This window comes from Pongo abelii, chromosome 17 (assembly GCF_028885655.2).
Source record: "Pongo abelii isolate AG06213 chromosome 17, NHGRI_mPonAbe1-v2.0_pri, whole genome shotgun sequence".
Classification (NCBI taxonomy): domain Eukaryota; kingdom Metazoa; phylum Chordata; class Mammalia; order Primates; family Hominidae; genus Pongo; species Pongo abelii.
The window spans coordinates 75,469,620-75,541,708 of NC_072002.2; the positions used below are offsets into that span (position 1 = coordinate 75,469,620).

The 72,089-nt window shown below is 37.2% G+C and overlaps 1 pseudogene; it reads left to right on the forward strand.

Annotated features, from left to right (window-relative positions):
* Positions 1-36,475: 36,475 nt before the first annotated feature.
* Positions 36,476-37,946, forward strand: LOC100462071 (C-terminal-binding protein 2-like; annotated as a pseudogene).
* Positions 37,947-72,089: the final 34,143 nt, after the last annotated feature.

Genomic DNA, 72,089 nt, shown 5'->3' on the forward strand with positions numbered 1-72,089 from the left:
CATTTGTCAATTTTGGCTTTTGTTGCCATTGCTTTTGGTGTTTTAGACATGAAGTCCTTGCCCATGCCTATGTCCTGAATGGTAATGCCTAGGTTTTCTTCTAGGGTTTTTATGGTTTTAGGTCTAATGTGTAAGTCTTTAATCCATCTTGAATTAATTTTTGTATAAGGTGTAAGGAAGGGATCCAGTTTCAGCTTTCTACATATGGCTAGCCAGTTTTCCCAGCACCATTTATTAAATAGGGAATCCTTTCCCCATTGCTTATTTTTCTCAGGTTTGTCAAAGATCAGATAGTTGTAGATATGTGGCATTATTTCTGAGGGCTCTGTTCTGTTCCATTGATCTATATCTCTGTTTTGGTACCAGTACCATGCTGTTTTGGTTACTGTAGCCTTGTAGTATACTTTGAAGTCAGGTAGCATGATGCCTCCAGCTTTGTTCTTTTGGCTTAGGATTGACTTGGCGATGCGGGCTTTTTTTTGGTTCCATATGAACTTTAAAGTAGTTTTTTCCAATTCTGTGAAGAAAGTCATTGGTAGCTTGATGGGGATGGCATTGAATCTATAAATTACCTTGGGCAGTATGACCATTTTCATGATATTGATTCTTCCTACCCATGAGCATGGAATGTTCTTCCATTTGTTTGTATCCTGTTTTATTTCATTGAGCAGTGGTTTGTAGTTCTCCTTGAAGAGGTCCTTCACATCCCTTGTAAGTTGGATTCCTAGGTATTTTATTCTCTTTGAAGCAATTGTGAATGGGAGTTCACTTGTGATTTGGCTCTCTGTCTGTTATTGGTGTATAAGAATGCTTGTGATTTTTGTACATTGATTTTGTATCCTGAGACTTTGCTGAAGTTGCTTATGAGCTTAAGGAGATTTTGGGCTGAGAAAATGGGGTTTTCTAGATATATAATAATGTCATCTGCAAAGAGGGACAATTTGACTTCCTCTTTTCCTAATTGAATACCCTTTATTTCCTTCTCCTGCCTAATTGCCCTGGCCAGAACTTCCAACACTATGTTGAATAGGAGTGGTGAGAGAGGGCATCCTTGTCTTGTGCCAGTTTTCAAAGGGAATGCTTCCAGTTTTTGCCCATTCAGTACAATATTGGCTGTGGGTTTGTCATAGATAGCTCTTATTATTTTGAGATACGTCCCATCAATACCTAATTTATTGAGAGTTTTTAGCATGAATGGCTGTTGAATTTTGTCAATTCTGCATCTATTGAGATAATCATGTGGTTTTTGTCTTTGGTTCTGTTTTATATGCTGGATTACATTTATTGATTTGCATATATTGAACCAGCCTTGCATCCCAGGGATGAAGCCCACTTGATCATGGTGGATAAGCTTTTTGATGTGCTGCTGGATTCAGTTTGCCAGTATTTTATTGAGGATTTTTGCATCAATGTTCATCAAGGATATTTGTCTAAAATTCTCTTTTTTGGTTGTGTCTCTTCCCGGCTTTGGTATCAGGATGATGCTGGCCTCATAAAATGAGTTAAGGAGGATTCCCTCTTTTTCTATTGATTGGAATAGTTTCAGAAGGAAAGGGACCAATTCCTTCTTGTACCTCTGGTAGAATTTGGCTGTGAATCCATCTGGTCCTGGACTCTTTTTGGTTGGTAAGCTATTGACTATTGCCACAATTTCAGAGCCTGTTATTGGTCTATTCAGAGATTCAACTTCTTCCTGGTTTAGCCTTGGGAGGGTGTATGTGTCGAGGAATTTATCCATTTCTTCTAGGTTTTCTAGTTTATTTGCATACAGGTGTTTGTAGTATTATCTGATGGTAGTTTGTATTTCTGTAGGATTGGTGGTGACATCCCCTTTATCATTTTTTATTGCATCTATTTGATTCTTCTCTCTTTTCTTCTTTATTAGTGTTGCTAGCAGTCTATCAGTTTTGTTGATCCTTTCAAAAAACCAGCTCCTGGATTCATTAATTTTTTGAAGGGTTTTTTGTGTCTCTATTTCCTTCAGTTCTGCTCTGATTTTAGTTATTTCTTTCCTTCTGCTAGCTTTTGAATGTGTTTGCTCTTGCTTTTCTAGTTATTTTAATTGTGATGTTAGGGTGTCAATTTTAGATCTTTGATGCTTTCTCTTGTGGGCATTTAGTGCTACAAATTTCCCTCTACACACTGCTTTGAATGCATCCCAGAGATTCTGGTATGTTGTGTCTTGGTTCTCGTTGGTTTCAAAGAACATCTTTATTTCTGCCTTCATTTCGTTATGTACCCAGTAGTCATTCAGGAGCAGGTTGTTCAGTTTCCATGGAGTTGAGCAGTTTTGAGTGAGTTTCTTAATCCTGAATTCTAGTTTGATTGCACTGTGGTCTGAGAGACAGTTTGTTATAATTTCTTTTCTTTTACATTTGCTGAGGAGAGCTTTACTTCCAACTATGTGGTCAATTTTGGAATAGGTGTGGTGTGGTGCTGAAATAAATGTACATTCTGTTGATTTGGGGTGGAGAGTTCTGTAGGTGTCTATTAGGTCCGCTTGGTGCAGAACTGAGTTCAATTCCTGGGTATCCTTGTTAACTTTCTGTCTCATTGATCTGTCTGATGTTGACAGTGGGGTGTTAAAGTCTCCCATTATTATTGTGTAGGAGTCTAAGTCTCTTTATAGGTCACTCAGGAGTTGCTTTATGAAACTGGGTGCTCTTGTATTGGGTGCATATATATTTAGGATAGTTAGCTCTTCTTGTTGAATTGATCCCTTCACCATTATATAATGGCCTTCTTTGTCTCTTTTGATCTTTGTTGATTTAAAGTCTGTTTTATCAGAGACTAGGACTGCAACCCCTGCCATTTTTTGTTTTCCATTTGCTTGGTAGATCTTCCTCCATCCTTTCATTTTGAGCCTATGTGTGTCTCTGCACATGAGATGGGTTTCCTGAATACAGCACACTGATGGGTCTTGAGTCTTTATCCAGTTTGCCAGTCTGTGTCTTTTAATTGGAGCATTTAGTCCATTTACATTTAAAGTTAATATTGTTATGTGTGAATTTGATCCTGTCATTTTGATGTTAGCTGGTTATTTTGCTCGTTAGTTGATGCAGTTTCTTCCTAGCATCAATGGTCTTTACAATTTGGCATGATTTTGCAGTGGCTGGTACCAGTTGTTCCTTTCCATGTTTAGTGCTTCCTTCAGGAGCTCTTTTAGGGCAGGCCTGGTGGTGACAAAATCTCTCAGCATTTGCTTGTCTGTAAAGTATTTTATTTCTCCATCACTTATGAAGCTTAGTTTGGCTGGATATGAAATTCTGGGTTGAAAATTCTTTTCTTTAAGAATGTTGAATATTGGCCCCCACTCTCTTCTGGCTTGTAGAGTTTCTGCCGAGAGATCTGCTGTTAGTCTCATGGGCTTCCCTTTGTGGGTAACCCGACCTTTCTCTCTGGCTGCCCTTAACATTTTTTCCTTCATTTCAACTTTGGTGAATCTGACAATTATGTGTCTTGGAGTTGCTCTTCTTGAGGAGTATCTTTGTGGCATTCTCTGTATTTCCTGAATCTGAATGTTGGCCTGCCTTGCTAGACTGGGAAAGTTCTCCTGGATAATATCCTGCAGAGTGTTTTCCAACTTGGTTCCATTCTCCCCGTCACTTTGAGGTACACCAATCAGACTTAGATTTGGTCTTTTCACATAGTCCTATATTTCCTGGAGGCTTCGTTCATTTCTTTTTATTCTTTTTTTCCCTATACTTCCCTTCTCGCTTCATTTCATTCATTTCATCTTCCATCACTGATACCCTTTCTTCCAGTTGATCACATTGGCTCCTGAGGCTTCTGCATTCTTCACGTAGTTCTCGAGCCTTGGTTTTCAGCTCCATCAGCTCCTTTAAGCACTTCTCTGTATTGGTTTTTCTAGGTATACAGTCATCTAAATTTTTTTCAAGGAAGTTTTTAACTTCGTTGCCTTTGGTTTGAATTTCCTCCTATAGCTCAGAGGAGTTTGATCGTCTGAAGCCGCCTTCTCTCAACTCTTCTCTCAACTCGTCAAAGTCATTCTCCATCCAGCTTTGTTCCGTTGCTGGTGAGGAACTGCATTCCTTTGGAGGAGGAGAGGTGCTCTGCTTTTTAGAGTTTCCAGTTTTTCTGCACTGTTTTTTCCCCATCTTTGAGGTTTTATCTACTTTTGGTCTTTGATGATGGTGACGTACAGATGGGTTTTGGTGTGGATGTCCTTTCTGTTTTTTAGTTTTCCTTCTAACAGACAGGACCCTCAGCTGCAGGTCTGTTGGAGTTTGCTAGAGGTCCACTCCAGACCCTGTTTGCCTGGGTAACAGCAGTGGTGGCTGCAGAACAGCGGATTTTCGTGAATCACGAATGCTGCTGTCTGATCATTCCTCTGGAAGTTTTGTCTCAGAGGAGTACCCAGCCGTGTGAGGTGTCAGTCTCCCCTACTGGGGGGTGCCTCCCAGTTAGGCTGCTCAGGGGTCAGGGACCCACTTCTCAGATCTCCAGCTGCATGCTGGGAGAACCACTGCTCTCTTCAAAGCTCAGATGGAAATGCAGAAATCACCCGTCTTCTGCGTCAAACACGCTGGGAGCTGTAGACTGGAGCTGTTCCTATTCGGCCATCTTGGCTGCTTCCCCAGTGCCACCTTTCTAACTGCAAATTACAAGTGGTTTCTCAAGTCAAAATTCTAACTGAGGTGACAAGAATATTTGGCAGTCCCACCATTACCATGTACTCTATGAAATTTGAGGAATAAAAACATGTTAGAAACATAAAAATGTGTTAGTATGTTTTTAGGCCTCTTTTTCACCTTTATTAATAGAAAGTGATAATGGGTCAAGCTACCTGAAGTCAATATTGAATCTCAAATGTGAATACTTACTTATTGCCTGAAAGATCAATCTACTTCAGGGTCAAAGTCTGAAGATACAGTTTCTCCAAATATTATACAACAAAAATTATGTGTTCTGCACCCTCCTCTTGCCAATTATTTATGTTTAACTGAAATAACCGACAAGATTTTATAAAGCTATTTCTTTCACCCCCTTCCTAGTCCTCTACAGAAAGATGGACATTAGGTTCTGTTTTATCTTGTTTTATTACATTTTGCATATATGTATGTGTGTGTTTCATCCCCTTCCTAGTCCTCTATAGAAAGATGGACATTAGGTTCTCTTTTATTTTATTACATTTTGTATATATGGATGTGTGTTATTACATTAACATAAAATGTATTTCTTACTGTGGGTTATTTTAAAAAGTTCAAATGTCACCCTTTATTGCATACACTAATAGATGAACTATATGATCCTTTAGATAATTGTATAAATATAACTTCTTTTAAAAAATATCTTGATAAGTGTTGAACATTTGTTCAAGGTTGAACCTCAAGACAAGTATTTAGGTATATACACTGTTATCAAAGGTTTGACATGAACTAAAAGCATCTTTGATATGTTATTAGCCCTACTATTTAGTTTGAAGTCATTTCTTTTGTTAGAAATTTGGTATTCCAAAAGCGAAGACAATGCTTTTCATAGAAATCATCCATCAAGAGCCTATTATGTAGCCAACGTTCTGATACAGATATCTGTATAATCAGTAACAGGATTACACTTAGCAATTATATAAACTTTGAAGTTTCATAGATAATTTTTATTATTCTAAGATATGCATTCTGTAAGTTCTTTTCCTTAAGATTTTTAAATGGACAATTTGGAATTTTGGGTAAACTTAAAAGACTTTAAAGCTCAAATTTTTGCACCCATGCAGCCTTGTGTAAATTTCAGACATTGATATTCCCAATGTTTCTCAACCCACTTCTGTACAGATTGTATTTTGTAAATATTTTTATAAAGTTTTTCAACTTTGTAAGAGGTCACCAGTTCTCCTATTTAATAGTTTAGCCGCTAATCAAAGCATGCAGCTTGACTTAGCTTAAATAACAGTGTATATACCTAAATACTTGTCTTGAGGTTCAACCTTGAACAAATGTTCAACACTTATCAAAATATTTTTTAAAAGAAGTTGTATTTATACAATTATCTAAAGGATCATATAGTTCATCTATTAGTGTATGCAATAAGAGGGTGACATTTGAACTTTTTAAAACAACCCACAGTAAGAAATACATTTTATGTTAATGTAATAACACACATCCTTATATACAAAATGTAATAAAACAAATTTTAGGGGGAAAAAACCCTTGTAATGTATGAAACTCTGATAAATTCTATTCTACTCTATTTTAGAGAGCTGTCACCTGGGTCACTGTTTGGCCTTTTATAAAATTGACTTAACTGATGTATTTTTAATATCCATACTTTTGAAAATTTTAACCTTAAAATAAACATGAAGCTTTTTAGATCAGAGAAAGATAAATTATTTACTTACAGAATATCTTATTTTCCATAGACACTCACACTCTATTTTCCCCTTGGGACACCACCATGAGGGCATCTTAGCCTACAGGTACAAAGGAGATTTATACTATGCTGCAGGAAACCCTAAAATTGTGAAACTGGAATCTTATGTAGGAGCTGGTACATGGAGGTGGGGCCTATGAAATCTTGTACTCTGGAATTCAAACAAATACTCATTCAGGGGAGGAGGGAAAGGTCTCTACCTCACTCTAAGACAGAATGAAAATATTTGACTCCTGGGGAGATAGCAAAGGTTAAATTACCCCTTCAGTGGGAACAGGCAGCATATGCCTCCACCGCAAAAGGGATCAGCAGTAACAGAATGTGAAAAACAAATGGGTATGGAAAAAAAGGAGACATCTTCTATTTTTAAGTTCCAAGGCTTGTTCATTATTCACTATTCCTTTAGCCCAGGTTGTCAGTACTTTTGCTCAGAGAGCCCTAATCATGCAGGAACATGAAGTATTTTTCTTATATTGACTGAATTACTTTTAGGCTTTCTTTCATGGGTTGTCCCATATCAAGTGGCGTAACAAAAGCCCTAAAGAAAGTGTGAAATTATGTATAGTCATGTGCTGAGGACTTTGTCCAGTGTACACTATCCTCTTTGTGAATCACAGGGGATTTTTCTCTGGTGTCAGTATCAAGAGTAGTTATGCTCCAGAACAACTAGTTTAAGTGGATATGAAATTCTTAGTACAAACCGCAAATAGAATAATACGATCAGTAAAATGAATCACAGCGGCAAATTCTCGGTCCTTTTTCAGTTGGTGTGTAATACCTTGGCACTCATTTTCTCTTCTAACTATATTACATTCATTGACTACTTTTTTGTAAATTTATAATCATCTTGCTCAGATATATGTATTTCTAAAAAACACTGTAATATATATAAGTATATATGTATGTATATATATATATACACACACACACACACATACTGGTATGTGTATATATATATATATATGTACTGGTAACTCACTTTGAATACTTTTGGTAATAAGGATTGAAAACATTAATACATTAACTCACCAAAATGGACCTACAACTTATTGAACATCTGTTGCACTAGGACCTTTACATGTGTTATCTCACTTTTGTTTTCCAATAGTTCTGTTGGATACGTATTGTAATTGCCCAGCAGGTTCTTCTTTCTTGCTTCTGAGACAGTGGTATTGCAATAGAGAAGGAGTTTAATAATTGCAGGGCCAGCAAAGTGGAAGGATGGAAGTTTATTTCTCAAATCAGTCTCCCTGAAAACTCTGAAGCTAGGGGTTTTCAAATATAATTTGGTAGGCAGGGGGCTAGGGAATGGGGAAAGTTGACTGGTCAAGTCAGGGATGGGGAAACAGCCAAACCATATCAAAAGATAAGCCCAGGGAAATATGCCACAATATTAGGTGTGGAGTGTGAGAAAAACAGGAGGGTCCTGGGTGAGAACAACTGCAATCTTTTGGGCCTCAGGAACTTGAAAATAGAATTTATATGTTTTGAGATTGAGAAGACTGGTAGAAACAAGTTGCATATAGAAATGTAGAAACAAGTTGCATATAGAAACATTAGGATTTCAGTTTTGAACATGTCATTTAAGATGTTATTAGTTATCAAAGTGGAGATTTGAATAGGCAGTTGAAGATATGAGTCTGAGTTTCACAGATATTAAAGCATATTAAATAAATCTGAGGAACATCTTGAAGGTAATTTAAAGTATCTTACTTAAGTTGAGCCTTTGATTTGATTTATTTTAAATTTACAGGGAACCCTTGGCTTTGAGGGACAAATCAACAAATACATGGAACTTGCAAAATACTTCTATAAGGTTTTAAAGAAAAAAGATAACTTTAGGCTTGTGTTTGATGCAGAGGTAAGGAGGACTCTTAGCTTTATATTTATTTAATTTTTGAGATAATTCAATGGATCTCTATTTTCTGAGTATTTTTATCTGAATCTATTACTTATGAGTTGGGAGAACTTTTTAGGTATACTTAATTATTGTAAACATTTTATTTTACGTAAGCTCATATACGTTAGGTTTTAAAACATTTTTAATTTAAATTCCTTGTCTTATAAGCAAAGAGTCCAAAAGACTAAAAGTTAATGAGTACCTTCAATTTTTAGATTTTTAAAACAATGAAACTATTTGCTTTTAACTGCATCTCTGACACTAAATAAGTTGTAATTTAATTGTTCTTAGTTTTTTTTTTTTTATCTTAGAGTAGGCAATTGCATTTCCAGACAGTAGATAATATAAGAGAAGGTAGGCTTTAAATTATAATAATCTTTGGTACATTGTTATCAAGTCACTAAGCTGATATTAATGAAAGATTTGAGAATTTTGCTAGCATTACATTGTATATCAATCTTTAAGGCTCAATAAACCTTCTATTGGCACTCATTAAATCATTCTAATAAGAGTAACTATTAAGAAATAAAGGGGCCTCGTTTATCTTCTAAATTGTCTCCCTCTCTCTATGTTATTATTTTAATATTTGCTTATTCCTCTGCTTTCAGTGAAAACTAAACTTTTGTTTGTTTGTTTTTAATACTACACACAATCTGACAGTTTAATTTCCTCTCTGAAATAAGCTTTGATAGCTGACTTAAGTGCCCTTCCATCCTCTGTCTATGGTGAATGACGCTCAGTCATCTAAGCCAGAAACCTTGAAGTCATCTTGAAAGCCTGACATTCATCAACATGCTGATCAATTCTCTCCCTTGAAGCTTTTGGAAATGGAAACACTCCTATCTACACTACAGCTATGCCTTCAGTGAAGTCCTTTTCATTCTCTCCTGAATTATGAGAACATTCTATTTACTAATATTCTCCTGTCTTCAATCATGCTTCCCTCGAATCAATTATCCTTCAACTTGAGTGATCTTTCTCAAATACAAAACTGATGCTACCATTATTTGTTTAAAATAGTTGAAGTAATGGTCATGGCATGGATGAATGGAAGTTTGAAGGAATTTGTAAACCAAAATATGGGGAAGATGATCACACAGATATGAAAATCCTCAAGAATTATGACTCAAGAGTTTATTGGAGAAACAAGCAGATCCCGTGCCAGACTAGGCCCTCTCTGAGGAAAGTAGCTACTTCTTTCATCTCTGAATCCAGGCCCTGACATGTACTAAGCACAGAAAAAAACCTTTAAGTGAGATAAATTAAAGTACTTCTGAAATTAAGTGGAGTTTTTATGGATACTTGTGAAATATTTTTCTTTGATTTAGCCTGAGTTCACCAATGTCTGCTTCTGGTATTTTCCAGCAAGGCTTAAACATATTCCAAAAGGTTTTGAAAGAGATCAAGAACTCCAAAAGGTAAGGGTTTTTTTTTCTTTTTAATTTTGGGTGTATGGTATTTTTAATTCTAATTTTAATATTGACTTTTAATGGGTCTATTTAGTTTGGTTAGTGGATTGGTGGTTACGTGATTCCAAGCTACTGGTTTAATAATTATAACTGGTTTAATAATTATATGGGGCTCACTGAAAACTCAACCCATTAGTCATTTTGAAATTAATCTATTCATTAGTTATATATTGAAAAAATATTTCAATGCCTAATATACAATCAATCAGCTGAAATTCATATGCTTTGGTTAATTTGTTCATTAGTTAATATTTCCCAGGTGTACCAGTAGGAGTTGAAAGTTATAAAATGAATAAGACAGAATCCTTGTCCTCAGTTGGCTTGAAAGCTTAGTGGGAGAGAATAACAAATATAAATAACTACAATTCCGAAGAAATACTTAAAGAAATGTTATCAATTTTAAAATATTTATCATAAATTATCTGAGCAAGAATCTGAGAGATTTTATTATAGTTCCATTAACAATACTGAAAAGAATTCAAATGAATGTCATACAATGAGAATATTTCATCTTTTTCTTCATAATTAAAGTGGACATTATCACCACTATATGCTATTTATCCATATATTTATTTTTATTTTTTATTTTTTGAGACAGAGTCTCTCTCTGTCGCCCAGGCTAGAGTGCAGTGGCGCGATCTCAGCTCACTGCAACCTCCACCTGCTGGGTTCACTCCATTCTCCTGCCTCAGCCTCCTGAGTAGCTGGGACTACAGGCGCCCGCCAACATGCCTGGCTAATTTTTTGTATCTTTTAGTGGAGACGGGGTTTCACCGTGTGAGCCAGGATGGTCTCGATCTCCTGACCTTGTGATCCACCTGCCTCGGCCTCCCAAAGTGCTGGGATTACAGGCGCGAGCCACTGCGCCTGGCCCTATCCGTATATTTAATATGAGCTTTTGCCTAATCTTAAGCCTGTATCATAATATTAATTTTATAATATTACCACCCCTTTCTGAATTATGCTGATAGTTCAACCACGTATTTTACATAATTTGAGTTGCCCTAAAGTAAGTTGAACAAAAATTGTCTGACATTAATGTTTAAGGCCTTCAACTTTTTCTATCATCATTTGTAAATTTCACTGGGCTTGTAACAGAAAATGGAGTTTTTTTGTTTTCCTTCTTGCTTTTCACAGTACTCTTATGTAAATATGTTATGGTTTGAGGCAAGGACTAAGTGAAGCTCTTATTTTTTTTTCTAAGCATATAAATGTCACCTTCCACGAGGGTAGCTACCACCAACTAAGTTAGTTTAGTCAGAAGCAAGAAGGCTTCTAGAGGTACACCCAAACCACTCAACCTCTTAGAGTTCTACACATGTTCCTGACTGGAGGGCAAGCCAAGACTATTAAACAATTTCTCAGAGTATTGCAGATAATAAAAAATACCCAATATAGTTTTGTTATATTGAGTAAGATATTAATTAGAGAAGGAAACGAAATAAAAATCCTGACTATTGAATGATTGATAGAATTGAATATGTGTGTGTGTATATATATGAGATTGTATTGTGTGTGTATATATATATAATTGTATGTGTGTATATATTTACATATGCATAAATATATAAGTATAAATGTATATTTGCTTCTGCACTGCCATCAGACAGTCTTATAGGAAAGTTAAATATGGATAGCATTTGTAGCATTTAAAGGTAAATTGTGTGCAGAAATAGACCATGAATAGGTGCAGATTGAGTAGTTACAGAGCGCCATCTTTGGCTTTTCTGAGTGTTGGTGTCACTTTGCCCTATAACAGTAGCCAAAGTTGTTTTAATGTGCTCTAACGCCACCTGCATGATGCCATTTTAGGAGCCGAACAAGATAATTAAACAGAGCTTGTCTCTGTGAAATTTACAAAGAAACTATATTTGCTGCAAAATAGTGACCTTGTAGAAAAACTCACTCAAGGTATACAATAATGATTCAAATAATGCAAATAATACTAAAACATAATACTATTTTTCCATTCTCTATTTCATTTTATCTCTTTCCCAGGTACTTCTATTTGAATTGCCATATAAATATAAGGAAATGGCACATGCCTTTCTTTAATGCAGTCTAGCAAATTTATATTACTTTATGGTTGGTAATTGTAAATCATGGGGTAATGAGAGCTGCAATATGAATGTAGAATTTGCTGCTTTTTTGTACTAAGCTACGTCTTAAAAATTATCCCTGATGGTCTTAAATTGCCTACAATTTACTTGAAGCTAACGATAGTTATGTAGCCATCTGGAATATGGAAGAATATTTACTTGTAAAACTTCTTTATAATAATATTTCCATTTACACACAGATTGCTCCAAAGATTAAAGCACAGATGTTGATGGAAGGCACAGTCATGAAGTCATGATAAGCTACCAGCCATGTGGAGACAAAGTAAATTTTTTGCGAATGGTTTTTACTAATCCTGCCACAAGACAAAAAGATGTTGACTATCTTATTGATGAAATTGAAAGGCTTGGGAAGGATTTATGATACTTCAATGTGAACTTGAATATTCCATGTAAACATCAACTTAAACAATTCTATTCCTAAATATAATAAAATTCTATTCCTAAATATAATAAGAAAGGAATACTGAAAATGTTATAAAAATGTTATGAATAAGAACTTTTATTCTATGCTATGTAAGATGAAAGGGAATCCAGCTTATACACACAAACACGTTTGTTTAAATATTTAGCACCTGTTAAATGTTAGGTACATTCCTGGTGTGCTTAGGATACATCAGTAAATAAGAGACAAAAAACTCTCCTCTTGTGAAGAGAAGAGAAATTCCATTGTGGGCATTTAATACCTTAACATGTATTTTATGTGCTTGAATTAACTGAATAAAGACTTCCTGTATTGAAATCAGTTTCAGTATCCTCTTGTAGTATTTCATCTCTGTCAAGAATAAAATATATAAGATGTTTCTCTTTTTTAAACAATTACGATCTATAAATCTGTATATTTTGGAGCAGGGAGAGGGAAGGGAATAACTAGGCTGACATATTTGCCTTTTGATCCTTGCATATTTATTTAGAAGTGACCATAGCTTGTATCAAGCTCCTAATTTAACTCATTATTTCTGCAACATCATTTTAATGTCCCTAAAGATCAACTGCAGTGACACCCTTTTGTAATTATCCAAAAATACATAAACCATAGCTAACATTACATAAACACTTCTCATGTATCACATGGTTTGCTACCTTGCTAACCTAACTTGCATGGTCTCATTTAATACTCTACTCTATTGACATTATGATTTAAATGATTTGATTTATTGTCTCCATTTCATGAATGTGAAGACTAAGGCTTAAAGTTTAAATAATGTGTCTAACATCATATTGTTGATAAGTAATACAATCAATCAAAATCTGAAGCTAGCTAGGTGTCTTCTCAAGTGTGGGTGGCAAAAAATCTGCCAAATGATTTGCTGCAATTCATGGACATCTTTGCTCAATAAATTCTAGCAGATCCTTTATAAAACTACAGGTCCTTTAATGGCTTTGAATATTTTTGCTATTTTCACTTTGATGAAAATGAATAATTGGGTTTTAAACCTCCTAAGTTTAAACTGCTGGTAAGCTTCATTATGAAACTCCTACTTAAATGTTTGTTGATAATCTGATTAACAGCCATTTTCCAGTTCATAATCACCTTGACATAATTCATTTTATTTTAGCTGATTGATTGATTATTTTTTCTAAAGAATATATAGTCATAATTCCATGCTCATGGGTAGGAAGAATCAATACCATGAAAATGGCCATACTTCCCAAGGTAATTTAGAGATTCAATGCCATCCCCATCAAGCTACCAATGACTTTCTTCAGAGAATTAGAAAAAACTACTTTAAAGTTCATATGGAACCAACAAAGAGCCCGCATTGCCAAGTCAATCCTAAGCCAAAAGAACAAAGCTGGAGGCATAAAAGAACAAAGCTGGAGGCATCATGCTACCTGACTTCAAACTGTACTACAAGGCTACAATAACCAAAACAGCATGCTACTGGTACCAAAACAGAGATGTAGACCAATGGAACAGAATAGAGCCCTCAGAAATAATGCCACATATCTACAACCATCTGATCTTTGACAAATCTGACAAAAACAAACAAGAAATGGGGAAACAATTCCCTATTTAATAAATGGTACTGGGAAAACTGGCTAGCCATATGTAGAAAGCTGAAACTGGATCCCTTCCTTACACCTTGTACAAAAATTAATTCAAGATGGATTAAAGACTTAAATGTTAGACCTAAAACCATAAAAACCCTAGAAGAAAACCTAGGCAATACCATTCAGGACATAGGCGTGGGCAAGGGCTTCATGTCTAAAACACCAAAAGCAATGGCAACAAAAGCCAAAATTGAGAAATGGGATCTAATTAAACTAAAGAGCTTCTGCACAGCAAAAAAAACACTACCATCAGAGTGAACAGGCAACCTACAGAATGGGAGAAAATTTTTGCAATCTACTCATCTGAGAAAGGGCTACTATCCAGAATCTACAATGAACTCAAATTTACAAGAAAAAAACAAACCACCCCATCAACAAGTGGGTGAAGGGTATGAACAGACACTTCTCAAAGGAAGACATTTACGCAGCCAAAAGACACATGAAAAAATGCTCATCATCACTGGCCATCAGAGAAATGAAAATCAAAACCACAATGAGATACCATCTCACACCAGTTAGAATGGGGATCATTAAAAAGTCAGGAAACAACAGGTGCTGGAGAGGATGTGGAGAAATAGGAACACTTTTACACTGTTGGTGGGACTGTAAACTAGTTCAACCATTGTGTAAGTCAGTGTGGCGATTCCTCAGGGATCTAAACTAGAAATACCATTTGACCCAGCCATCCCATTACTGGGTATATACCCAAAGGATTATAAAACATGCTGCTATAAAGACACAAGCACACGTATGTTTATTGCAGCGCTATTCACAATAGCAAAGACTTGGAACCAACCCAAATGTCCAACAATGATAGACTGGATTAAGAAAATGTGGCACATATACACCATGGAATACTATGCAGCCATAAAAAATGACGAGTTCATGTCCTTTGTAGGGACATGGATGAAGCTGGAAACCATCATTCTCAGCAAACTATGGCAAGGACAAAAAACCAAACACCGCATGTTCTCATTCATAGGTGGGAACTGAACAATGAGAACACATGGACACAGGAAGGGTAACATCACACTTTGGGGCATGTTGTGGGGTGGGGGGAGGGGGGAGGGATAGCATTAGGAGATATACCTAATGCTTAAATGAAGAGTTAATGGGTGCAGCACACCAACATTGCACATGTATACATGTGTAACAAACCGGCACGTTGTGCACATGTACCCTAAAGCTTATAATAAAAAAAAGAGTGAAGATGTACACAAAAATGAAAAAAAAAAAAAAGACAAAAAAAATATAACAAAGAGGTTAAGAACACAAATTCTGGAATCAGCCTTCCTGGAATCGAATCCTAGCTTTGCTCCTTACTAAGAATTTCTCTCTGTATTCTCTTTCCCCATCACTATAATGAACAATAATTGTACTTCTTCACAGGTTGTATGAGAATTCAGTGAATTGGTTGATATATTTTAAGTTCTTAAAACAGTGTCTGGCATGTAGTAAGCCCACAGTACATGTTGGCATTATTAATATCACAATTTGACAAACTGTGAACACACGCTTTAAAGATGGTTTTTGTTTAGTTTTTGGTGGTAGGGTTTTGAATTCACTGTTCTCTGTTTCAAAGCTCATGTGCTTTCTAGTTTGTCTTTCTGCTTTTCTGAGGGCAAACACTTGTGCTAGAGGCACAATGGAGAACAAAGAGACAGCAGCTGGGCCTGGAAGGATGGTTAGACATTTGTTTGGTGACAATGTCAAGAAACATAAGATCTGGAGCTCTTTAAACAAACAAAATGTAAAGATTATGAATTTGTCACTTGAATGAAACATATTTAAAATAATTCAACAAAACTCAAGAGACATTTTAAAATTATACTTTGGTTCTATAATTTTGTTTCTAAAGTGTAAAGAATGTCAGTCCTCTGATAAAATGATCAGAGTTTATCAGAAAATGTGATATCAATCTAGGAGGAAGAGACATATTTTTGTCAAGTAAAGAAATTTTATAAGAATTTTAGCCACGAATTATTTTTGATTCAGAGTCAAGTTGCCTGCCTGCATTAACATATCCTGTAAACTCAGTGTCTATCTTTCTAACAGCAAAAATAAAGGTCTTTTTTTGTGCATCCTACTCCCTGTATTTACCAATATAAAGATATATTTGGAGAAATCTGTGAGAGACTGGAAGATTTTGGAGACAGCAAGAAATACATTTGGATCAAAACAATGGATGTTACATTTGCTGAGCTGGGTCCTCTGTTCCCAGGCAGACTAAATCATCTTGGCTGCAGCAGAGAGCTCACAATACAAACAGTAATTGAACTCTTAGCTTTGAAATTTTTTCCTGGCAACGCTGAAATTCTGTTTGGGGCCATGTTACCACTGCTGTGCCTTGGTAGCATTTTATGACACGTTCAATCTTTCACAGACAGTACACTCAGCAGTTCCAAGTCTCAGTTATCTTATTCTCGTCCCTCAAATCATTTAGAGGTAAATAGAAATGGAAGTAGAGCTGTATCCAAATTATCCTTTGCTTTAGTCAAGAGCTGGGGGGGACATAGTGCAGACTTTATGTTAATTCTCTTTGTCCAGATCACACATCTCAGGGAAAAATGGACATAATTAAAAGTGCAATAACCTCATTCAACATCGTTAACTTTAGCACATGCACTCCACTTCAGTGATTTATGGATAACTTTGAAAATCAACATGATTCAGCCCCTTTCAAATCCTATAGATTGATTATTGCATAATTACAGCAAGTACATTCAATAACTGTGTTATAAATTAAATTTTCCTTTGAACAGATGATTTACTGTGATAGTTCAACAGTGCTGAATTTTTGTTACAATAACTCTGTATTGAACAGTTAAATGCTACCAAGAAATAAGATGAAAATATGTGAAAATTCCAATTATAGAAGGATATTTTATAGCTTTATTAAATGTGGCCTATACTTTTTCTTGATTTCTAAAATGATTTATAGTTCTGTGATTTTGTCCCTCATAAAAGAGGCACAATTTTGCATCATTTTGCTTTTGATTTTATGCTTACCTTTCACCCTGTAACTCCAAAGCCATGAAAGGTCTTTAGACTCCTCATTGAGCAAGGAAGGACTCAGGCTAGGACCTAGAATACAGCAGGGAACAAGTGAAGCTATATCACTTGTTGATAGATTCACACATTTACAAGTCCTCACAAAGATGCACACAAATAAATGTGATCATGTCTAAGTAAGAGTAGCTTTAAGGGACCTGGCTAAATGTTATTACTTACTTGTTACATTTAGAACTTACTATAAAAATCATAGAAATTTAAGCGGTTTCTCCTTCTTTGGAACAGTACATGTGTTATAGACTTAGGTAATCTAAAATTGGCACAGGAAAATTCTATGTCAAAGTATTGCAGGCATCATAACCAAAAGAACTAATGTTTATTTATTGTTTTCTTAATCCCCTCATAATTCTTTGTATAATATTGTCTTAGTTCAAACAGAAGCTTGGGATTCAGACCTAACAAAGGCAATATTTGTTCAAATAAAGACTAAAGACTTAAAAGTATTTAAAGGCAATACAAAATCAAAATACAAAAATCAATTGTATTTCTAAACACTCGTAGTTAGCAATCTGAAAGTGAAATTAAGAATTTTTTTTCTATTTACAATAGCACCAAAAACAATAAAATTAATTGCAATAAATTTAACAAAAAGAAGTTCAAAACAGGCACACAATAAACTGCAAGACATCACTGAAAGAAATTAGAGACCTAAGGAAACAAATAAATCCATGTTCATTATCAGAAGACAAATTTCTTGAAAATTCTGTACTCCCCAAATTAAGCTACAGACACAACAGAGTTCCTATCAAAATCCCAGCTACGTTTTTTAGGTAAAATTTGACAAGGATTTGAAAGTTATTTGACCAAACATTTCTCCAAAGAAGATACACAAGATGAGCACAGGAAAAGATGATCAATATCATTACTGTTAAGGAAATGTAAATCAAAACCACAATGAGATATCACTTCACACGCATTAGGATAACTAAAATAAAAAGACAAACAGTATCAAGTGTTTATGATAATGTAGAAGAAACTGGAACCCTCCTGTATTTGGGGCAGAGAAATAAAATGGTGCAATGACTTTGAAAATCAGTTGGCATTTCATCAAAATGTTAAACATAGAGTTGCCATATGACCCAGAAATTCCACTCTTAGGTATTCCACTTCCAAAATAAATAAAAACTTCTGTCCACATAAAAACATGGACATGAATGTTTGTATGAGCATTATTCATAATAGCCAAACAGCGGGAAAAAAACAAATTTCCATCAACTGACGAATGAATAAGCAAAATGTGGTATAGTAATGTGGATTATACTTGGCAATAGAAAGGAATAGAGTATTGATACATGTTACAACATGTATAAACCTTGAAAGCAGTATGCTAAGTGATAAAAGCCAAGCACAAAAGTTCACATCTTATATGATTTCCAAATGTCCAGAATAGGCAAATCCATAAATACAGGAAGAGGATTAGTGTATTCAGGTGCTTGGGGCTGGGGGAGAATTGGGAATAGCTGCTAATAAGTACAGAGGTTCCTTGGGTGATGAAGAAAGTAGTGTAAAATTAGATAGTGATGATGGTTGCACAGCTCTTTGAATAAACTAGAAGCCAATAATTGTGCACTTTAAAAAGGTGAGTGTTATAACAGTAAATTATACTGCAACACAACTGTTATTTAAGAAAAAAGAACTTTAAAAATGTTCTTATGAAAGAAAGATAGCCCAATTTTGTAGTTAGCTAAAATGGCAGTACAGAAAAAAGACGAAGTACTTAAAAGTATGTAAAAATGACAAAACAAATAAAAGAGCACTTTACCATGCCTATATATGAACACTAGCATACAGATTTCCTATTAACAAAAATGTTACCTTTTATAGGGTAATTAAGAAGTGGGTTTCCTGGGTCATTTAATAAATACATGTTTAACTTTATAAAAAATTGCCAAACCATTTTACAGTGGCTGTACAATTTTAAATTCCCACAGCAAAGCATGAATGTTCCCGTTGCTTTATATCTTTTCTGACACTTGGAATTTTTAGTCCTTTTTATTTCAGTTCTTCTAATACATGTAAGGTGGTATCCCATTGTGGCTTTAATCTGAATTTACCTAATGGCCTTTTTAAAAATTTTTCAAGAACTAGAGAAGACTGAACGTTTGTATTTATGGAATATTGGGAACAATAGAAGGTTCTTGAGCAGATAATAGGATATAGCATCTACATCAATGTCAAGACAAGTTTCAATTTGTGCTTTCTTTAGCTCCCATTACAACCTGTCTCTGTAATTAAAGTTTGCCGACACATCCCAGAATTTGGCATAATCCTTTCCAGTCTTGGCTCAAATAAAATAATCTGTGAAGATTTTAAGTGACTGAGCTGCTGGGATCAGTGCAGGATCTACGGACGTGGGTTCTCCAGGGCTTTGCCATGCTTGATGTTTTTGCAAAGACTCCCATCGCAGAGGCAGGATTGGGAAGACTAGCTAGAATTTAGCAGGTCTGGAGTCCAAGGGGGTCTCCGACATAGTCACTACCTAAGCCAATGCAAACTCCTCCTGCCTCCAACCACCGTGACAACTGAACACTGGGTAACTTACATAGAGTCTCCTTCTCTGTTAAGAGGGATGCCTATGTGTTCTTATAGCCCTTCATTCATTGCCCGAATTGTCACTCATCTGCATGCTACATAATTGTATAAATAACTCTAAATGAATATGAAAATAGAATGTGAACTTTATTTAATTTGCCAAATGCTTGATGAAATTAAGCAGAAATGCAACTTTGATGGTGTTTTCTTTACTCCTTTACAAAATGGAAGAAAGAAAATCTTATTTTCAGGTGGTCTGACACCAATAGAGAAATAAGAACCATCATAAAGACCTCATCATGGCCGTAATTTATAATTTCTGTAACCTCACATTATCAGAATTTCTACTTCCAAGCAGAACCACATCTTAACCAACACAGAGCTACTTTTTCCATGCAAACTACGACCATGAACATGGACATATTGTGCTTTGGGAGGCTGAGGCAGGAGGACTGTTGAGGCCAGGAGTTTGAGACCAACCTGAGCAACATAATGATATCCTGTCTCTACAAAAAGTGATAATAGTAAAAAAAAAAAAAAAAACCTCAGCCCTCAGCCACTGGAGACACTGAGGGAGAAGGATTACCTGAGCCCAGAAATCTGAGGTTACAATGAGCTTTGATTACACCACGGAACTCCTGCCTGGGTGACAGAGGAAACTTGTCTCAAAAAAAAATATGGACATATTCCATGTTAACCACTGCCGTCTCCTTTCCTATTATCAATTATCATAGATTATCCAGACATAATATTTTATTAAATATGAAATTTCATAGTCAGAAATTTGTGTTGCACGATGAAATTTGTTTAACATTCTTATATTTTAACTTTCTTTGGTATCTTATTTTTTACATTAGCAAATAATGTAAGCTTGAAAATTTAAAGTAATTTTGCCTCTTCCAAGTAAATACTAATTATCTTAGGATTCTACATCCATTTTTGTTCTTCTTTTCGTATTTATTCTGAGGGTAATCTCGTTAGAGGTAGAAATAATATTTAATCACGCTGCTGTGGGGGGCGGTAGAAAGCAAATAATTCAGGCTCTGCTGATTCTGCATAACCTGTACCCCTCTGTTTTGCATTGGCAGGTAATGTGAATGCCTTCACTTGGATGTGACTCCTATTACTGAATAACCCCTCATGCTGTGTCCTTGTGTCATTCAACACTTCCACAGACCTCTTTGGAAGTCTCAGCTGCTTTCCCCGCACCACACTAGGGGTGCTGGTTTTAAAACCAAGATTTAAAACATAACAAAATACACAAGAGCTTTGATTTTTGGGCCCTCCCCCAGGCCAGTTGGGACTTTTCTGTTCCCTTCATTCACCATTCTACCTTCAGTTTTATCCTAGTTTGTGGTGGAGGAATGGATAAAGTATTGGGTGATTCTTCTGTGTCTGAGCTTTACTCATTTTCAATCCCTTTTATAGTCCATCCTCTGGCCCAGAAGAGGTTTGTTTCTGCCCTTTTTTATCACATGACCTAACTTTATTTCAGACTTTTTGGTCCATATTTCAGACAATTTGGTCCATTAATACTCAGGGTATAGAATTGATACCCTGAGTACTCCAGACTTCTCTGAATTGTATAATTACTGCCAATTGAAAGTGCTTTGACTGAATTCATGGTATCCCATTGCAAGACTTCCCATAAAGCTACACTAATCAAGCAAAAGGATAATTTCAAAAGGATAGGCACTCAGATCACTGGAGAATATACAGTTTAGAAATAAACATATGCAAGTGTAGTAAATTAATTTTTTGACAAAGATTCAAAGATACACTAATTGAGAAATAAGAGGTGCCCAAAAAGGGATCTTGATCCATATCTCACAAGGAGTACAAAAACAAACTCAAATGAGTCATAAATCTAAGTGAAAAATAAAAAATTATAAAACTTTTAGAAGAAAATCTAGAAAAAAGACTCTAGGTCAGACAAAAAAAATTCTTAGTAGAATCTCCCCCAGATTTAGGCTTCATAACAATTAAAAACTTCAGCTCTGTGAAAACACTGTTAGAAAAAAAAAAAGAAAAAAGTAAGAAAACACTGTCAGAATGAGAAGACAAGCCACTTACTGGAGAAAATATTTTGCAAATACTGTTTTTGACAAAAACTTGTTTATAGATTCTGTAAGAACTTTCAAAACTCAACAATAAGAAAAGAAGCAACCTGATGTTTAAAAATAAGCAAAATATTTTGACCTGATTCATCCAAGATGACATATGGATAGGAATAAGATTATGAAAATATGCTTATTTTTAACAGATTCATCAAAGAAGACATATGGATAGCAATAAAAGTATGAAAATATGCTCAACATATTTATTAATTAGCTCAAAACATTAAAATCACAATGAGATATCACTGCATAGTTAGTAGAATAGAAAATAAATCGGCAATACTAAGAACTGACAAGAATGCAGAGCAAGTATAACTCTCACATGCTGCTGGTGGGAGTGCAAAATAGTGCAGCTCTATTGGAAAGCAGTTCGACCTTTTCTTATAGAGTTAAGCATACACTTACTATATGACCCAGAAATCTCATTTTTGATATTCAGCTAATTAGAATAAACAGTTATGTTTATGTAAATCCTGCACACAAATGTTAGTTTATCATAGCTTTATTTCTTATCACAGAAAACCTGGAAACAACCCAAATATTCTTCAACCAGTAAAAGGATAAACAAATTGTGGTACATATGCCACTGTATACTCTCAGCAGGACAGACTATTGATTCCTGGAACAACATGGATGACTCTCAAATGCATTTTGCTAAGTGAAAGAATTAGATGTAAACAATTACATACTGTCTGATTATATTATATGAAATTCTGGAAAAGGCAAAGTTATAGGGACAGGTATCAGATAAGTGGATTCCAGGGGCTAGGGGTTGGGTAAACAGTTGTATCTAAAGGGGTGGGCTGAAGGAATTTGGGGGTTGATGGAACTATTCTGTATCAGGACTGGGGCGACAGATACGTTACTCTGTGTCTTTGTCAAAGCCCATGAAACTGTACTCCACAGAGTCAATTTCATTGTTTTAATTTTTAAAATTAAATGAAAAGCACTTTGGAAAATTCAAAGTAGTGACTACTTTGTCCTAGGCTGCACTCTCCCTCTCTCTGAAGTAATATAATGACTTAATTCAATGGTTAGAGGGTTAACTATAGACACCAAAATTTACAAAATAACGTATACCGGTAAATATTTCAAATATATTATCTGGCTGCTATGTTACTGAAGTGTGGAGATTCGCCATGCTTATAGTGCATTTCTGTAATTTTATATTGCCTCAGCATCGATTTTAAATAAAGTTTCACTTTCTCATGCCAGAGGCAGGACTTCTCTACCCTTGACAATTTCTAGTTCTCCACCACCTCCCAGTTCCTCAATGTGACTGATACAGATATCTACCTTACACAACTGCCTCCTGGTGACCACCTCCCTATGGGACAGGAAGATACAACCTCATTGACCCCCATGCTCAGCAAGGGTTGCAAAGATATACCACAGTGACCACGTCTCAGTCACAGCATGACTCCAGAGAACTCATGCCTGCTTGTTATAAACCCACCAATTAGAAGTCCTTGAGGGAAACCTGCTTGGGTAATGCTCAGGACCCCAATAAAGGCTTTAGCCCACAGGACCCTTGCTCTTTCTCTTTCACTTTTCACCTGGTGGTTCAGCAGGCATGTCCCTGATGGCCCTCCCTGTGCCCCATTGGTCCTACAAATTATGCTGTCCTTTACTTTCTGGGAGCTGTAAATAATAAGCTGCTTCTGTTGTTTTAAGTGTTGTGTTGAGTTGCCTCTTCCGTGTCTCACCTGACTGACATAAAGAGAACCTAACTTCTTTCCTGGTTAGGGCTTTCCTGGAGAGTGGATATTTTGGTAGGAATAAACTGGACATAGATCAGACAAGACCCATGAAGATCCCTGCCAGTGTATATAAGTTTCCTTTGAGAGGAGCACCTGGTCACAGGTCAGAAACATAGGCATTGGGCTACCTGCTTGGATAATAAGTATCCAGTGAAAGGCATACTGGAAGCATCCATGACCAAATCCCTGGAGCCCCATCAAGGCAGGGATAGAGATCGTAGCCACTCTCCAGAGACAGAGACCCCAACATCAAATTAGAGGAAAATATAGTTGTGATAGTTATTACACCATACGTTTTCATTGTCGTGGCTTATAACATAAACAGACTTTATGTTTACCATGTACCATAGGCAGAAACTCCAAGATGACTAACATGTTGGAATCCAAAAATTCATGATGGATTTCTCCAGGAAGTTCTCCAAGAATGGGGTTTAGATGCTGTTTCCATTGTGTTCAAGGCATAGCTGTTTGTAATTACTTATATTGCTGAGCATGAACTTTACAATTATCTATTGATATACAGATATTCCATCACAGTAGAATCATTCATGATAAAATGTACGGAAAGCAATAAATGAAGCTGCTCATTAGACATAAATGAAGGAGAGACAGTAAGAGAAAAGTGATTTTACAGATATGATGTAAAGGGTCCGATATTTTACAAACAAGAGCCACATGGAAAATTTCACATCTGTTTTGGCAGAAGATCTTGAAGCATGAAAATAACTGAGTTACAAAAATCTGGGAGAAATTAGTGTTAATAGAGTCTCATTTCATGGACTTCTGACTAATTCTTCTCAGGCAAGGGAAAATAGACAAGCTCATTTCAATGCCTCTTTCCTTAATTTCAAATGACTGGTCAATCATTGGGCCTTCTATGGTTGTTGCCATGACAACAAAAAAGTGGAAAGAGAGAAATTAATAACCATGGCTTTTAAGAACACAATTTCATATTTTGTAATAAGATGTACCTAACAGAAAATGGCAGTGCAACATGTTGCTCCAAAAGACTCAATTTGAGTGCTCCTTTAAAGCAAGTTGTCTTTCTAACCATCCCATGAAGTGTTATGATATCAAACCCTAGTGAACAACTTGCCCTTGATCCAATGATCCTCCTAGGCTCTTGTTTCTTCGGGCTACAAAAATTCCTACCATGTTCTCACTGAGAAGCTACTGTCATGCTCAGTACACAATTATTACCAGTTTGATGGTTTTGTTTACCTAAAGCAGGAGAGAAAGCTCTTGCTCAGTTGACTTTTGCAGACAGTCATCTGAGCTATGACTCCTGTCTTTACATATATATTCCCACTACTGGTTTAGACTACTTATAAGAATTTCTTTCCAAATCATAATTCCTCTTTTAATATATTTCTTATATTCCACTCTACAATGGCAGAGACTACTTCTGGAATTTCACTTTGTAACTAGTGCCAATAACATGACCATCAAAAATATAATTCACATATGTTCACTGATAGTACTGAATACATTGCATTGAAATGATATGCTTGGCTATCTGCTTCTCTCACTAGACACTAATTGCTTCTGGGTTGGGGATGGTGTTTTACTCTATTTCTGGTAATAACAGGAGTATAGTGATGCCTAGTATATCCATGAATATCATGTGCTCAATTATATAAAGGTAATGCTTCAAGGTTTTGATAATAATATAGGATGTTAAAATTTAGAATTGTAGAGAATAGTTATTCTCTGCATTTCTTTATACAACAGGTGACATTTCTCATCTCCTGTTCATGGTAAAGAAGATAAATGGTAAAGAATGCATGATAGTCTAATACAAAGGACATACAGTACATAAACTACACTTATAGCATAATTACATGTAATCGGAGGCAAATTGTGGTTCTTTCATTAATTGGCTATGGCCCTAAAGAAGTCATGTAATATACGGAATTCCAAGGTTTTAAGTGGGTGTATAATTAGGAAGCAAAACCAGAATTTTAAAATATAATGACTCTGATTACCTTTAGCACATTATGGTGCCATGGTTTTAATGACATTCTCTTCAATCATTTAGCAGTTTTCTGCTGTAATCAATTAGACAAAGATTACTTGGCTGAGGTTCAGTGCTTTGGGTGTTCTGACCTTGTTTTTCTATTGGTAGATCTTTAACTTTGGGTCATGATACTTGTATATTGGTCGAGTCCAGTGTTTTTTTCCAGGGAAATTGTTAAAAGTACAAATGCATGGACTCCCCAAAGACAAATTAAGTCAGAATTTTTAAGAGTGTGATCATAATATTATTTTTTAAAGTATCACTATTGATTCAAAAACTTGAATCATTGGTTTATATGCCAATACAATTAAATAGAAAAGCCTGACCTCATTGAGTTCTATCCCTGGAATAGCCATCAAGGAATTGGCTACTTTCTAGAGAAAATAAATTTAGTTTTATATATACATATACATATACGTGTCTGTGTGTCTTCACTATTTTAGTAAATGTTGTTGTGAAAATTAAATATAATAATCAAATTACATAGGCTTAAACTTTAATGGATATTTCAATGAACCGCTCCTTCCATATTATAATTTTATAGATAAATGCAAATTAAAGTAGTTTAACATAATTATAAATGAATAATTAAAATGCGAATGCAATAATATAACATATAAGTAAACATTTTCAAAGAATGTACATATTTAGACCAAGAGAAGTCACCATACTATACATTTATTGGATACAACATTTTGTTCTACCACAATAACTGGTGAAAGATTAAATATTTACTTTGAGCTTGAGTAAAGTATCCAAATGACCAAAAGAGGTTGTTGTCTGAGCAATGGATATGTTAACACTATGATCTATGAAATTTGGATATAGGTTTTAGATAGAAAATATATGCTGCTGAAGAAAGCCATCTAATGTCTAGAGAAGCAATTACAGATGACCTCTGACTTATGAAGTTTCTGCTTATAATTTTTTGACTCTGTGATAATACAAAAATAATACAAATTCAGAAAAAAACCAACTTCAAAGTTTGAATTTTGTTCTTTTGCTGTGCTAGCGATATGCAATTCCATCCTTTTGTTCAATGCTGGGCAACAAAGCCACAGCTCCCAGTCAGCCCCGCAATCAGGAGGGTCAATAATCAATACTCTGCTGGGTACTGTGTTGCCAGATGATTTCACCCAATTATAGGCTAATATAAGCACTCCCAGCACTTTTAAGTAGACTATGCAGCGCTGTGATGTTCAGTAGTCTAGGTATATTCAATGTATTTTCCAATTATGTTATTTTCAATTTGCCATGGATTTGTTGGGATACAACCCCATTATAAGTAGAGGAATGTATTAGTTCATTCTCATGCTGCTAATAAAGACATAACCGAGACTGGGTAATTTATAAAGGAAAGAGGTTTAACTGACTCACAGTTAATTAGTGGGGGAGGCCTCAGGAAACTTACAATCATGGTAGAAGGGGAAGCAAACGCGTCCTTCTTCCCATGGTGGCAGCAAGGAGAAATGCTGAGCGAAAGGGAGAAAAGCCCCTTATAGAACCATCAGATCTCGTGAAAACTCATTCACAATCATGAGAACAGTAGCATAGGAGTAACTGCCCCAGTGATTCAATTATCTCCCGCTGCCAGATCCCTCCCAGGACACGTGGGGAGTATGGGAACTACAATTCAAGATGAGATTTGGGTGTGGACATAGCCAAACCATATCAAGGAACATCTGTATTCATTCCTGAATGAAAATTTCTGAATCGGTTTTAATCATATCTCCCCCTGAGCAAAAAAACATGTAATTTAGAACTACAGAATACAATCATTCCTCAGTATGTGAGGAGGAATGATTCCAGGACACCCATGAACAACAAAATCTGAGATTGCTCAGGTTCCTTATATAAGTGGTGTTGTATTTGCATATAACCTATATACATTCTTTTGTGTACTTTAAATAAGCTCAAGAGTACTTATGATACGTAAAGCAATGTAAATGTTATGTAAATAGTTGTTATACTCTGTTGTTTTTTAATTTTTTGTTGTTGTTGTTTTATTTTTCATTTTAAAAAAATGTTTTCTGTCCATGGTTGGTTGAATCTGAGGATGATTTGTAGATACAGAGGGCCGACTATATAAGCAAAAATTGTTTTAAGGATAATTAAAGAGCTAATGTAAATGACTTATATTTTAGTTAAAGAGTTTATTTTATTTCTCCATAGCTTATTTTATTTCTCCATAGTCTAAGTATGGCATCAACTAAATTGAGAAAACATAAAGCCAGCTACTTAAAAGAATCAACAAGAGATTGATCTATTTGAGTTCAGAGAAAGAATAAGAAACTTGTAACAGCCCCTTCTCTCTAGAACTCCATTCAATGGGCAAACTTGGGGTTGAGTTTTCTGTCCCTCTCCATGGACAAGGAAAACAACCAAAGAGTTAATAACTTTTCCTAGACCAGGACTCAGCTGTAATGGAATCAACTTTCTTGTCTGGGAAGAGGAAGAAGTGGTGTGAGGTTTTCTGAGATTACCTAACAGAACATTATTTGGTGATAGTTACACTAAAAGCCAAGACCTTACCACTATACAATATATCCATGTAACAAAACTGACCATTTATCCCGTAAGATTATACAAATACAATTTTTAAAAAGAAAAAAAGTTGTAACAATTTAATATCGTGCATTGATAAAAGAAATACTTGTATGAAATTTCTGACCTCAAAAAATATACAACTATTATGTTGCTGACATAAGTTTAATATTAAATTTATATTAATATTTAATTTTAAGAAATGGAAGTCCTCTTACCAAACTGAGTATTTCCCAAATACTCTTGAGAGGTGAAGCCCACCGGGCTTCTGGGTCAGGTGGGGACTTGGAGAACTTTTCTGTCTAGCTAAAGGATTGTAAATGCACCAATCAGTGCTCTGTGTCTGGCTAAAGGTTTGTAAACACACCAATCAGCACTCTGTGTCTAGCTAATTGGGTAGGGGACTTGGAGAACTTTTCCGTCTAGCTAAAGGATTGTAAATGCTCCAATCAGCGCTCCGTGTCTAGCTAAAGGCTTGTAAATGCACCAATCAGCACTCTGTGTCTAGCTAATCAGGTGGGGACCTGGAGAACTTTTCTGTCTAGCTAAAGGATTGTAAATGCACCAATCAGCACTCTGTTTCTAGCTAAAGGTTTGTAAATGCACCAATCAGCACTCTGTAAAAACAGACCAATCAGCATTCTGTAAAATGGACCAATCAGTACTCTGTAAAATGGACCAATCAGCGCTCTGTAAAATGGACCAATCCACAGGATGTGGGCAGGGCCAAATAAGGGAATAAAAGCTGGCCACCCGAGCCAGCAGTGGCAACCCACTCGAGTCCCCTTCCACGTTGTGGAAGCTTTGTTCTTTTGCTCTTCACAATAAATCTTGCTGCTGCTCACTCTTTGGGTCCACACTACTTTTATGAGCTGTAACACTCACCACGAAGGTCTGCAGCTTCACTCCTGAAGCCAGCGCGACCACGAACCCACCAGGAGGAATGAATGACTCTGGACGCACCACCTTTAAGAGCTGTAACACTCACTGCGAAGGTCTGCAGCTTCACTCCTAAAGCCAGTGAGGCCATGAACCCACTGGGAGGAACGAACAACTCCAGACACACCATCTTTAAGAACTGTAGCACTCAGCGCGAGGGTCCGCGGCTTCATTCTTGAAGTCATTAAGACCAAGAACCCACCAGAAGGAACCAATTCCGGACAGATTTTGGCGACCCAGATGGGACTATCCCTTATCGCCAAGCAGTGAGTACCATCGGATCCCTTTCGCTTGCTATTCTGTCCTATTTTTCCTTAGAATTCAGGAGATAAACACCAGGCACCTGTCGGCCAGTTAAAAGCGACTAGTGCAGCCACCAGACTAAAGACACAGGTGTCAGGCTTTCTGGGAGAGGGCTCTCTAACAAGCCCCGACTCTTCGGAGTTGGGAGCATTGGTTTGCCTGGAACTAGCTTCTGCTTTTCCTGTACTTCTGGGCTGAGCCAAGGGTCGACAGAGAGGAAAGCCATTCAGCTCCAGGGTCCTGACAGCAAGTTGGTTGACCCCCCAGCCATGAGCAGAACTCTCAAAGTCATGTCGCCCAAGTGAGACTCGCCTATCTATCCTATCTATCCTGACCCTTGCCTCCTGGGTCCTAATACCTGTCAAACAAACTTCCTCTTGCCTCTCTTCTCTGAGGCTAGTCCCGCTTCTAAAAACCACTCCCTGTCTCTGGCGCTTTTCTAGTTTCTCCTATAAGAATGATTTCTAGTATAAACTCCAGGACTCTCTTCCCTTCTTTTGGCATCTGGGGTCACCAATCAGAAAGACATAATTTTTGCCCAAAGCCCCATCATAGGGGGGACTATCTGGAATTTTAGGATCCTTTCTCAGACAAGCAGGCCTAACAAAAGCTATTCCTGAAGCTAGGATATGGGGAGTGTCAGAAATTGTATCCTTCCTATTCATATAAGTGAGGACAAAAGGCATCACTCTTCCAACTCTGGAGATCCCTTCCCTCCCTCAGGGTATGGCCCTCCACTTCATTTTTGGGGTATAACATCTTTATAGGACACAGATAAGGTCCCAATACTAATGGGAAAATACTTAGGACTCTAACAGGCTTTCGAGAATGCATTGGTAAGGGCCACTAAATCCGATTTTTCTCGATCCTCTTTGTGGTCTAGGAGGACAGGCAAGGGTGCAGGTTTTCGAGAATGTGTCGGTAAGGGCCACTAAATCTGACCTTCTTCAGTCCTCCTTGTGGTCTAGGGGGAAAACTAGTGTTTCTGCTGTTTCATCAGTGAGTGCAACTATTCTGATCAGCAGGGTCCAGGGACCATTGCAGGTTCTCGGGCAAGAGGTGTTTCTGCTGCCGCATCAGTGAGTGCAACTATTCCAATCAGCAGGGTCCAGGGACCATTGCGGGTTCTTGGGCAGGGGGAGAAACAAGCAAACCAAAACTGTGGGCGGTTTTGTCTTTCAGATAGGAAACACTCAGGCATCAACAGGCTCACCCTTGAAATGCACCCTAAGCCATTGTAACCAATTTGACCCACAAACCCTGAAAAAGAGGCAGCTCATTTTTTTTCTGCACTATGGCCTGGTCCCAATATTCTCTCTCTGATGGGGAAAAATGGCCACCTGAGGGAAGTATAAATTACAATACTATCCTGCAGCTTGACCTTTTCTGTAAGAGGGAAGGCACATGGAGTGAAATACCTTATGTCCAAGCTTTCTTTTCATTGAAGGAGAATACACAACTATGCAAAGCTTGCAATTTACATCCTACAGGAGGACCTTTCAGCTTACCCCCATATCCTAGCCTCCCTATAGCTCCCCTTCCTATTAATGATAAGCCTCCTCTAATCTCTGCTGCCTAGAAGGAAATAAGCCAAGAAATCTCCAAAGGACCACAAAAACCCCCAGGCTATCGGTTATGTCCCCTTCCAGCTGTAGGGGGAAGGGAATTTGGCCCAACCCAGGTGAATGTCCCTTTCTCTCTCTCTGATTTAAAGCAGATCAAGGCAGACCTGGGGAAGTTTTCAGATGATCCTGATAGGTACATAGATGTCCTACAGGGTCTAGGGCAAACCTCCGATCTCACTTGGAGAGATGTCACGCTATTGGTAGATCAAGCCCTGGCCTTTAATGAAAAGAACGTGGCTTTAGCTGCAGCCCAAGAGTTTGGAGATACCTGGTGTCTTAGTCAAGTAAATGATAAGATGACAGCCAAAGAAAGGGACAAATTGCTTACCAGTCACCAAGCCATCCCCAGTATGGATCCCCACTGGGACCTTGACTCAGATCATGGGGACTGGAGTCGTAAACATCTGCTGACCTGTGTTCTAGAAGGACTAAGGAGAATTAGGAAAATGCCCATGAATTATTCAATGATGTCCACCATAACTCAGGGAAAGGAAGAAAATCCTTCTGCCTTCCTTGAGCGGCTATGGGAGCACTTAAGAAAATATACCCCCTTGTCACCCAACTCACTTGAGGGTCAATTGATTCTAAAAGATAAGTTTATTACCCAATCAGCTGCATATATCAGTAAAAAGCTCCAAAAGTGAGCCCTGGGCCCTGAACAAAATCTAGAGGCATTATTAAACCTGGCAACTTTGCTGTTCTATAATAGGGACCAAGAGGAACAGGCCCAAAAGGAAAAGTGAGATCAGAGAAAGGCCACAGCCTTAGTCATGGCCCTCAGACAAACAAACCTTGGTGGTTCAGAGAGGACAGAAAATGGAACAGGCCAATCGCCCGGTAGGGCTTGTTATCATTGTGGTTTACAAAGACACTTTAAAAAAGATTGTCCAATGAGAAACAAGACACCCCCTCGTCCATGTCCACTATGCCGAGGCAATCACTGAAAGGCATACTGCCCCAGAGTGCAGTGGTTCTCTGGGCCAGAAGCCCCCAACCAGATGACCCAACAAAAGGAATGAGGGTGCCCAAGGCAAGTGCCAGTTCATGTCATCACCCTCACTGAGCCCCTGGTATGCTTAACCATTGAAGGCCAGGAAATTGACTTCCTCCTGGACACTGGCACAGCCTGCTCAGTGTTAATCTCCTGTCCTGGACAACTGTCCTCAAGGTCCATTACCATCTGAGGAATCCCAGGACAGCCTATAATCTGGTATTTCTCCTACTTCCTCAGTTGAAATTGGGAGACTTTGCTCTTTTCACATGCCTTTCTTGTTATGCCTGAAAGTCCCATACCCTTATTAGGGAGGGATATATTAGCCAAAGCTGGAGCTATTATCTACATGAATATGGGGAACAAGTTACCCATTTGTTGTCCCCTGTTTGAGGAGGGAATCAACCCTGAAGTCTGGGCATTGGAAGCAACAAACTCAAGCTCCAGCCTTAAGCCTTCACACAGGATGAAACTTTTCTTTATATGTCACAGAGAGAGCAGGAACAGCTCTTGGGGTCCTTACTCAGACTCATGGGATAACCCCACTACCAGTGGCATACCTAAGTAAGGAAATTGATGTAGTAGCGAAAGGCTGGCCTCACTGTTTAAGGGCAGTTGTGGCAGTGGCCGTCTTAGTGTCAGAGGCTATCAAAATAATACAAGGAAAGGATCTCACTGTCTGAACTACACATGATGTAAATGGCATACTAGGTGCCAAAGGAAGTTTATGGCTATCAGACAACTGCCTACTTAGATATCAGGTGCTACTCCTTGAGGGACTGGTACTTCAAATACATATATGCGTGGCCCTCAACCCTGCCACTTTTCTCCCAGAGGATGGGGAACCACTCAAGCATGACTGCCACCAAATTATAGTCCAGACTTATGCCACCCGAGATGATATCTTAGAAGTCCCCTTAGCTAATCCTGACCTTAACCTATATACCTATGGAAGTTCATTTGTGGAGAATGGGATATGAAGGGCAGGTTATGCCATAGTTAGTGATGTAACCATACTTGAAAACCTCTTCCCCCAGGGACCAGTGCCCAATTGGCAGAACTAATGGCACTTACCCGAGCCTTAGAACTGGGAAAGGGAAAAAGAATAAATGTGTAAACAGATAGCAAGTACGCTTATCTAATCCTACATGCCCATGCTGCAATATGGAAAGCAAGGGAGTTCCTAACCTTTGGGGGAACCTGCATTAAATACCACAAGGAAACCATGGAGTTATTGCACTCAGTGCAAAAACCCAAGGAGGTGGCAGTATTACACTGCTGAAGCCATCAAAAAGGGGAAGGAGAGGGGAGAACAGCAGCATAAGCGGCTGGCAGAGGCAGGGAAAGACCAGCAGAAAGGAGAGAGAGAGAGATAGAGAGACAAAGAGGAAGTCAGAGAGAGAGAGACAGAAAGTCAAAAAACAAGGAAAGAGAGGAAGAGACAAAGGAATCAAAGAGAAAGAGATAGAAGTAGCAAAGAAAAAACAGTGTACCCTATTCCTTTAAAAGCTAGGGTAAATTTAAAACCTATAATTGATAATTGAAGGTCTTCTCTGTAACCCTATAACACTCCAATACCACCTTGTTGTCAGTGTAAACAGGGCATAGCCCGAAAGCACTGAGGCCACTGACAACCCGTAGCCTTCCTATCAAAAATCCTTAACCCAGCAGGTTTCCTAACAGGGGATCTAAATCTTAATTAATTATCATACAAAGGTCTGACCAGATCTAGGAGGAACTCCCTTCAGGACAGGACGATAGATGGTTCCTCCCTGGTGATTAGGAAAAAAGACACAATGGGTATTCAGTAAATAATAAGGAAACTATTGTAGAAGTAGAGTTAGGAAAATTGCCTAATAATTGGTCTGCTCAAATGTGTGAGCTGTTTGCACTCAGCCAAACCTTAAAGTACTTACAGAATCAGGAAGGAGCCATCTATACCAATTCTAAGTTAACACTGACTGAACAAGGTCTTATTAATAGCAAAGAATAATTGAAATCCCAAACTTACAAGGTTTTCAACAAAAGTAAAGTTTGCTAAAAGTTAACTGTGTAAACATACATTATCCTAACTTCTAATCTTGTGGAAATCAGACCCTATCAGTACCCCTCAAAGCTCAAGTCCATCAGGGCAGAGCCATACAACTAATACCCCTACTTATAGGGTTAAGAATGGCTACGGCTACAGGAACTGGAATAGCCAGTTTATCTACTTCATTATCCTACTACCACACACTCTCAAAGGATTTCTCACATGGTTTGCAAGAAATAACGAAATCTATCCTTACTCTACAATCCCAAATAGACTCTTTGGCAGCCATGACTCTCCAAAACCACTGAGGCCTAGACCTCCTCACTGCTGAGAAAGGAGGACTCTGCACCTTCTTAGGGGAAAAGTGTTGTTTTTACACTAACCAGTCAGGGATAGTACAAGATGCCACCTGGTGTTTAGAGGAAAAGGCTTCTGAAATCAGATAACACCTTTCAAACTCTTATACCAACCACTGGAGTTGGGCAACACGGCTTCTCCTCTTTCTAGGTCCCATGGCAGCCAACTTGCTGTTACTCACCTTTGGGCCCTGTATTTTTAACCTTCTTGTCAAATTTGTTTCCTCCAGAATCGAGGCCATCAAGCTACAGATGGTCTTACAAATGGAAACCCAAATGAGTTCAACTAACAACTTCTACCGAGGACCCCTGGACCAACCCGCTGGCCCTTCCACTGGCCTAAAGTGTTCCTCTCTGGAGGACAATATAACTGCAGGGCCCCTTCTTTACCCCTATCCTGCAGGACGTAGCTAAAGCAGTCATCGACCAAATTCCCAACAGCAGTTGGGGTGTCCTGTTTAGAGAGGGGATTGAGAGGTGAAGCTGGCTGGGCTTCTGGGTCGGGTGGGGACTTGGAGAACCTTTATGTCTAGCTAAAGGATTGTAAATGCACCAATCAGTGCTCTGTGTCTAGCTAAAGATTTGTAAATGCACCAGTCGGCACTCTGTGTCTAGCTAATCGGGTAGGGGACTTGGAGAACTTTTCTGTCTAGCTAAAGGACTGTAAATAAACCAATCAGTGCTCTGTGTCTAGCTAAACGTTTGTAAGCGTACCAATCAGTGCTCTGTAAAAACAAACCAATCAGCACTCTGTAAAATGGACCAATCTGCAGGATGTGGGAGGGGCCAAATCAGGGAATAAAATCTGGCCACCCAGGCCAATAGTGGCAACCTGCTGGGGTCTCCTTCCATGCTGTGCAAGCTTTGTTCTTTCACTCTTCACAATATATCTTGCTGTTGCTCACTGTTTGGGTCCGCACTATCTTTATGAGCTGTAACACTCACTGCAAAGGTCTACAGCTTCACTCCTGAAGCAAGCAAGACCACAAACCCACCGGAAGGAACAAACAACTCCAGCTGTGCCACCTTTAAGAGCTGTAACACTCACTACGAAGGTCTGCAGCTTCACTCCTGAAGCCAGTGACACAACAAACCCACTGGGAGGAACGAACAACTCCGGACACACCATCTTTAAGAACTGTAACACTCAGCACGAGGGTCCACGGCTTCATTCTTGAAGTCAGTGAGACCAAGAACACACCGGAAGGAACCAATTCCAGACGCAGTCTGAATAACTAAAACAAACCTCTAGGAAAATGATCCATAAAACCATAGAAATACAAGTTAATCCTGGCAATGAAAAGGTGCCTCAAATACAGATTCTAAAGATATTTAAAGTTTTTTTTTTTTTTTTTTTTTTTTGAGTTTCGCTCTTTTTGCCCAGGCTGGAGTGCAATGCTGCGATCTGGGCTCACCGCAACCTCAGCCTCCCGGGTTCAAGTGATTCTCTAGCTTCAGCGTCCTGATCAGCTGGGATTACAGGCACCTGCCACCACGCCAGCTAATTTTGTATTTTTTAGTAGAGACGGGGTTTCTCCATGTTGGTCAGGCTGGTCTCCAACTCCAGACCGCAGGTGATACCCTCCTCAACGTCCCAAAGTGCTAGGATTACAGGCGTGAGTCACCGCTCCTGGCCGTTATTTTTTATAATAAAATTCAAAGAAAAAACAAATGCCAGTAATTTTTTAAAGTATCTTACCATAATTTTTCTCAAGAACATAAAATTAGAAGAAAGTAAAAAACGTGGTGCTGGACTGGCCAGGTCGGACCCAGGGTGGCAGGGGTCCAACTGGACCACCCCCTCATGCCAGCGGGATCTCTGGCGCCTCTCAGGTCAGTGGGGCCCCAGCAGGGGAGGAGCTGCGAGACCACACGGGACACTGGAGTGGACCCCCAGCCCGGGCCCAAGGCTGGGAGCAGGGGCAGGGATGTGGCAGCACCGGGCCAAAGCTCCCTCCACCCCCAGCCATCGTGGACTCCGGGCACTCCAGACCTGGGGTGGTAGTGAGGTTCACTGATTGAATGAGTGATGGTGGCCCAGTTGCAAGCAAACGGGTTTCATCACCTTAAATGGTTTCTGAACGAATGAAGCCGTATTTACTTTAAAAGATGGACAGCCCATTGTGTGAACTATAGAGTTTGTGGACAGATTTATATTGGGTTCAAAGTGGCGTCATTGGCGCAGACTCCTGCAAGTTCCCCAAGTTCTTAGAGGACTGCCTTGCCTTTTGATCTGAGAGTTGCAAAGTTCCATAAAGAATGGCCCGTGTGGATAAGCACAAAGTTAAGAGACAGTGAGTGCACCGAATTTGTGAAGGTATCGCCCCCAGGTCATGAATGGCCCCTTGCACTCCACCCCCGCCCTGGGTGGCGCTGCTGGACTGCGCGACTGCACCGTGGAGATGCCCATCCCAAAGGACCTGGCCACCATGGCCTTCTGTGATACGCACTCCACGCAGGAGATCCACGAGAAGATTTTACATGAAGCCCTGGGCGCCATGAGGTACCACACCATCACCCTCGCCAGGGAGGACCTGGAGAAGTTCAAGTCCCTGGGAGTGATTGTGCGGATAGGCAGTGGTTACGACAATGTGGACATCAAGGCTGCCAGCGAGCTTGAGATTGCTGTGTGCAACGTCCTATCCACAGCTGTGGAAGAGACAGCCAGCTCAACCATCTGCCACATCCTCAGTCTGTACCGGAGGAACACGTGGCTGTACCAGGCATGGCCAGAAGGCACGTGTGTTAGGGCATGGGGCATTGGGAGGGGTTCACATCGGTGGGGAGACGCTGGGGCCTCATCGGCTTTGGTAGCACAGGGCAAGCTGTTGCAGTTCGAGCCAAGGCCTTTGGATTCAGCGTCATATTTTACGATCCTTACTTGCAGGATGGGATAGAGCCGTCCCCGGGCATGCAGAGGGTCTACACCCTGCAGGATTTGCTGTGTCAAAGTGACTGCGTCTCTTTGCACTGCAAGCTCAACAAACATAATCACCACCTCATCAATGACTATGACTATAAACCAGATGAGTCTGGGAGCATTCCTTGTGAACGCAGCCCGTGGTGCCCTGGTGGACGAGAAAGCCTTAGCACAGGCCCTCAGTGATGGCAAGATAAGAGGGCAGCTCTCGACGTGCACCAGTCGGAGCCCTTTACCTTTGCTCAGGGTTCCTTGAAGGATGCCCAGAATCTCATCTGCACTCCTCACGCTGCCCCCATTCAGGCGTCGCTGGAGATGAGGGAGGCGGCTGCCACCCAGATCCGCCGAACTGTCATAGGTCGCATCCCAGAAAGCTTAAGAAACTGTGCGAACAAGGAATTCTTTGTCACATCAGTGCCTTGGTCAGTAATAGACCAGCAAGCAATTCATCCGGAGCTCAGTGGTGCCACATAGATACCCGCCAGGCACCGTGGACGTGGCTCCAGGAGGACTTCCGGCAGTCACGGAAGGGATCATCCCTGGAGGCATCCCAGTGACTCACAACCTCCCCACAGTGGCACATCCTTCCCAAGCTCCCTCTCCCAACCAGCCCACAAAACACAGGGACAATCGAGAGCACCCCAACGAGCAATAGCAGAGAATGCCGGAAGGTAATCATTCAGATACACTTGGGGCTAAGAGACAGTGAAAAATTGATGAACTCAGAGAAAACGAATCTGACGGTCTTTTTAACTGATTCTGGACATATGCATTATTGATGCTGCAGTGTTAAAACTAAAAGAGCTAGAAAATTGGATGTCTGCTTACAGAAGCGCTGAAAGACTAGGATGTGATTTATTGACGACCTACTTCTGTCATTGTGTGTTAAGTTTTTCACCTTAATCACCAAGAATAAATAGATCTTTTTCCTTCATCAGTCCTTTGACCACAGCAAGTCCTGAACACCCTGCTCTAGAATGTTGCGTGAAGAATTCAAACATCAAAATAAAAACTACTAAGAGGAAATCCCCATCCACCTACAGGGGCTGGTTACCACTTTCTGCTAAGAGGGAGATCACATGACTGCAAAATGGGGAGAAAACTGTTTGCCTGTGGTAGACACTTGCACGCATAGGATTGAAGACAGTACAGGCTTCTGTACAGAGAAGTCTCTCACACCTGAACTGCATGCTGAGCGGGCAAGTTGGTTTAAGTTCAGTAAAACCTGATGATGATGCGAAAAAAAGTATTAAGCTTCATAAACTGTTTGTACTCAGATATACTTTCTCAGTTTCAGATCTTCTGCTATTTTACTGAGTGGAAAGTCTTGAGCTAAAAGAGTTCAAGAAGAATAATGTTGCATTTCCTTATGTTTCAGGAAACACTTTTTATGGTAACTTGTCAGATTGTCTATAAACAAACCCACTTTTTTTTAGACATTAATAAAGCCTTCTTTTCTTCACGTGGTATTTTACAGAAGAACACTTCAGAGGTATTAGATGTGATTGATTTTAACAAATCCTATTAGATTTGTATCAACTAGTTACATGTTCGATTCATAGTCCTTCGTGAATCATTGTCTTTTTATTTAAAAAGATGGCCTATTTTGAGCCTTTGTATAGGTACATTCCTATTTTAGTGACAAAAGAAAAACTTTAAAATTGTTCCAAACAGAAAAATAATGGCTATCAGAAGTATGTTTTGTTTTAGTGTGAGTTACCATTACTATACTTGTTTATTTTAAAGGTGGACATTTAGCATTCAGTGCAGTTTTCAATAAAAAATAACAGAAGTTGACTAAGTAACTTTATTGCCCTGCCAAGAGGAACATATATCAGGTCGTGGTGGTTTTACAGATGGGTTTTACACACCCTGAAGGAAGAGATAATCCCAACTTGATAGAAACTATACTTTAAAACAGCATGTAAAAAAGAAAAACTTGCAATCCATTGTATGTATGTATTCTGTTTCAATAAAACCAGAATAAGGCCAGGCACGGCTCATGCCTTTAATTCCAGAACTTTGGGAGGCCAAGGTGGGTGGATCACCTGAGGTCAGGAGTTTGAGACCAGCCTGACCAACAGGGTGAAACCCCATTTCTACTGAAAAAAAAAATACAAAAGTTAGCAAGGCATGGTGGCAGGTGCCCATAGTCCCACCTACTCGGGAGGCTGAGATGGGAGAATTGCTTGAACCCCAGAGATGGAGGTTGCAGTAAGCCGAGATGGCACCACTGCACCGCAGCCTCACTCTTACAGAGTGAGACTACGTTAAAAAAAAAATAATAAATAAAAACCGTAATATAAAATTATATTTAATACCACACTCCTGTGTGGACATTGAGGCATGTAATTCAAATCATAGTTAGCAGATTACGCTCAACTAAAACAAGACTCAATATCTACAATAGAGTGTTCCTTTAATCAACCTAGAAATTCAAAGCAATTTCAATCAAATTATCAACAGGTGTTTTTAGTTTACTTTTTGAAACTTTACAATTTAATTTCAAACTTCTTACAAAGGAGCTACCAGAAATAGTCAAGTCATTTTGAAGTATAAAGAAGAATAACTTGCCCTATAGAATAATAAAATTTACCATAAAACTCAAGTAATCCAGATACTGGGATATTGGCACAATAGTAGATCAATAAATCTCTAGATGACTAGAACTGAAAGTGAGAATTCACATATACATAATAAAAAAGTAAAAATGTGGACAGGCAAGATACACATTAGTTTTAGGATTAACAATTTCCTTCTTGAGAAGGAGGGTGAGTAGTGAGTAAATATTTCAAAGGATATTTTTAAGAGCATATGGAATGTTATATTTCTTTAAGTAATCAAGTAAATATGAAAAAATTAAGGATTATTTATCTGCATGATGGGTGAATGGATATTTGTTAAATATTTTCTTCGTGACATTGAAATATTTCACAATACAAACAAATTGAAAACTCACTTACTACACTGGTAGTAACAGAACTTGAATTTTAGACTCTCCTCGGCCTTCAAGTATCTCTGTAAACTTCACTGTCTAAATATTACTTTTATCATTTATAAAATACAGCTGTCAGAATAGATCTGTAGCTTAAAGCCATAGTCCATGCCTTAAGCCACAAATGACAATGTTCCTGTTTGTTCCAACCTATGTAATTTCCAGGAATTTCAATGGGCCTTGACTTTTAGCTGTATTTATCAGTCAGCCTTTATTTGTCAAATAAGTAACTACAGTTCTTAACTCCACTTGCTTATTCCTCCAAGAAGGAGGCAATTATCATGCCATCTTCAATGTAATGCACTAACTGGTCCTGAATGGTTATCATTTCCAAGTTTATCCTCATCTAATTATGGCAGCATGCCCATAACTTCACATATCCCTTTGGGAAAACAGCAAATGTATACTGGGTTCCATTCAAAACATTGCAAACAGAGCCTGGCTAGACTGCAATTCTGTATTGAAAAGAAAGCATTAGCTAGGCCTGTAGAGACATGCCAGTCCCTGGTTGATTCTCTCACCCTTCCTGTACAGTCTTTTCTATATACGATACAGCTGAAGCAAATGAAGATACCATCTTGTTTAATCCTCCACTCTTAACTTCCAGAGTGTCTCTTTGCATAATGACCAGATAGGACTATTAAAAAGTGATTTAGTGGGAAATAATACTCCTACTATAACCATTCTCTTAACCAGAGGAGTGATCTCTTGTTGCCCTCCAGGTAAGTTGTTACTTAGCATGATCAATTAAAACTAGGAAAAGGACAGGCTTAGACAATATCCCTTAGACAATATTCTAATATCCTTTAGAATAAAGACAACATGACCATTTACTCATTATATCCATTCCAGTATTGCATTTTAGTAAAGCTGCTGAGACTTCAGGGTAATCACTCCAGTTATTTGTAATGCAACCCAATTTGGAAGTCAACCCATTCTTTAATCTCCTCCTATACAACATTTCCATAAGCTCCTTTCATCATTGGGCCTTTCATAGCACCATCCTTATGCCCCCATGGATTACTGTACCTTGAGCTGTACCATACCTTGCAGAATTAAAGTGCTTTGCATACCACTCACTTTCTGCTTCACTCAAATTGTTACTTAAGACCCAGGATTCCCCACCAGGAATTGGACAACTGGGTGAGCAGATCATGGGCTCTCAATCCTTTACAGATTCTATTACTTTAATTGAAGGTAAAATCAGCCCTGGTTCAAATATTTTTTTTCATTCTAAACCTCAGTCCTTATAAATTAACTTGAATTTCTCAAGGCCTTGGGGTATAAGGAGAATGGATCATGTCATCTCCATTTAAGGGTGCTGAGTATTTTTCTGGCAGGCACTTCAGTTACTGGGGTTACATTTGAGCTTGTCAGGCTTGGTTTTATTCTTTACTATGGTAATCAATTTCAGTTTCTAACTTAATCCTTAGGCATATGTCCTTATTTTGGAGTTTGTTCCTTAGTTTTAAAACCTTTCCTTTGTGGAGTCTCAATAGAATGTCCAAGGTGCTCAACCAGGCTGCTTCACTCTTCCTGGGCTGGGAGTCACAGTCCCTGGGATCCTCACCGCAATAGCTCACTGTTAAGGCTCACAGGATCTCTTCCAGCACACCCACAACCCAGCCCAGGAGACCTGCTGAGGACCCACACTCAGACTTCCTGTCTCCCTCTGTGCAACTGCCTCTTCTCTGATATACCGGTTTCCCAAATCCCAGCTGCTTCAGGAGTCAGTGCTTCAACTGTGTCATCTCAGTTCAGCAAGACCCCATTGACTTGAGCAGCACCTCCTGGCAACGTGCCCTGAAAGTGCCCAGGCAGAAAGGGTGATCAATGCGGTTCATACACTGTTTTCCCTTAAAGAGCATGGTTTTGCACTGCCTTTTGTTCAATGCAAGAAAACCATTGCCTCATATGTTGTCCGGTTTTATAGTCCCTCGTGACGGGAGGGCAAGAACAGTACCTGTCACTCTGTCAGGCTAGAAGTGGACATCTGACTGTCTTTTTCCAGTGTGATTTTTTTTAAATAGCCCAAATTCTGTATATTTTCATGAAAGTGCCAGTAGATGTCAGCAAAAGGCAAGGCAGTGATACATGAATTTTGTAGTGGAGGTCAAAACTTCAATTAGCAAAGTCAGAGTTCGGTCAAACATCTCAATTTTCTAATGTAGTGACTCCACCTATAATTCTGTTTTGGGGGGTGGTGGGTGGGGTTGGATAGCTGGAAGTGAAAAGAAGAATCAGATCTGCCAGATTAACAATTGACCTGCAAGTCACTCAATTGCTCTGACCTGTCGTACCGGGCCCTGTGAATTCAAACCCAGAGGACTATTCACAGAAAAAAAATGCTAAGCAGTGATTTATTTAGTTCCATCTTGAAGGGGACAGTACCCTATTACACCAGATTTCTGAATAAGGTGGTGGCCTACAGGTGTGCCCCCAAGACTGACTAAACCTTAGACAGGCATGTTCCTGTCTGTAGCCTGACCTTCTTTTGCTTACATTTAATTTATGTAACATGTGAGTTCTTTTTCTGCCCCTTTGAGATGTAAATCTTTTAAAAATTTTCTTGCCAGTTTTATATTGCAGGACTTTCTCAAGAACTTGGGACCATTCCTTTGAAATGTAGTCATAAGGGAAGATAGCTCCTTCATCTCCCAGTTTCTGTCAGAGAAGAGAAGCCTAACTTCAGTGGACCAAGTTATAAAACTACCTTCTGCCATGAAGATATGGAAATGTTTGTTTTTCATTTGAGTAATGCCAATTAGCAAACATAGATGCCCTATAATCTTCCTACTCCACCTCTTAAAGAGTATCCAGCCCTTTGTTTCAGCAAAAGTGAGCTCAAACTGAGTTTCGGACTTTCTCTCGTATTGCCATAGCCTTGAACAGTCTTCCTTTACCTGTTTGTGCAACTTTGGCTCTAGCATACCAAACTGGATTTATTTAAAAATCTTTAAGTTATCCTTTGCAAAAAAACTGTGGTATTCAGCATACTTAATATTATGCAGGCGTTCAAGATAGGCTCTGAGTTTTTGAATGTGAAGTATTTGTGTGTGTGAAAATGTATGAATTCCTTGTTCCTGCAAAAAATTTCTGTGACTATAATAATGATTGATCAGATCAGTGAATATACTAAAAACTACTAACTTGTACACTTTAAATGGTAAATTGTACTATAACTCACGCAATGGGTGGGTTCATCCACCCAATTACCACATCCAAGGAAGATTTAACAAGAATTTATTACTTGCAACAAGTAAGGAGGACATGGAAATAACTCCCCAAAGCAGTACCTCTCCAAACAAAGGTGAAAGCTGGGCTTTTATTGGGCTAATAACTGAATCATTGCATGCAGAGGTACAGTAAAGACAGTGCAGGTGCAGCAGTTGCTGATCATGCTTCTACATATGTCCTGTGGATACAAATGGTAAATAAGCTCCTCCTTGGGCTGGGTTTTTAATATGGTAATGAGGAGGATTCATCAAAAGTTTATCTCCTACTTAGGCATCTCTGAATCCAACTGGTTTTTGTTTTGCTGAGGTTGGGCTTCTTCCTAGGATTTTTTGAAACAACAAAAAAGGTGCAACAGCTACAAATAGGTGATTCTTCATAGTGTATACCTGAAAATGGGGACCCTGGGTTACAATATGATATGTGAATTATATCTCAATGAATCTGTCTTGCCTGTGACTCCAGCACTTTGGGAGGCCAAGGTGGGTGAATCATGAGGTCAAGAGATCAAGACCATCCTGGCCAACATGGTGAAACCCCATCTCTACTAAAAATACAAAAATTAGCTGGGCATGGTGGTAGATGCCTATGGTCCCAGCTACTCTGGAGGCTGAATCAGGAGACTCACTTGAACCCAGGAGGCAGAGGTTACAGTGAGCCCAAGATCGCACCACTGCACTCCAGCCTGGCGACAGAGTGCCAAAAAAAAAATAAATAAATAAAGAATGGTAGAAAGTGTAGAGTCCTGGTAAAATAAGTAAGCAACAAAAAGGAAGTGGACCCAGGTGGGGAACAATTGTTCTGAGAGATGGCTAACACAAACAACTTGCTGGCACAACATCCTGTTCCCAAATATCTCACTCCACATACAGCCTCAGCAGCACTAACTGATCTGTATGTAACCCTTCCAGCATGACCCTATAAAACTTCCCTCCAGCCCCTGTCTCCTTGCTGACAGCCCCTTCTCTACTGTGCTGCCCACTGCACTCTTACAACATTTCTTGGTACTTTCTTTAATAAACCTGCCTTTCTTTACACACAACTGTCTTGGTAAATTCTTTTACTGCCCGCAATGCTGGCCCCTGCCAGTTGTACCCGAAACATGAAGCGTTTAATGAGTATGGTGATTGTTAGCTAAACTAAAGCCTAAAACATGCAAGGTGGGATTTTTTTTAGTGGTAACAAAATTCATAGTTTGTGTTGTTATTTCACACATTAAAGGATTCCTTTGTCTTTTACATGTTTCAAATGCTTTCAAAACATTGTTTAGATAATTATACAACTCATAAAACAGTGGCTTGTGAAAATTAAAAATGGCTAAAATTAAATTAGTTGATTATGCATGCTAAGGAAGTTTGCTTACTAAGCAATTCTTTAAAGTACGTTGTGTTTTTAAAAAGTGAAAAAAAGTCATAACTTTAGCAGATTCTCAACAGGATTCTTGAACTCCCCAGAACCACCGATCAACTTGAGCAAAAATTATATTCTCTTCTCAATAATTGCTAGATGTATGTGGCTTTAAAATATATCTTTGCTAAAAGCTACGGACATTTCATTGACTCCATGCTGTGAAAGCAGTGTTATTGTACACTGTGAGTCTAGTTGTAGAAATCATTTGTTATACACAAGATTTTATAATAACCACCTTATAATACAGCATTCTTCCAGTGTAATAAAGCCAAAATATAGCTATTTTCTTATAAATTATTTGTTAAAAACAACTGGAAAAAAGCAAAAGTGTGCAGTGAGTCTGTCATATGTGAAATTGCTCTTAAATTTTTACTTTGAAATCAAAGTTTTAATGGTTATATATTAATTTATTCACTAAACCCTGTGTACAGCAGAAGCTATTGTGTTACTATTTTACTTGGAACTGAATAGTATTCTAAAATGATTTGACCACCTTAACCATGTCACACTTATGCCATAAAATTAATCTGGATGAATTTATTATATTCCTTTTTCTAATTGTAAGTAAAGACAGTACTCCTGTGATTTTTTATGAATACAAATGTATATATGTACACACACATACATATGTGTGTATGTACATACATGCATAAATACAGTGTATATAAATATATATGCATATATCCAGATATACATTTAAATATAAACATCTGTATGTACCTTAACTTAGATACATCTTTCTATGACCACTTTTTGTAGACTCATTTGTTTGTTACCTAATCATGATGAATAAAATGTGGCTAAATTTTTCTTAAGGAAGTTTTCTATTTAAAATCTTTAAAAAATAATTACTAATGTTTTGTTACAGAACACTTAAGTATAAAGACTCTAGATATAAAACCGCTAATCCATAGAAAATATATACCTATCTTAAATACAAAACTTTAAGATTTTAATATCTTCCCATAAATACCTAAGCAGTTCATGAAATCATCTTGAAAACAACATGAGTTTAAGAACATGTTATTTCCTTAAATCAGTTACAATGATGTAACCATCTATTTAAATAAATAAAACCAAAATATTCTCTTTTCATCCATACTGAATTCTATTCTCCGGGTCACAAAACTGACAAATTGACTTTGAGAACTGTGTTGAACAAGCTAGTGGACAATTACTACCTAAAGAGGACAATTGATTCTTTTTGGATGAAAATGACAGTTCTACCAGTCATTTTGTACAAATAGTAAAAGAATGTTTGTGAGAATAAAAATATTAACTACAACTTGATATAGGCTATTCTTTAAATTTCCAATTGTCAATTCCATATAACTAGCTATTAAAAGCTGTGTTCATCTAATGTCTCAAGTGCTGCAAAACATTTTAAAATTTCAAAAGTGCATTTTATTGAAATAAAATATTGTATTAGAGAAAAAATTAAAAAAAAATGTGTTGATATTGTGTAGGTCAGTTGACGTTTTAAGGGCAGGTGGTAGGTAACTCTCTAAATAAAAGGAGAAAATTCTGCTACTTCATATACATTGCAAATCCAGGTTTAATCAACTTCCACAAAACCACTTTACCTTATATATTAACATATGAAATATGTACATTATATATGAAAGTAAGTTTATTATTTAGATTAACATAAAAAAGAAAAAAATAAGAAATGTGATGTAGGTTTAAATGCTTGTAGGTTTCTAATAATAGCTTGAAGATAAACCGTGAAAATAATGTGCTAGGTTGTATTCAAAATTCTGATTGATATTTAGGTTGAAATGATAATTATAAAATAGTTTAGCACTCTCACACTCAATTGTGTCAAGATTAACTTTACTCCAAAGTTGGGCATTGTTTCCAGCCACTCTGCCTGTTGGCATTTATTCAGAATGATGGTAAGCTGACTGCTGACTATTAGCACATCTAAAAAACATGAAAATGCAAACACTGCAAATGTAACATTAATGTATATGGTATATGTATAATTTTCTGTCATTTGACACATAAGCTTAAAAAGTTTGTATGATTACCTCAGTTTCAACTAAATTTAGGACTTAGTTTGACCCACAAATTATCCAACATTCTTATAACCAACGATCTCTACTCCCAATCCAACAACTCTCTCAGAGTCTCTTTGGTCTGTGGTGCTCACCTTTTTGTTCATTAAAGCCCTCACAGAGAGAGACATGCATAAACATCCTATCATCCAACCCTTCTCAAAGCCTTTCTAGAGATCCTTCCAGTTGGCAACAGGAGACTCTGGCTATCATGGACTCTACCCATTCTTACTATTACTGGTTTGTTTGAACAGTAGATATTTCTTTCATTCTTTGGTTAGCTTCCATTCATTAGTTCACTTTTCATTTACCAGATTGAGGAGCAAATTTGGTTTTCTTCTTCAGATTTGTTAATTATCTGAACCTTATACATGTTTCTTGCATCTGAAACACATTTTCTTCTCTGGCATTCTCCAGGTCAATACGTACACTTTCATTAATTATCTGCATATATACTGGACAAAGCTTTAAATGAGGTACAATCTGTTTTCCACATTTTGCCCTGAGAAAATGGCAACCTCTACCTTAATTACAGGTTATTTTTTTTTTTGCAATCTTTTGTGTCTGTTAAATAGAACTGAACCTAACTTCTACAAATTCTCACATTTTTCAACATTTATTTCTCCCATGAAGGAGGCAAATTTAACTTTTCAAAAAGCATTTTCCTACATCTAAATAAATTAAAAGAATATCATCTCTGACAGTCCTTGAAATTCCTGTGATGAGTAGAGGAAATTTTATGAAATTCACTGGTGTAGAGCTGAACACCTGCTTTAAAAAGGAGTGGGAATTAAACAGTTGGAACAAATGGACACAGGGAGGGGAACATCACACACTGATGCCTATCACGGGGTAAGAGGCAAGGGGAGGGAGAGCATTAGGACAAATATCTAATGCATGTGGGGCTTAAAACCTAGATGATGGGTTGATAGGTGCAGCAAACCACCATGACACATGTATACCTATGTGACAAACCTGCACATTCTGCACATGTATCCCAGAACTTAAAGTAAAATAAAAAATAAAAATAAAAAAGGGGATTTAGTTTACTTCATACTAATATGTGTTCCTTGTACATCACTTTGCTTAAATTTCTCTGATATCTGTAGCAGAGCATATGAAAATAACCTGTAGTAATAGCATTTTGACATTGCAGCCTCCGTGGACCTGCATGCACAGGAGACTATGACTTGCTTTTATATCTTATATTATTGCCTTTTCTACATGAATGATACAAGTTTTTTGAATATTTAACTTAAAAGTGCTCACTTTTCACAAATTGTTAAAATGTTAAGAGATCTATTTATTGACATGAGAGATAGATATAAGCTTGTGTTCCATTTGTGGTAATTCATTGAACTATAGGCTTATATTGTGTGCACTTTTCTATATGATTGCTTTACCTCCATTAAAAAAATAAGAAAAAAATACTATTTTCAGCTATTATGTAATAGTTTATATCAGCCTAACAATGCTACACATCTACTAGGAGCAATTAGAAAACCTGGGTAAAATACAACAAAACATATTTTTGGAGGCATTGTGGAGCTGCTAAGGCAGCCTGAAATTCAGAAGTCAAGCTTCAGGAGAGAACAGAATCTCACTGAAATGATATTAAAATTAGCAATCCACTTTTACCTTTGGACCATTTGGTGATTCTTGGAATGGATTGAATGGCTAACTAGTCATCAGAGTTTTGAGCAAATCATACTGCAGTAATATGCAAAAATTGGAGTTCAGGGATCTTAGGGCTTAAATCCTTACTGGAGGAGCCAAGCTTCCTGAAAACAGGGAGGCATAGAGAAGGGAGCCCAACACCTGGAAGTTTCCCCGTCACAGAAGTTACTCTTCAGGCAAAAGGTTAAGAAGTCAAACAAATAGTTAAGGAAACAGTAGAATACATAAATATATTTCCTAGCTCTGTCTTCCTAGAAACAATGATAGCTTAATAGCACAAGGTATACCTAGTACTCAAAGCTTGATTTTAAATACTGGTCTCCAATAAAAGGAACGATGAATGCTTAGAGAAATGGCTGGTTTTAGGGCTTGAACAGGAAATGTACAACACAAGCCTGGAACAACTTGTGATGACAGAAAACCCGGAAGTAAGACCCAAAACAAACAAAAAATTAATAAAGGAAGAAAGCATGTCAAATGGGCACAGGATCACATAATCCACTGGAAGGACTTCCCAATGGCCAAAGCTGAGACAGTCTGGGTAATAAAATAAACATTGGTAGTATTAGATTATAGCCTGTAAAATAAGATAAACTCACATGAGTCCCTTCTGATATAAGTGAATAATTAAATGGGGAAAAAGGACTTTACTTACATTAGAAAAAATGAGGGAACTATAAAGTCATCATTAAACAAGCACCAAAATAATTGTTGTTGCAGGTAACATCAATGGATACTAAAATTAGTGGACAAAAGTATGATGAAAAACAGGATATTTCGTGGTCTCAAAGTATTTCTCATGTGTTACTTTGCTGTGAAGAAACCTGGCAGATGCCACCTTAGTGATGGGATCAAAGTTAATATTGCAGTAATAGGACATATCAACAATATAATATGATTCACTGGAAAGGTATATTCTCATTGCTGTGGTATTCTTGCCAAATGTTTATAACCTCAATCTTATCACGAGAAAACATCAGGCAAACCCAAATTGGGAAGCACTTAATAACCGAATAGTATTCTCCAAACAAACCAAGGACATGAAAAACAACAGAAGACTGAATGCCTGTCCAGTATTGGAGGAGAGCAAGAAGACACCCACATGTAATGATCCTGGATTGAAAAAGTACAAAAAATGGACCTTATTAGGAAAGTGGTAAAATACAAATAAGGTATATAGATTATTTTATATCAATACTAATTACATAATTTCAATAATTATACTGTAGTTATGTAAGATGTTAGCATTAGGGGAAGCTTGATGAAATATACAGGAGAACTCTCCATTCTATTTTTGCAAATTATCTATTAAAATTTTATAAATAAAAATTACATTTTCCAAATAAAAATTTTAAAATAACATGCCACAGGGTGTATAGTGATGCAATGTATTCATGAGTTTTTTGATGCTTATGTTTAGAAATACTTTATACTCTAGTGTTCTAAACCAATGATCAGCAAACTGCTTTGTGTAAAGGGCAATTAGTAAATATTTTAGGCTTTGAGGCCCATAAGTTCTCTGTCTCAAATATTCCAGCATGCTGTTGTAATATGAGAACAGTTATAGAAAGTATGTAAACAAATGGATATGGTTGTGTTACAATAAAACTGTATTTACCAAACAGGTAGTAAGCTAGATTTGGCTCAAGGACCAGAGTTTGCCAACTTGTTTTCTAGACTAAGGTCAAAACATATCATCTGGGTAAAGTTTATTAGAATTGTCCCAAAGTTGTATGAACACTTCTTCTCCTATACCCAAGGTCACCAATTAACAGGGAGCCAGTATTATTGATTTTTAAATGTAAAAGAGAAAATATAATTCGTGCCTTAATGTGGTTAACTAATGAGTTTTTTAGTCTTTCCAACTGGTTTGCTAGCGTCCTGCTTTATATGATGCTATTTAATACCCTGTTTTCCATACTCAAATTACACTGTTCAACAGTGTCATCCCCTATGTTCTTCCACAGTAATATTAAATAACGCAGAAGACATAAATTGGGTTTTGGTTGTTTATCCTAGGACGAGTATAAAATATGACACTTTTAATCATATTTTAATATTGTATTAATAAGAACAATTTGGTTCGTGTTACTTTTCCTTCCAGGAAAATGAAATAAAAAAAGTATATCAATTACTTACAAGAGAGAATTTATTTAGGGTTTCTAAAGATATAATAAGAATAACTAATTTTTATTTTATTAACTGTTTTGAATAATGGTTTACAGTATCTGAGAAGACTCATGTTTGTACTATACAGGTGTAAATCTATTTAAAGTCATTCAGACAGTACTAGAGAGCATATAACATATGTGAGACTCCCAGAAACAAACCCTGAGAACAGTATTTGAGTTTATATGGAAGGTGAAAGGAACACCTGTAAGAAGGTGGGAGGAATAAGACAAGAAAGGGCAGGTAGCGGGTAAAGGGTGTCTTGACAAGCCTGCTGGCCCCGTGGGTGAACAGCGCTTAAACCCTCTGGGATTCTAGGAAAGTCAGCAGTCATTAGTTGAAGTCTTCTCTGGAGGATGTTAATTCTTCAGCACCCCTGGTCTGCTGTGCACACAAGGAATCAGGCTCTGACAGCAGATAAAACCCTCAGGCAAAGAAATGTAAATGCTGGCCACAAGGAGTCAGGCCAGGGTATGCCGAAGGGAAGATTAGGAGGGGGCTTAGGTGGAGCATCGACGGCACCTACTGCAGTATATTTAACTGATGAGCCTACACCAGCTTCTGATGACTAGAAAAAGTTCCTTTTTTTTTTTTTTTTTCTGACAGAGTCTTGCTTTGTCACACAGGCTAGAGTGCAGTGGAGCAATCTCAGCTCACTGCAACCTCTACCTTCCCAGGTTCAACCCATTCTCATGCCTCAGCCTCCCGAGTAGCTAAGATTACAGGTGCGCACCACAATGCCCAGCTAATTTTTGTATTTTTAGTAGAGCTAGGTTTTCGCCATGTTGGCCAGGCTGGTGCCAAACTCCTGGCACCAAGTGATCCACCCGCCTTGTCCTCCCAGAGTGCTGAGATTATAGGTGTGAGCCACTGTGCCCAGTTGATGCTTAAAAAAATTCTAATGCTATTTTTCTTACTCTTCTGTAGCAGAGTAAAAAGCAAGTTTGTTTAACAGAATATTTTGATTTTCTTTTTTTTTTAAGTTCTGCAAAAGCTGATCACATAACAGCAATGTATTTCCCATTTGACATGAAGTTGCTTCACCGCTTGCAGCTTATCTCCAATGCTTGTTTCGTCTTTCTTTTCTTGGTAAAGAATGTTGTTGTTGGAGAAGGACTGTCCAAGTAAATGGTGAAGCTATGCATTCAGGTTAGCAACATGCTGCAGAGTCCCTCTGAGTGGTCCAGCAAATAGCACATTCTGTGAGCATCTGGGTGTTGGCAGAGTTGGGGGTCATTGTCTCCAGGCTGGGCTCTGAACCCAAACTCATGAGCCCTGCCTTCTCAAGCTCATCAGGATTTGCTTCGTTAGTTATTTGAGAGATTACAGTTTGCTTTGGATGTTGTAAAATATCTTTAGAATGCTTTGGTTTCTTTAAGTCCAATTTATTTCTTCAACATATTTTATCTGAGACTACACCAGGGAGGGAGAAACATAAATTAAAAGTTACTCAATTTGTGCCATTAGCCTCAAAGAATAATAGAAGAGACAACCTCTTCTTTTTCTTGGCAAATAAGTTAGCATACTTGTTTGACTACTAAGGTGGGATTTCCAGATGTGTAACTTAGTTTAGATAGGCTTAAATAAAAGGTATATTTTCCTCTGAAATAAAGTAAAAGAGGCTGTGGTGTGGTGCTCTGTTCATGCCTCTAGAGACAGGAGAGCAGAAGATAAAGGGAAGGGGAAAGGAAGGGTCTAGGGAGCTAGGAAAACCAGTAACTTATGAGAAGGCTGCATCCTACTGAAGAACTTATCAACTGAATTCCTGTGGTGGGCACTGGTCAACGAATTTACAGGAATAGCAATATGTTACCTTAAATTTAAAAATCATTCTACTCTGTAATGCAACTATTCAAAATACTTTCAGCTAAAATCTGGTAAAAACAAAAGCTTTGGTTAGTGGAATCTGGGGCAGGGAAAGAAGAGAAAGTAATCACTATTATATAAGAGACCAGCAGCGTAGCACGCAATATTTAATAACCAGGATGTCTAACTACATTGTGGATTCTAATCAACTTCCTCCCAATAAGACATTCTGCTGCAGGGACATCCACCCCACTTTGTGGGGTTTGCAAGCTTCTAAGAAACAAACCACTTAATAAGAGTGTCAAACATTGAGTAAGGCAACTGACCTAGACTCTCTCTCTCTTTTTTTTTTTTTTTTGTCAATGTTGTTAAAATAAAGAAGTTTGGAAGGAATGAAAGGCTTCTCTTTATTACTTCTTCACAGCAGGTAAACAGCCTCCAAAAATTGCTTTGAGGCAATTAAGCAGGCAAAGGTTTTTATAAGATTTTGAGGATGGAATCCCTGTGACAGTCTCAGGTAACCAAGTAGCAGAGACAATGAGTATAAGACCCAGAGCAAATTCCAAATTCGCAAACATTCTGGACTGAACATTTCCAAATAGGATATGGTAACCATGAGAAAATAAAATAAAATAAAATAAAAGATAAGAAAAAGTATTCCCTGTCACTTCTCTGATAAATGTATGAATAGTTATTTCTCAGTAACTTGACATTAACTTAGGGCCAAGTAGAACACTCCAGCTAAGAGACCTAGGTAAAATTTTTTGAGATCCCGGGGACTCAAGATAGTCCAGGAACATATAGTCTTTCAATGGCAAGAAAGAAAATAAATATGCATAAACTGTTCATCCTAGACTAAGAAAGGTAATGATTAAATACAATGTGCAAATTTTAATTGGAAATAAAAGAATCCAACTAAAAGAGATATTTTGGGGGGCAATTAGGGCAACTTTTAAAAAATTTATTTTAAATGGACAAATTAAAGATTGTACGTATCATGCACAATATGATGTTTTAAAATATGTATACATTGAGGAGTGGCTCAATACAGCTAGTTAATGTATGCGTTACCTTGCATAGGTTTTCGTTTTTTTGTGGTGTGAACACTTAGACTCTACTTTTTCTCCCCACAATTTTCAAAGAATACAATACATTGTTATGAACTATAGTTATGTTGTACAATAGCTCTCTTGAATTTACTTCCTATCTAACTGAAATTTTGTCTCCTTTGACTAACATCTCCTCACCTCCATCCCACCCCCAACCCCTGAGAACCACCATTCTACTCTTGTTACCAGAAAGGGGTACTGATTCAGGAGAGGGTTCTTGGACCTTGCACAAGAAAGAATTTGAGGCAAACCCATAGAGTGAAGGCAAATTTAATAAGAAAGTAAAGGAATAAAGAATGGTTATTCCCTTGGCACAGCCTCCCTGAGGGCTGCTGGTTGTCCATTCTGATGGTTATTTCTTGATTATATGCTAAACAAAGGGTGAATTATTTATGCCTTCCCGTTTTAGACCATATAGATAACTTCCTGACATTGCCATGGCATTTGTAAACTGTCATGGCACTTGTGGGACTGTAGCAGTGAGGACGACCAGAGGTCACTCTCATCGCTGTCTTGGTTTTGGTGGGTTTTAGTTGGTTTCTTTACTACAAACTGTTTTACCAGCAAGGTCTTTATGAGCTGTATCTTGTGTCGACCTCCTAGTTCATCCTGCTACTTAGAATGCTTATCCATCTGGGAATGCAGTCCAGTAGGTCTCAGACTTATTTTACCCAGCCCCTACTCAAGATGGAGTTGTTCTGATTCACACGCCTGTGACACTCTGTACTTGTAGGAGTTCAGCTGTTTTAGATTCCACATATTAATAAGATAATGCAGTATGTGTCTTTCTGTGCCTGGCTTATTTTGCTTAAGATAATGTCCTCCAGGTTTATCCATGCCATTGCACTATCACCTATTGGAGGGCCAAAATCCAAAACACTGATAACACCAAGTCCTGGCAAGGATGTGGAACGACAAGAACTCTCATTCACTGCTGGTGGGGATACAAAATGATACAGTCATTTAGAAGACAGTTTGGCATTTTTTTTTTCTTACAACTGCTTTAAAAAAATAAAACTGCTTTAAAAAAATAAAATATCTAAAAAAACCAAAACAAAACAAAATACGGCTAACATCATACTTAATCATAAAACTGAATGCTTTTTCCCTAAGATGAGGAACAAGGCAAGGATCTCTTCTCACTACTATTGTTCACTATCATACTGCAAATCCAAGGTAGAACAATAAGACAAGAAAAGGAAATAAAAGGCATCCTGATTTACAACTTCCTTTCTTCCTTTGTTTGCAAACTAAATGTGCATATAGAAAATCCTGATGAATTGATAAAAACAACAACAGCAAACAAAAGACAAACTCCTGGAGATGCTAAGTGATTCTAGCAGGTTTGCAGCATACAATCTTACTATATGAAAATCTATATAAAATCTTACCATATAAGAGATAATTTACTATATAAAAGATAATTATATGAAATGTCAATGTTGTCAAGTCCTCAATGGTTTGACTTTGCTAATGTTTAGGTTCTGTATACCAGTAAAAACTCTTGGGATTAGAAATGAAAAATACAATTTTCTTTGCGTTAGCACAACAAAGTAATACTTAGGTACAAATGTAACAAAAGTATACAAGATCTATGTGAGGAAAAATAGAAAATTTTGATGAAAGAAAGAATATCTAATTAAATGAGGAGATACTCTACTTTAATGCATAGAAATAGTCAACATTAAGATGTTAGTTCTCCCTAATTTGATCTACAGATTCAATGCAATTCCAACAAAAATTCCAGCAAACTATTTTGTGGATATCAAAACCTCATGATAATGTTTATATGAAAACATAAAAGACACACAATAGCCAACACAATACTGAAGAAAAGCAATGAGTTGAAAGAGAGACACTCAAAAAAGATTTATGCTGTCAATCCTACAGTAACCACTAAAAATTAAAAAAGACATATAACTAATAACCATTGGTGGAATTTTAAAAACCGCCCACAACCCTTAGTTAAGAAAACAGAAGCAAAAAGGTATAGGAGATAGAACACATGGAACAAATAGAAAATACTAGTAAGATGGTCATTTTAAAGCCAACCATATGGATAATTACATGAAATGTCAATGTTCTCAAGGACTCAACTGAAAGTAAGAGAATATGACGCTGGAATAAACAGATGTGACAATTTTAAGTTGGAAGTTAAAAGGAAAGGGTAAGAAAATTATAAAGGAGTCAATTCATCAAGAAAATATCACTTTCCTATGTGTATTCACCTTCAATAAAAATAATACAATTTTAAAAGCAATTAAATCTATATACAACTAGAGGTTAAGACTTTAACTTTCTCTCAGTAATTTATACCATAAATGGATAGAATGGACAGGATATTGACAAGAATGAAGACCGAAAAACCATGCAGTCAATTTGATGTACTTGACAATAGAGGTGTCCTCCATGCCAAAAAGAACAGACATAGGTAGCAAATATGCATATGAAAGATTGTCACTATCATTAGTCATTAGAAAAACACAAATTAAACCATAATGAAGAACTGCTACACACTTACTAGACTAACTAAAAATAAAAACTGACAATATCAAATGCTGCTGAAGATGTGAAGCAACAGGAACTCCAAGAGATTGCTAGTAGTAATGAAAATAGAGCAATGACTTTGGCAAACAGTTGCACAGGTTTTTTCTACTTTGTTTGTTTGTTTTGGGATGGGGTCTTACTCTGTAGCCCAAGCTGGAGTGCAATGCCACTATCAGGGCTCACTGCAGCCTCTACTTCCTGTGCTCAAGTGGTCCTCCCACCTCAGCCCCCCAAGAGGCTAGGACTACAGGTGCATGCCACCATTCCCAGCTAATTTTTTTGAATTTTATAGAGACAAGGTCTCACGGTGTTGCCCAGGCTGGTCTCAAACTCCTGAGCTCAGGTGATCTTCCAATTTCAGCCTCCCAAATCATTGGGATTATAGGCGTGATCCACTGCATCCAACCCTTCCATTTAAAAATATCAAACATGATACGTTAGTCAATTTTTACACTGCTATAAAGAACTTCCTGGAGACTGAGTTTATAAGTACAGAAAAGAGGTTTAATTGACTCACAGTTCCACATAGCTGAGGAGACCTCAGGAAACTTACAATCAAGGTTGAAGGTGAAGGGGAAGCAAGCACCTTCTTCACAAGGCAGCAGGAGAGAGAAGCAAGCAAAAGCAGGGAAAACTGCCTAACAAAACCATCAGATCTCATGAGAACTCACTCACTATCACAATAACAGCACGGGGGAAACTGCCCCAATGATCCAATCACCTCCCTCCCTTGACACCTGAGGATTACAATTTGAAATGAGATTTGGGTGGGTACACAGAGCCAAACCATATCATATGATTTAGCAATCCTACCTCTAGATATCTACCTAAGTCAAATGAAAATGTATGTCCACAACAAGCATATATGGAAAAGTTTATAGCAGTTTCATTTATAACAGTCCCTAACTGAAAATAAACGTCAAGTTTTGACTGGACAAATAAATTGTGAGATATTTGTACAGTGGAATACTTTTCAACAATAAAAATAGCATACCACAGATACATGTAGCAATATGAATAAATCTGTTAAGAATTATCATAAGTGAAAGAAGCCAAACACAAAAGGCTGCATATCGTCTAATTCTGTTTGTGTGACATTTTAGAAAAGTCAAATGATAAAAACACAAAAAAGTAGAAATGGTTACCAGAGCCTGCAAGTTGAGGGAAAGGGACTGACTACAAGAGGCACAAGGAGAATTTTGGGATAATGGAAATATTCCATTTCTCATTTGTAATTGTGGTTACACAGTTGTATATAATTGCTAAAATGGATAGAAACATACATTTAAAGGGTGAATTGTACAGTGGTGAATTATATCTCAACAAATTTAAATTTAAGAAGTTACTGAAGAAAAATTCTATGAAGAAAGGTATCTTTTGCTGAAATGTCACTGTAGGGTTTAATGGATGACTCATTGTGACCTGGCTGGGGTAGTATGTTTGCCCTTTACTACAGAGCAGTTAGATACACAACTTGAGGGATGAAGTAGAGTCCACCACGTGAGTTTCACTGACTGACTTAAATAGTGTCAAATGCCTTGCCTAAGCCAGAACAAATAATTGTTTCCCACTCTTCCTTTTATCGTTTTTTATTTTAACAAGATTTTATGTTTTCTCTAGAGTACCTTCTTACTGTCTTAAAAATTTTCTAGTATATCCGAAAGAAATTCAAATCTGACTTGGCAATGTCTTTGTTTATAGACAGACATTTCATTTGGTTTTACATATACACACTTTGTGTATATGTAATACACTTTGTATATATAAAACTAAACGAAATAGAAATCATTTTCTATTTCTGTGAAAATTTCAAAGTAAACAGGAGACCATGGATTTTTGTGTGCCATTTAGCCAAAATTCTAATAAATAAAATATTATTTAAAGCGCTGATAAGCAGAGAGAATTAGCTTCTGTAAAGTACCTAATTGGTTTCTATCAAAAGAATTTGACTTCTCATTTAAAAATGAGAATATTAATACACTCCTTGCAGTGTTCTCTTGTAAGAATATTAACTGATATTATATATATAAATTATCTGAGGCTTAGACAAATTAAGCAACTTTCTTAAATTTATCCCGAATAAATGACAGATGAGGGCCATTTTACTAATCATTAGTAGACCTTGTTAGCTGTATGTGGAAAAGTGTTGGATAGTATGACTCTTAGAACTAAATTTTATAGCTTCAATAGCATAAGTTACTTTACTGTGACTTCACAAAATAAAATTAACAATCCTTTTACAATTTTCCTAATATAAAACACACACACAGACCTTCCTTGCATTTATTTAATTGTTCCACTAGATGGCATTATGAGTCCACAGGGTGTCAAATACTCTTGTAAGAGTTCTAAAACATTGACATCTTTTATCTATGGCGAGTTAAGTAAACTTAGGCCTTAACCGCATTTGTTCCCATATGTGTTGATATTTCTTTTACCATTCTCAAGTGAAAAAATGCAACATGTTAAGTTGTTTTAACCACATTACCTTGGGTGTGGCATGGTGAGACTCCACAGGGATCCAGAAAGAGAAACCAGTTTTACAGTTCTGTCACACCCAGCTTCCTGGGAGAGCACAGACAGCCACCCCAGGCCACTCCGGAGAGGTGCTGGGTTGGCCCCAAGGCAGGGGCAGGAAGAGGTTGTGGGTAAGAGCTGTTATTATGGTTTCTGCCAGAGGCAAGGGCAAGGCAGGACAGGCAGGTTTCAGGTTGGCTAATTTAAATAATTCAGTGTGCTGGGGCATAGGGCCTGTCCCCTGACATCTGGAACCTGGCCATGAGAAGACAAGGGAGGTCGGCTGCTCAAGAGAGGAACTGACTAGCTTCTAGCCAGGACCTCAAAATTGAGTCAAGACCATACAAAATAACCAACCAACAAAAGACAAAAGAAGAATAACAAAAACCCTATATTGTGTAGATATTATTTATGTTTTGTGTCAAGACTGTTCATATTTCATACAAATGAAGGTCACTCAGAGCTTTCTATCGTATTGGAAATTGAGTCTCTTTCCATTCATCCCTAAATATTCATGAAGGAATTGTGACAGAGACTACAAAGCCACTTTTGTCAAGCAGTATTTTGGGACTGAGAACGGTAAGTCTGGGTAGTTTCTGTTCCTAGGTGTTGGATTTGTACCTGTTGAGTGTGGACCATTTTCCTCTGTGTCTTATCTTCCTTGTGAAGAAAATTAAAAGGCTGAACTAGATAGTGAAGATTTGCTCATTTAAGTCATGATATTTGATTCATGAAACTTTAAAGAAGAGCCTGGAAAAATGGCGGGCAAATACACCTATCATGGCATAGTTAGCAGAAATGATTTGATTATGTAATATATCATAAAAAGCAAATATTGTGGATCCTGATAGTGAAATGATTAAAAAGTCAGAGGGCAAAGGGACATAAAAATTCAAATGAAAAGATAAGAAGTTCAGGTAAAGAGGAGAACATACATTAAAACTTGAAATTTGAAGCCCCAGAAGCAGTAGCCAAAGTCTATATCAATACCCCCACGACTTCCAAAATCAGAAAGGGACCCTACTCCCATGCAGAAGTAAATCCTCTGGCAAACAGTTCTACTCTGGGAGCTCTCCATTTGAGAGGTCCTGAAGTGGGGCATTCAGTTTTTCCATCCATGAATTTGGCCAGGCAAGATCTCAGAAATGGTGGCCAGAGAAGCTGTTTCCACAGCAGCCCTCAAGAATACCACTGGTGGATTTGTCTGTGGCAAGGAGCGAGGCATATCAGCCAGACAGGCTAATTGGTGAATCCAATATGAATAGAAAAGCAAGGCTAGAAAGAGTATTTTAGAGATAGTATTATACTGGGAGATACCAGGGAAACCGGGAAAGCATTATCACAACTTACAAATAGAAAGGTGATACAGAAGCAGCAAGATAAGCCCAAGCAGAATAAATTGCTTGACCAGGTTCAGGACTAAACTAAAGGCATGAGGAAATATATTACAAAATGCGAAATGCTAAGCTTTACTACCATTGTTACTATAACATTCATGTTCCTTCTTTTTATGTTTTCGACAAAAATGAAATCAAAATTTATTTTTCTCTAAATTAAACTTTCCACGTTTAACAGGTAGAATAATTCATTTGGCAATAAATTGAGTAGATTTGTATTTTTTGTATTTCAACATTTATTTACAGCACACCTAAACTTTCAAATTATGCTGACAGTTTTGAAACTCTCATTTTGTTAATACCTCTTATTTTTTATATTGAATCTAAAATCCACTTTTCCCTGACTCTCTACCCTTATTTACCTCTAGTAAAATTATTATATTTTATTATAAATATATATTTCTATGACTAAGCTCTCCACTAGGTTATCAACTCCTAATATACTGTTTTCTTTATCATTTTTGTTCCCCAAGGCCTGGGCACATTGCATGGCATACACTGGGTAATTGACATATGTTAAATGAATGAATGAAAATTCATATTTTGATATTCTAGGTGAAGAAATGGGAACTGGATAAAATATTTACATAGACTTATCATTGTGAAAAATATGATCCTGGCCATTACAGTACCCTGTCCCAGAGTTTTATAACTGATTTTTATTAGGAAAAAAATGAACAGGAAAGAATAGCCAAGATTAAGTAGTTTAAAATATCAAAAGTAGAGTTTCCTTTTATTTAACAGAACAGTGAAATCATTACACTGAGATTAGAGTAGAATTAATTGTCTTGTGAAACATAAACATAAGAGAAATTTTGCCAGAGTGCCCAAATCTCCCAGGAGTAAAAGACATGCAAAGAACACATAGAGAAGAATTCATTGATAGCCTCTTTTTGTACATTTACTTTTAAGTGTAGATTTCTATTTTATTTCTAATATTTTCTCATCTTCACTTTTTAGTTATGTTTCACAATTTACAGTTAAATATGAAAAATATAAAGGCATCTATCATATAAAATAGGTTACTATTATTGCATTTATATATTTTGCTTCTGGTGGAGATTTTTATTTTACATTTTTTATTTAGTATCTTCAATTAATAATGAATGAATGGCTTCAAGGAGATTAGGGATGGATGTTCCAGAGGTTACACACATATTGCAAGTAGACAGCCGAGGTCTTTCCCCTCTCTATCTTATCCTAAGGAGAGATAGAACACACTGTTCTGAAAATAAACAATTGAGCTCATGATTTGGAACTCATTGGCACAGAAGAAACAGCATGAGGCTAGTGATGGAAAGGAAGAAAAAAAGGCTGGTTTATCAATGAGCATATTTTAAAATAATAAATGACATTTCAAGGGTATTTGTCACTTGGGAAATCCAAGAAAGAGTAAGATGGATTGTTTGTATTTCTAATTCACGTCATAAATTCCTTGGATTTCTTATAGCACCTATGACAGTATTTTAGTCTTCATTCAGTATATGTCAAATGTCTGTTTTTCTCATTCCTTTAGATATTCATATTTCTGTGCTAGCGGGTCTTTCCTCCACTCTGAGGCCAAGAACAAATTATAGATGCATCTTTTAAAGAACAATAGTTCTGTAGTTGCAGAGAAATCACTTTTGCAACTTCCACCATAAATAAAAATAAAACACTATCTACAGTGTGAAATCGAGTAGACATGTGATGGAGCTCAACCCATTTATTTCTCCCCTCAAAAAATCATTAAGTTTTAGTCCCATTGAAAGCTGTACTGACATTAAAGAATGCATTCTATTCCTTTAAATTGCTTCCTTACCTACACATTATCCTAGTACAAAAACACCTCACAGTATTTCGCATTTTGAGCTGATACCTCTGAACAACAGGGACACACACACACACGCACACATACACAACTTTATTATTAAGATATAATAGCAACGTAAAATGGAACAAATGTGATTTAGTTTTGGTTTTGGGGGTTACAGTAACTAATTTTTATGGTCAGAAATGCTATTGGCAGTTGGGTTTTTGTGTGTTACTCTATTTGGTATTAATTTTCAAACAAAAGTGTTTACTATATTATAATTCATTTTGTCTTATAACATTATCTTTATGCAGAAAATATTAGCACTATGGTTCACTTTTAATTAGCATATTCCAAGAAGAGAATTTAATCCAAGGGATATAAGGATATTGATTATCTGCCTCCTATGCCACCGGGTCATGTATAATGTAGAGGCTGTTTGCATTAACATAAATTTCTAGCAAGAGCATTGAAATCTGTCACTATTACTGATTTTTGCTGTAAAGCCAATGCCCATTGATTTGAGCAGAAAAAATATTGGGATGGATTTAGCACTTGCTTGCTATGACTTGTAGACAATATCTGACCTATTGAATGTACGTGCATAATATTGCACTTAATGCATACCCATCAAAGTACATGCAAGAAGATACAGTGGATGGGCATATTCGAAGTGGCTTGTAGCCACCTATCTTTGGTGGTTATTTTCTGATGGATTTCCAGGAAGGCTGAACAGAAATTGTGCATAGGTGTGGGGGTGTATTGTAGAGTATATTTAGCAAAAGCTGTGGCATATGAGATAGTACTGTGGAAGTTGCTGGAATTTGTTAGAAAATTTCCAGGACACTAAGAGAATTAGAGTATAAGGGACTCTCTGGATTTCCACACACAACAATAGAAGTAATGACAATTACAAGAGGTTCTGAAAATATGACTAAGTTTGAAAATTCAACTGATATAGATCTGAAAGCTTATATTCTATGGCCTTGGAACGAACACACATTTTTGGTGTGCCATTATTTTGTGTTGTTAATTCTGTAAATATTACAGGCCTTCTCCCAGTTATCACCTGCTTGATGCCCTGAACCTGCCTAAAAATCAGGCCCCAAACCTGATTTTACAACCTCCAGTGATTCTGCACAGGAGAGAGAAGAAAAACACACATTTCACATTCAAGAAAAGCACCTAAGAGTGATTCCAGGTCAATGAGCGGACTTCAACTCTTATGGCTTTATTTACGTTGCACCTATGATTTTCTTGTTTCTTGAGGACAATGTTAATTAAGAAGGAAAATTGGCTGATCTTGAGTAAGTCTTTCTCTCTCAGATTCACATCACTAACTTGTACAATGGTCTTGATTTAAATAATTTGTAAAGTTCTATTAAGTTATACTATATTGTATAACCCCTACTTAATATTATTAGTAGTTCAATATATTTCATCATGAATTAGGATTTTCATGCTTATGGCTGCAGACAGTTCGGTATCTGAACTGGCTGATCTTGAGTAAGTCTTTCTCTCTCAGATTCACATCACTAACTTGTACAATGGTCTTGATTTAAATAATTTGTAAAGTTCTATTAAGTTATACTATATTGTATAACCCCTACTTAATATTATTAGTAGTTCAATATATTTCATCATGAATTAGGATTTTCATGCTTATGGCTGCAGACAGTTCGGTATCTGTGAAGCATTTAGGTACCTGGTTGATAAATATTTGAGTTTGCTCTGAATCTTAATGCATCATGTTCTCAAATATTAAAGACTATTGAATTTGATTGTTCTGGGATGATCTTCACTGTGTATATCCCAAATGTAAGTCATCCTTTTAAAAATGACCCTTGTTTTTGTTCGTTTGTTTTTGTTCACAAAATGTGAAGGCATTGATGAAAACTCTGTCTGTGGAGTTAGGCAGCCTTCTTTCATACCCAATTCCACCATTTAGTGACTGTGAATTTTGGCAAGTCACTCAATTTTTCTAAAGGTATTTTCTCATCTGTTGAAACAGGAAAATTAAAAAATTATGAAGTTTAAAATTTTTACATATTAAGTGTACCACATTTTAAGTGTGAGCTGTTTGTCAATAATAATCTTATTGCTATCTTTACTATTGTTATTACCTTATTTCACCAAATAGTGATTCAACACTAGAAGTTGGCTATAAGTCTTACAATTTGATATATGTATATATTTTTTAACTCTGAGGTACGTTCATGTTCCAAATTATTCTGCCTTATTTTCTCTGTGCAAATTTTCTGAAATTTACACAGAGTATTGAAATGAGCATGTCTTCATAAGTGCATCAGAGCAAAACAAAAAAGACCTAGAGAAAGACTGTACAATTTTACATGAGCCAGAGAATAATATAGGATGTATTCATTTTCTATTGCTGCATTACCACAAATTTAGGAACTTAAAACCACCACCATTTACCATCTTACAGCTTCTGCAGGTCAAGTCCAGGCACAGCAAAGGTAAGGCCTCTGCTTAGGATTGTACAGTCTCTCTCTCTGTCGTCCAGGCTGGAGTGCAGTGGTGCGATATCGGCTAATTGCAACCTCCGTCTCCTGAGTTCAAGCGATTCTCCTGCTTCAGCCTCCTGAGTAGCTGGGACTACCTGAGTTCAAGTGATTCTCCTGCTTCAGCCTCCTGAGTAGCTGGGACTACAGGCATGTGCCACCATGTCTGGCTAATTTTTGTAGTTTTAGTAGAAACAGGGTTTCACCATATTGGCCAGGCTGGTCTTGAACTCCTGACCTCAGGTGATCTGCCCACCTCTGCCTCCCAAAGTGCTGGTATTACAGGCATGAGCCACTGTGCCCAGCCTGCTTAGGATTTTAAAAGCTGAAATCAAGGTTTTGGCTAGGGCTGTGTTCTGTTCTGGAATTCAGTGTTTTCTCCCAAGCTCTTTCAGATTGTTGACTGAATTTAGTTCCTTGTGGTGCAGAACTAATGTACCTGGGTTTTTTGTTTGTTTGTTTTGCTGGCAATGAGCAGGATGGCCAGTAGAAAGACTCAAGGACACTCCTGTAGTGTCATCCAGAAGCAGCTCACAACATCATTGTCTGCTTTCTTCCAGGCCTGCAGGAGTGTCTGCTGCGGCATCTTGTAACTTTTAAGCGCTCACCTGATTGGGTCTTATCCAAGATAATTTATCTTTTGAGAACTCAAAGCCAACAGATCAGGAACTTTAATGTTATCTGAAAAGTCTATTTTGCCATATTACATACTATCATCAAGGGAGTAAATTTCCATCATATTTACAGCTTCTATTTGCACTCAGGGGAGAGGATGATATGGGTAGCAGGCAACTTGGGGGCTACCTTAGAGTTCCGCCTACCAGAATTTTGCTTGAGTGACAAAGGCATTAATAAAAGGTTTAATATTGGCTCTACTCATCAGTAATCTTTTCATGGAAACAAACTATCATATGCAAGACATTGAAATAAATCTAATTTAGGAGTATAAAAGAGATCAAAATCTATAATGGTGTACAGAGCAAACAAAGGCTTGAAATGGAAGTGGACGAAAAATGACGGAAGAACAGAAGTGAGACTGCCCTGCTTGGAGACAGGCTTAAGGGAAAGTGAAGTTCAAACACGAGGTGGAGTCAGTCTATAGGGAGTCCTTTTGCCCCAGCAAGAAAATATGAATTCCACAAATCTGTATCAGAGAAATGTAGTTGTGTTTCCTACAGATTCTTAAGCACAGAAAGGGAATATTTGCAAATAAAAATATTTGTTAAGATACATAAGGAGAAGCTCATTGGATAATTTGTGTTTTTTTTTTCCTCCAAAATGAGGTAATAACCTCAGGAGAAAATATTAATTCAAAATATTTGTAATTAATTGGTTTAAACATTTATCTAACCTCAGAGGATGAGAGAAAAAAATAAGTTTAGAAATGTTAGATGAAAGGATAAAATAGGCCAATTTGATTACATGTACATAAGCATTCTCCATGACACTCATGTTTGATAAACAGTAAATATGAATAAAAGATAGATGGTTAATTGTATGTGAACTCATTATGTAGTAAATAAATGATAGTGTTTTTTTTTTTAAGTTAGTGTAAAATGCCTTAAGGGGGCATAATTTGAACATATCTACTATTTTCTTAATGTTTATCATATGTCAATGGGCTCAGTGCTTTAGACGTATTACCTAAATTTTAATGTTTAGTTGATATTAGTATCTCAGTTTTATGAGTAAGGAAACTGATTTGAAGAGGTTAAGTGCCTCAGGTCACAAGACCAGTGAGTGAGAGCCCCTAGAGGAAGCTGAAACTAGACCTGACTTGATAGCCTCCTCCTCCACCGACCTGCTCAGATTAAAGGGTGGTTAAGAAAGAGGATTCAGCCAAGACACACATACATAAGGTAAGATGCTTAGTCTTCTTATTAATAAAATAATTTTAAATGAGATATTATTTTCATTTATCAAATTATAAATAATTTTTTTCTGAACTCTAATTGGTATATTTCTCCTCTTGATTGGTCCTCAAATGACAGCAGATTCAACAACATACCTCGTTTAATAGCCTTGGTTTATGTTTTGAAAACATTGGTAGAGTATCAAATAATAGAATTTCTAAAACCTGGTATCCTCTTTAGTTTTGTCTAATTTTCTTTGATGACTAAGAAATCTGAGAACATTTTCCTAAAACAATTTACAGACATCATTCTTGGATCAGTACTAAACAGAGTAGGATATGAAAGTTGTTGATTGGGTCGGGCGCGGTGGCTCACACCTGTAATCCCAGCACTTTAGGAGGCCGAGGCGGGCGGATCACGAGGTCAGAAGATTGAGACCATCCTGGCTAACAAAGTGAAACCCCGTCTCTACTAAAAACACAAAAAAATGAGCCGGGCGTAGTGGCGGGCGCCTGTAGTCCCAGCTACTCGGGAGGCTGAGACAGGAGAATGGTGTGAACCCGGGAGGCGGAGCTTGCAGTGAGCCGAGATCGCGCCACTGCACTCCAGCCTGGGCGACAGAGCAAGACTCAAAACAAAAACAACAACAATAACAAAAAAAAGAAAGAAAGAAAGTTGTTGATTGTCCAGTTACTCTAATGATAGGAGAATAAAAACTTCAGATTTTCAGGACACATTCATTATTTAGGACATGGTGCTAGGAAATGCTGGTCAGAGAGTAAGGAAATGATTGAGAGAAAAAGATCAATAACAATGACATTCTAAGCCAGCTACAACTTGGGAACTCTGGAGGCAGAGTAGAACATGTGCCTCTGAGCTAGCCTGCCCAAGGGGCAAAGGAACTGGGATATATATCACCAACTTCCGTTAGTCATGGGGTGAGACCTGTTCCTATGGGGTGTTAATTCTCTGATGCGTTGAAAAGCCTAGCAAAGATGTTCCACAGGATCTGGACACCAAAGAGAATGCCTCTATGACTATTCAGTGAGTGACATGTACACCAACAATAGCGTTAAAGGATATGGGTGGAGACCTGACTCATATTTTTAACAATGTTTCTTTACTATTTGGTTTTAGGTTGCTTCTGTATTATGAGTAGTTAAATTACAGTGTGTATAGAATGACAAATCAAGCATTATAAAGCTACCATATTAGTGATGTCTATGGATTATACATTAATATGAAAATGTTTATTACATAAAAATTTTAATGTATAATCTGAATGGTATATGCATATTACATACATAATAGGTTTGCAACTACAGTAAAATCCACATAGGAAAATCAAGGAAGAAAATACAGCAAAAATTCATCTTTTTTCAGAGTATTACATTTCCTTTTACTTTTCGGTACTTTACTTCTTATATTTCCTTAAATATGTAGGTACTGCTTTTACATTAAAAATGAAAAAAATAAACTCTTAATTTTCAGGGCTATTTTAGAAGTAGAGTATAAATACACAGTTTGATACACATGGTAATGATTTCCTTAGTGACAAGCTCTGATGATTGTCTTCTGCAGCCTGCTGCATAGCATTTACAGGTCTGAGGAAGAGTACAGAAGTTGATGTATAATGGCTCTAAATATTCAAAAGTTATAAATCAAGCATTCAAGCCATTAAGTATAACATGTTGATTGAATACTTATGGATCCAAGAAATTTTATACAGTCACAATGACATAAAAATTTAATATTTGTTAATAAAAACAGAAATTAAAAAATAACAAGGAGCCAGAAAAAGGAAATTACATTTTGGATGGCAACTTTTATGAACACTGTATCTATCCGGATGTCACTAATGAACACAGGCTAATATAAGACACCGTGTGAGATCTTATAAGATATCTTTGCCAACATTTAGTCGGCATCTGTGTCTCTTGGAGCTATCCTGTTGGAAGTATTGAGTCTCTATTAACATTAAGTGCTGGAGTGAGAGATCAACTAGACTGTATAAAACTGTAACGTGTTGTTTAATCCAGCAATTGGCCCTAAGAATTTGCATTGAAACCTTTATCAAGACAGTGAGTCTGTTTAACTTCTTTGGGAAAAAAATGCTCCACGGTTTGCTTATTTATTTATTTAAAGAAATCTATGTTTTTAATATGTAAGCAAACTTTAGGTTGTATAAACATATACATACAAATATATACATACATACATGCACATATTCTATTTCTGCTGTATGATCAGATTATATAGAGAGTTAGATAGATGGATGGATAAAATATCCAAGTCCCAAATTTTAGCCAAGAATAGATATATTATTACTATTATGCTGCTGACCTGTGGACTGTCTCATTTGTCCATCCCGGCCAGACACAAGAGGGTCCTGATTCCATCAAGCTAATAAAAAGCCCATCCTCTGTTTAACCCAACATGCAATAATCATTCTGAGCAGGCTCACATCTTCTTCCATCTGGGTATAAAATTTGATAATTGGTCATTTTTTTATTTTTGTGAGAGAGAAAGCCACTTCAAAGAACCATATGAAGGGAAGCAGGGCATAAGCCATTCTGGATGCTGGCCATTTGGCAGCGCTTCTGTCCCGGGCTATGGAGCATGTATCCCCCAGGGTGCTTGTCATTGCTTTCCCAATTGCTGCACATTGCTAGACACAGAGTTTCACCAATGACATTAGGTCAGAAATGTCCTTTTCTGCACCTTATTAGCTTTATTTTTTCAAGAGGAGTTGTATAATGAGAAGTTATTTTAAAGCAGCATTTAAAAAGAATGTGAATGCATTGTAAACAGCATTTAATTTCCTACAGAATAATTGCTCGAACATCATAATTATCTAAAACACAGAAAAAAACCCAGCAACCATTAACAGGTCTCAATCTTTTGATATTAAATAGATGGACAGGACCTAAATAGCATTAGAAATAATAAAACACTTTCATGGTTGCCACAACATTTTTCGTTGTATCAATATTTCAAAATTCAAAAAAAGATTACAAGAATCAAAATAACAAATTATGAAAAATTAAGCTTGAAAAATATGAAGGGAATTATTGTGTGTCCACAAGGATGGAAATTAAAATGAGGATCAGCCTACATATTTTTCACACAACATTATTTGTTCTCTGGGCTTTATACATCATCAAAATCAGAGTAAATGAAGTCAAAAATATTTCTGATCATTGGCAATAATTGCTTTAGAGTTTCTGACTTTGTTGTTTTCATTTTAAGCAAATAAAAAGAATTTATTCTATTTCTTAAAATTTAAAGTTGTTCTCAACTATATCTCCTCTACACTGTTTGCAACAAAATATTTAGTCTCTTTATCAAATATGCAAATGTTTATTTTAATTTAATGTGGTGGATTTAATTCAATTAAGTAATCCCTGTAAGGGCGAATCAATTCTGATGCCTCCCCATTTCTTATTACTTTTGATCTCCATATGTACTATAAGGCAAGTCTTTTAATACCTGAGGTGCAATCATTCTGTAGGTAATTTAAATTGCATATATTATTCAGGTCACAGTAGATGATTACAATTTTGAACATCACAAGATACTTTGAGATGCTGATGGAATCTCTATAGATCTATAAAGATCTATGGATAATTCCCCTTGATAATGTACAATAAATGATAAAAATAATATACACAATTTCAGGGGAACTGTGCCCTTTTAACTGAGTTCACGGACTTCAATTAAGAAACTCTAGTTTATTTTTTCCTCTGTGTGTAGTGAATGGAAATAAGCAAACAGCAAAAACAAGTGAGATACTAAGTTAGAACGGTGATAATGACTTCAACTGCCTGCACCTCAGTTTCCTCTTTGGCAAAATGAGGTGATCGAATGAGATGATCTTGGAATCTATTCCACCTCTGACATTCTGTAATTACATGTAACGATTACAATGATAACAACAATAATTTATCTAAAAATAAATCTTCATACTGTGCTCTTGCCATAGGGGTATTACAAGGTGCTCAACAGCCATCACGTGGAGAGTGAAGGGTGCTAATCACTAAGCTGGATTTAAGACTGGTCAGACCCCACACAGAGCAGGTCTTCTTGGATTTCTTTTATCTATTAGGCATCTGCATGTGAATTCATTTAAAGAATATGGATATATGAATCTATGATATGGTTTGGATATTTGTCTCCTCCAAATCTCACGATGAAATGTGATTCCCGAAGCTGGAGTGGGGCCTCGATAATTGGATCATGGGGATGGATTTCTCATGAACGGTTTTGCACCATCCCTTGGGTGATGAGTTCCCACAAACCACATTCTGTTCACATGAGATCTGGTTGTTTAAAAGAGTGTGACACTTCCTCCCAGCACTCTCTTGCTCCTGCTCTCACCGTGTGATGTGCCTGCTCCCACTTGGCCTTCCACCATGATTGTAAGCTTCCTGAGGCCCTCATCAGAAGCAGATGTGGGCAGAATGTTTCCTGTAAAATCTGCAAAACCATAAGCCAATTAAACCTCTTTTCTTTAAAAATTAGCCGCAGGTATTTCTTTATAGAAATGCAAAAACAGCCTAACATAATATATAGACATATATATGTATATATGTGTGCATATATATACACACATGTATCTGTTTATATGTGTGTATAAAGCTATAGACCAGCACTTTCAAATATAATTTTTTGTATTATTTAAAATGTTTCATAATATGTTCTATATAATATGGTGACCACTAGCCACATGTGATTATTGTATCCTTGAAATGTGGCAAGATGGAGGAACTGAATTTTTAGTTTTATTTAATTTTAATTTAAATAGCCATTTGTGCACTTGGGGCTAGTTTCTAAGATATTGGATAGGACAACTATAGAAATGTTTGAGCTAGATAAACTGTCTGCAATTTTTCATTATTAGCAATCTCTAAGTATTAGCTGATGACTAATTAAAATAATTGTTTTAGAGATCATTCAAACACCAAAGGAAACGACCGAGTTAGTAACATCTGTGGCCCTCAGCTTCTGTGAAGCAAGAACAATAATTACTATCTCACAGCATTGCTGTAAGATTAAAGAAAAGAACATGTATCAAGTTCTTATCATAGTGCCTATCTATGCAACTGACCTTCAACAAAGGTTACTTCACCTCTATCTGTAGTTATATAACATGTAATTGAGGTCATGTTTAATTCATCTTTTAAAAGTTACAGGTAAAATAGGCCTTTAGTATTGAGGTTAGAATTTAAAAAAATAATATAAATGCTGTCAAACTAGAGTTTTACTTCTTCAAATGAGATCTTTAATTTAGTGGCTAACTGTCCACATATATCCCCACACTGTGGGAGCAAGGGGATGGAGGGCAAGATTTGACACTATAGCTTAATATAAATGATGCAGATTTGAATCTTGCAAAGATAGCTATTGCCACTAGCAAGAACAGTACCATCAACTCCAAACTGTGCCTTGACTGACATTGAGTCCCTAAAACACTGTGCAAGTGCTTATGTGAACATGCAATTCCTTCCATGATTTTACTTCTTCTCCAGTAGCAATATATCAACTACTGTAGAGACATGTTGATTTATCAGGAAGAGAGTTCATTTGAACAGCATTGTGATAGCCCTTGTCCAGAATTAATTCTAGTAGCATGCTCCCTCCTTGTCGCTATATATTCAAAAGCTGTTTTTCTTGGCAAACATCTCAGTAAGGGACAAAGAAGGGAGATTCTATTTTCTATCGGATAATACATTTAGTGCTCTAAGCGGGCCCTGACACACAAATATGAAACTTGAACACATGTCTCCATGTTATGTATATTTTCTACTTATTCTTGACTCGAAATTCCAATTCACAGATTTCTACCCAAAACGTGCTAAAGAGACAGTA